The 52,961-nt window shown below is 32.5% G+C and overlaps 6 protein-coding genes across 7 annotated transcripts; 5 read left to right on the forward strand and 1 right to left on the reverse strand.

Annotated features, from left to right (window-relative positions):
- The first annotated feature begins 2,411 nt into the window (after positions 1–2,411).
- On the forward strand, positions 2,412–4,500 carry LOC124845426 (knotted 1-binding protein). 2 transcript variants are annotated; one of them, XM_088097336.1, is made up of 6 exons: positions 2,412–2,500; positions 2,864–2,923; positions 3,024–3,164; positions 3,260–3,333; positions 3,439–3,570; positions 4,249–4,500. In XM_088097336.1, coding segments are annotated over exons 2-6 (402 nt in total). In that variant the 5' UTR covers positions 2,412–2,500; positions 2,864–2,869; the 3' UTR covers positions 4,250–4,500. The 2 variants fall into 2 exon arrangements, with proteins under 2 accessions (XP_087953462.1, XP_087953463.1); XM_088097337.1 differs by lacking the exon at positions 4,249–4,500 and having other exon boundaries at positions 3,439–3,571.
- Positions 4,501–13,617: 9,117 nt separating this feature from the next.
- LOC124828336 (uncharacterized) lies at positions 13,618–17,537 on the forward strand. The gene is made up of 10 exons (XM_088097817.1): positions 13,618–13,795; positions 14,387–14,516; positions 14,821–14,959; positions 15,053–15,265; positions 15,397–15,535; positions 15,952–16,102; positions 16,203–16,312; positions 16,391–16,488; positions 16,648–16,717; positions 17,255–17,537. The coding sequence occupies exons 1-10, from the start codon at positions 13,703–13,705 to the stop codon at positions 17,342–17,344; spliced, it is 1,233 nt and encodes a 410-aa protein (XP_087953943.1). The 5' UTR covers positions 13,618–13,702; the 3' UTR covers positions 17,345–17,537.
- Positions 17,538–18,554: 1,017 nt separating this feature from the next.
- On the forward strand, positions 18,555–19,721 carry LOC124828340 (uncharacterized). The gene has a single exon (XM_047301605.2). The coding sequence runs from the start codon at positions 18,739–18,741 to the stop codon at positions 19,654–19,656; it is 918 nt and encodes a 305-aa protein (XP_047157561.2). The 5' UTR covers positions 18,555–18,738; the 3' UTR covers positions 19,657–19,721.
- Positions 19,722–19,839: 118 nt separating this feature from the next.
- Positions 19,840–28,385, reverse strand: EMB1138 (DEAD box RNA helicase (RH3)). Its single transcript, XM_088097385.1, has 10 exons — positions 27,946–28,385; positions 27,730–27,872; positions 27,223–27,637; positions 24,527–24,625; positions 22,617–22,841; positions 21,651–22,028; positions 21,018–21,161; positions 20,804–20,899; positions 20,378–20,649; positions 19,840–20,267 (listed from the first exon to the last, which is right to left on the reverse strand). The coding sequence occupies exons 1-10, from the start codon at positions 28,294–28,296 to the stop codon at positions 20,183–20,185; spliced, it is 2,208 nt and encodes a 735-aa protein (XP_087953511.1). The 5' UTR covers positions 28,297–28,385; the 3' UTR covers positions 19,840–20,182.
- A 2,192-nt stretch (positions 28,386–30,577) lies between these two features.
- LOC124828341 (organic solute transporter ostalpha protein (DUF300)) lies at positions 30,578–35,067 on the forward strand. Its single transcript, XM_047301606.2, has 6 exons — positions 30,578–31,058; positions 31,730–31,803; positions 32,482–32,631; positions 32,939–33,224; positions 33,647–33,880; positions 34,069–35,067. The coding sequence occupies exons 1-6, from the start codon at positions 30,912–30,914 to the stop codon at positions 34,438–34,440; spliced, it is 1,263 nt and encodes a 420-aa protein (XP_047157562.1). The 5' UTR covers positions 30,578–30,911; the 3' UTR covers positions 34,441–35,067.
- Positions 35,068–36,385: 1,318 nt separating this feature from the next.
- LOC148194476 (uncharacterized) lies at positions 36,386–37,199 on the forward strand. Its single transcript, XM_088097654.1, has one exon. The coding sequence runs from the start codon at positions 36,667–36,669 to the stop codon at positions 37,015–37,017; it is 351 nt and encodes a 116-aa protein (XP_087953780.1). The 5' UTR covers positions 36,386–36,666; the 3' UTR covers positions 37,018–37,199.
- The last annotated feature ends 15,762 nt before the right edge of the window (positions 37,200–52,961 follow it).

The raw sequence follows: 52,961 nt of genomic DNA on the forward strand, positions 1-52,961 counted from the left end.
AAGAGTAACAAGACGATAATAGAAACAATAATTATGATAGTATGTTCAAAGTTTCACGTAAACTAAAATAATAACTATTTTTTAATATTTATATATTATTTACAGAGCCAAAACAGTGATTGTGGTTCCTGTTATTTACTAATATTCAAAATTTATACCATTTCACTAACATTTTTACAATTTTAGAGAAAAAAATCTTAAAACAACTATAATAATAAATTAAATTAAAACAAAAGAAAATGTTGTTTTTCAAATTTTTTGTAATTATTTTTTTTTACAAAAGTTATAAAGAAAAACAAAAATAGAAACTAAAAGCAAAAATTAATATAACTTAGAAATAGAAAAATCATATTTATTCTAAAATAAAAATAAAAATAAAGTGAAAAATTAGAACAGAAAATATATTATTAAAAATGCTCAAATGTAAAGAAACATGTAAACAAGTGATCACACCATTACCCATGGTATCTTATCCCAAATAATTAACAGAACTTTAAATTTTAAAAAAAAAACAATTGATATTATATTTTTCCAATAATTGAAGTATATATTTTCATTGTTCAAATTTTATTTTGTCTGTACCATATATGACGTAAAGATAATTGCATATTTTTTAGTTATAAGAATAATGATAATGTTTAATATACTGTCATATGTGTTTTTATAATAATAATAATAATAACAATAAAAAGAATAATATAATAAAAAAAATAGATGGTGATAGTAATTACAACAAATATAAGATAATATCAGTGAGATAGATTATCATATTTTGATTATTCTAACTCTTTTTTTCTTTATAATAAAAATTACAATAAATTGATAGAATAAGATTATTAATAGCAAAATAAAAGCATATTTTATCTTTACACCAATGTTCTATCTTATATTATGTCATGTGGCCAACAAATGAACTGCAGATTATTACTTATTTCATCTTTACACCAATATGAAATACTTATTTGAACATTAATAATTTATTAACATAATGGTTAGTTAAGAATAACATTTTTTATATATATTTTCACTAAACTAACCTTAATCCAATGAATGTATGGCGTTTTATATTGAGAAGAAATGGAGGAAATGCTATGTGAATCCAAGATATATTATTTGGATATACACATCAAGAACAAAAACATATTCATCTTTTATCCAAAAGCTTGGTTTTGCCATTTTAAACTTGATGATGTATTACATGAGCCCTACTCTCTCTCATTTATTTTTGAATTTAACTTATTATTATTTTAAGAAACTTGTTTTTAAATATATTAAACCAAAAGAAAATAATTTAATCTTCAATTATGACAAATTACCAAAATTTAAGGCATGTGTAAAGAAACTTATCTTCTCAGTAACCATTTTAAGAGAAAAAAAAATAAAACCAATTTTCTTCACAATTAATATTATCTTACCGTATGTAGAAATTATTTTCTGTTAATTTCTTCAAAATTTAATGTTTCATGTACGGAGAAATTAATTTTAACTTTTATTCTTTCTTCTACAAAGATGCTTCCTCCAAACATGTTCACATTCTCACTTACATATTTTATACTACACCGACACATATATTACTAATTTAAATCAAATTAACTAGTCTTTCCTTGTGAACTTACTTGGCTAGACTTTTTTTTTTAGTCAAAGTAATTAAAAATGCTAAGCAAAATTTAGAAGAGATTATAAGCTATTTGATTCAGTGTCATGGGCATTTATCCTACATCTTCAAATGTTTCTTCTTGCACATTCAATTTCCAAAACTAATCCTAAATAAATGAGATTATATTTCCGTGAAACTTATATTTCAATTAAATACTCCAATAAATTTCAAAATTGATTGAAGATCTTGACATATTTTAAAATTTATTGAAGACTTTTACATATTTTGAATTCATTCAAATTTTGAATAAATTTTGAAATTTGTTTAGGTCTTTAATGAATTTTGAAATTCGTTAAAATCTTTTAAAAAAATTTAATGGATTTGAAAATTCATTCATGCCTTTAACAAATTTTAAAATTTATTAAAAATTTTAAAAAATTCTTCAATGCAATGATTTCGAAATGCGTCTTAGAAAAATCTTTTAATAAATTTTTGAAATTTGATAAAGTCTTAAAAAAAATCTTTCAATGAATTTTAAAGTTCATAAAAGTACAAAAGATAGGGTGTTGAATTTTTTGAATTCCAGAGAGAAAAACAAGAAAAAAGTTACTTTAACTTAATTTACTTTTACAAAAGATAAATTTGAGATTTAAAAGAAAAATTGAAGTGCAGGAAATAATGGTTGGAGGTGCAGGAAGAAATGCCCTGTTGTTTTTGGGCTTAACTGTAGAAGGCCCAATATTTGGGCTTTGCTTTCCACGTTGCAATCTGCAGTCTTATAAGAGAAAACGCGCGCATTTCAATTTCTGCACCTATCAAATTCTTTGCTCTTTCAAGCAAAGAGCAATTCAAACGAAAAAACTAATTCATCGATCTTCTTTGTTTCTTGTTTGTGAGTTCTTGGTGAGTAATCGATGCTTGTTACTCGATCAATCATCTGTATCAGTACGCTGTTTCTTTCGTTTCTAATTTTTAATGTCTTCGATCGTGCTTTCGCATCGGGTTTGCGTTGTCGTTCAGCTAACGTTATTGTGTTATTTGCAGTGACTCTATACTGAATACACTTTTACCTTGCCTTTATAATTTGGAATGTTCAAATTCACTCACTGTGCTAGGGTTTATGTCTAGTTAATTGCAATTTAGTCTAATATATGCTTATTTATTTTTAATTCTTAGATTATTTTTGTGAATGTTTCGGTTATACTCGTAAAATTGCTTTTAGGTTGCGGATATTAACGTCATATATGGTTTAATTTGTACCTTTAGACGTCAATGTCAACTCTAAGCACGGAGAGCGGAGGATCGAGGAAACGAATGAAACAGGAGGCAAATTTTTTTTTCTGCTTTTCAATCCTTTTGTCTTGAATTTACCTTCCGTTCTATTCGGGATCATTTAGTATTTCGGTTTTTATTTCATAATAAATAGGTGGAGGAAAAGGTGGGAGATGAAGCGGAATCAAAGACTGCAGAAGAAGAAGAAGAATTTGAGGCGAACATTGCTGGGTCCGAAGAAATGGAACTCAGTATTTCTCTTATTCTTGAGAAGATTGAGAATTATACTCAAAGGGTAGCTATGTATAGTTATACACCGTGTGAAGCTTGGAATCGTAGTGTATAATTAAGTCATCTAATTCTTTCACATGCTGAATGAATTGCATGTAGGTATCTGAGCTCCTAGAATCAGGGAAGACAATGATAAGGGCGCTAAGCGATGAATTTGAAGAGAAAGTTGTTATGTGAGCTCTGAAGTTGTCACTAAACATTCAGAGATGAAAACTCTTTTACTTTTTTAATGTTGTTGGCTTTCTATGATTTGATCCTTTTAACTTCACGTTATGTAGGATACACAAGCATCAAGTCGAAAAATGGCAGGAAGAAATCAGAGAACTGCGTGCACTGGATGCTTCAAATGAGGAAGCCAATGCTCTTCTGCATAATGCTCGATATCTTCTTCAGCCCATTCGTGATAATTAGTGAGGCTAATTTTATGATGTCTTTGTACAGTCGTTAACATAACCGTTCACCCTTATTCCCCCATGCATTAATAAGAAAAATATATAACCCTGTTTTTTATAAGCAAGAAAATTATATAAACCTGGTATGAGTATTTTTTATTGTTCGTAGCAATTGTACAGAAAATTTACAATAACTCGCTCAACCAGTTCAACCAATCTAGTTAGACTCTCTTGACTTTGGTAGGAGTTTCAATGTATGCTATGATAGCCGGGGAAATACTCGAGCAGTATTGGATCGTTAGGAATTTAAGATTGAATTAGTTTGAATTGGACTGTGGTCCATCATCCAGTTAATCTTAATGTGCAATATATACTCATCAAAACTGGTTAATAGGGTTGGCGGGAGAGGGAATAATAGAAATTTTACAATTAATAATAACACTCAGCAAATCTGTCGAATTTAATTTCGACAGCGGGCAATTTTAAAGCAAGAAAGGTGTTGTTTCAATTTAATTTAGCAAGTACTTCGTGATCAAAAGGTCAGTGTCAAGTCCTTACTTTTTATTGCATTTTTTTTATCTGAACTTGCCTTTTCTTGAATTCAATTTGTTTTTACCGATTTCCCGATTAGGAGTTGACCTATGCTATAGCCTAACATTTGTAAGGTTTGATGTTGAGATGTATGTTCACATGCAGGTTTTCCAAGGTTTGCGGATTGAGGGAAAATTCACGAGATCTATAATGTCTTACCATTTACCTGGATCCCATTTGTGCATTGTTATATGTAGTCTCTATATGGATATACATAGAAAATGTATAGATGGTTAAATAAAAAGAAAAAAAAAATCTACACTACCAATTTAGTATTGCTTTGCTTGGCAGCAAGTGAAGGGTAAAACTTTAAAGTTTATAGATATTGATACACTGTGCAGGAACTTAACTTTTATAGCTTAATTTGTGTTCTGCTATATACTTACTGGCTAACAATAGGTTGAGATTATCGTACAAATATATGAGCATTGCATTGAAGAGAACAATTAGCCATCAGTGGGAAGAATGATAGAATATGCATGTTATTCAACTGTGTTTTTACTCAAATCCTTGTGGATAGATTCCCTTGTTCAGTAGTCATGAGTCAATGCAAGACATAAACCACACAAAGGATAAAAGTACTGGCGGTAGTGATTAGTATACACTTGATGGGTTGTAATCTCATCGTTAACGCTATTGAAGTACATGACAGTGCTGGCAGATATAAGTTATCCTGAAGCAAGGATTACGCTGCGAATGAGGTGACTCGAGGAAGCAAAGATAAATTATGCTATATCCTCTTGTGGTTTTTTTTCATTTAGCGTGGATTTGGGTCTAGCACGCAAATATAGTCACGTGTATTTCTCAATCAAAATGTTTGTTAAATTCATACAACTTCACTTTTAACTTGGACAAGGAAAATGAAACATAATTGTTGTTTAGACATTATTCTGGATTTGTTTTTCCAAATTATTGAATTGCGGGCATATTTTGGTCAGTAGTCTAAATTATAGCTGGGAAAGAGGGTCCGGAGTGAAAAATTCACGATGTTTTAATGTAGTTTTCATCAAAAAAATATTGGTGTAATTGAGATTTTAATCTTTAGATTTATTTTCGGAATACTTTGTAAGTCCTTGAACTTTTTTTTATTATTATAATAAAAAAGGTATGATACCTCTCACATGTAACTAGGGTAAAGCGATGATTTCATACCTAAATTAGGATTGAATCCCAAATTTAAGTGTAGCAATTATTTTTGTAATAACCTATACGTTATAAGTGTAATATGAATAAAATAATTAAAAATTATAATTAGTTTTTATAAATGATACTTGATTGTTTTATTGTTAAAAGATTGAATTGTACATAGAAAAAATAGTTAATTGAGAGTTTTAATTTATAAAAATAACATTCTATCTAAAAACTAACTTTTGTGTTTTTTTACCTTTTATCTTAATTTCTAATCTCATCTTTCATTGATCTAAGTTTCTTTTTTGTATAAATAGAATATTATGCAAGAGTTAGAATTTTTTGAGCAAAAGTTAAATTAGGATTTTAATTTAGATAAAGAAAGTTAGTTGTTTTCCTAATAATGTGTTGATTCAATAATCTGGTAGTATAAATATTGTGATCATTATTTGTGTTGTAATAAATGTGGGATGTTGATTTGGCTTATTCGAATAAATTATAATTGAAATTTTGTTAAAAAATGTGACAGTGAAAAGTTGGTATGATTGTGTGAATTATTGATTTTACTTAGATATATCAAATTTGGTTTAAATTCTCGGATGGTCCTCGTGTTTATATGAGAATCTCAAATAGGTCATTATATTTTCAAATGTCTTAATTGGGTTCATATATTTGTAAAATATCTCAATTGGGTCCAAATATTTGTAAAATTGAACCAATTTTGTCATAACCGTTGTTACAAACGGCGTTAAAATGTGTTGAAATGGATATATTGAGGTGAATATTTTATTAAAAAAAATATACTGTCAGTAATTACATGGAATTTAATAAATTAAAAAAAATTAAAAAATAATGTAAGCAGAAAAAAGTGAGAAAAATGGCCTGCACTCAGAAAATCCACGAGAGAACCAATTTGAAAATCCTTCCAACCCTAAATCGCTACTGCCTGTTCATCTTCGCTGTCATCTCCTTTGCGAAACCAAAACCACCGCACTGCAAAACCGAATCGGAGACAAGTTGGTTTCACCCTTTTGAAACGTACTTGAATAGCAGGAGATCTTTCAAGCCATGACAGAATTTCCATGATAATATCTTGGTATAACTCCACAATTATCTCATCCCCTTTGAGCTGCACATAATTACAGTAAAAAGTAAAAACTTGATTAATATATGTATGACAATATCTGATTCACCATCTCTTTATTTGGTAGCAACAACCCATTAGAATGCATCCAATTAGCCCCAATCACCCCCGGAACGAATCCAAATCGAGAAAGAAACAAAACAGAGAAAGGAGGGGAAAAGGTGGTACGCGCACACAGAGAAACGTGGCAGAGAAGAGGGTGAAGATAGTGTGATTAAATCTCACCGGAGATGGTAGCGGCGGACGGCCTAGGGTTCCAACGTCGCAGAGCGGCAAGAAGATGAGGGCTCCAACGATGAGGGCTCCGGCGCGCCGATCTGCTCGATTTCGACACGTCGTCGCAGCCTCCGTGATCCTTGTTGTCCTCCTCCGTCTTCCGCGACAGTCGCCGGCTCAGCACATGAAACAGCATCAACGCCGCCCCGGCCGTCGTCGCCATTGTCCCCGCTGCCAGAGCTGACGAAGCTTCAATGGGGTTTTCCGCGGCACTGTCTCACCACACAAGAGCTTCCTCAGATCCACCCCTTCAGCTCCACCACCTTCTTCCTTCATCACCAGTTCTTCCTTCTCTAGTTTTCTCATGACACGGACGACGATGCTGCGGTTTTTTAGGGGGATAACGAAGAAGACGAAAACTCAGACTCTCAAATCCCTTTTTTTTTAATTGCATAATTTTTCTATTTTTATTTGTTTATTAAATTCCATGTCATCACTGACAGTATATTTTTTTTAATAAAATATCCACCTCAGTATATCCATTTCAGCACATTTTAACGCCGTTTGTGACAACTTAACGGTTATGGCAAAATTGGTTCAATTTTACAAATATTTGGACCTAATTGAGATATTTTGCAAATATATGGACCCAATTGAGACAGTTGAAAATATGATGACCTATTTGAGATTCCCATATAAACACGAGGACCATCCGAGGGTTTAAATCATCAAATTTTTTTCAATTGATTCTATTATTTCTATGCAGACTGAGTATAATTGCATATAGACTAATTGGTAATCAATATAATTGTTGAAATTATGTAAATTTGTTGAGTGAGTTAAACAGTCGTTAGGCAAAAAAATGATTTTCAGATTTCAAAAAACTCACATAGCCTTAATTGTTTGGCAAATTGAGACTCGTTGGACAAGCTTTTAAGAAAAGTTATCAGATGTCTTGTTTGTTGGATGAGCAAACTACTTATTGAAAATCCTTTAGTGAAAATCTAGTGAACTCGAGCTAGTGAAGTCGTTCTTCTTTATATATATATATATATATTATTTCAGTACTTGTGCAATCCACTCCTTTTGTTGGATAAAAGATCTTTTATTAAAAAATTATAGAGCTTAGTAAGAGGTTAGTTGTTAAGTGAGTCGTTCCTTCGCTAGGCAAACACCATTTTAGGGGTGACTCACTTGGCGAGTGACTCACTTGGCGAGAGAATACAATAGCTAAAAGAGAATATGTTTTATATATGCAAATACATGTTTAAGAATTTGAAATAAAATGATTGATGTGATTGAGTAAAACAGAGTGTTTGTGCAAAAAAAAATCTAACATAAGTGTATTGGTTTAGTAAAGTCTAAGTATTTTTCCAAAAGTCTATTATGAAATAATATTAATATGTATTTGTGTTTTAGTATGAGTGTAATTATTCTCAGGGAAGAAATAATATATTCAATGGTCTTGTGATGTGAACTGAACGAGAATTCTATGTACGAGATTACCGTGGTTCTACTAATATTTTATTCACATGTAATAAAGTTGTGAAAGTTGATGAATTTTTTTATATTTTGGAGAGATGGTGTGAAAAATGATAGTGTTATATGGTATAGATATTTATCCAATTATATTGGATGATTTAGTTTTTGAGATACGACTCTAAAAAGAAGAAAACCTCTAGTTTTAATTTAGTATACTAATTTTTCAAAAACAAAACTAAATGTCTAGATTATTTGAACATATTTATGAACACACATGGATGGATAAATTTAATTGCTTGAATTTTATAGGTTATGTTATATGATGTTAGTTTATGTATTTACATATAATTTTTTTTTCTTTATTATTATTAATGTAATGAAATTATTATTAAAATAAGATTAATAAATCTTAAATATAATATACAAACTCAATGAAAATTTGCACACACAAAATATTATATTAAATAATCACATTTGTTTAATCTTCTTTATTTATTTTTCTATGTTAAAAAAAAATAATCACATTTTTCTAATCTTCTTTGTTTATTTTTCTTTGTTCAACACTAATAACTCCGGACAGAAAGATAAAATTACATTTTGTTTTTACTAAAAAATATAATTTAAAAAAATTCAAATATGATTTTTTTATTAATAAAATGGTTACGTTATAATTTATGCAGATTAAATACTAAATTATAGTTTATATTAAATTAAACCAATCAAAACAAATATTAACCATTTTTCTACTTTAAATGCAAACAATATAGTATTATTTTATAAGATCGTATTATAAGTATTCATAAGATAAGAATAAAGTTAATAATTTTCTATTATTTATATTAATTCATGTTTCTTAATTTATATTTTTACATTTTAAAAATATGAAAAATAAATCACAATAAAAATTATATATATATATATATATATATATATATATATATATATATATATATATATATATAACCTATAACTTTTATTTCAATCTAATATGATAGTCAAAATTTAATATATCTGCAAATAATTATTTCTATACATTAGAATTAACTTACCTATTAAATTGCAATTGTTAATTCTCAAAACTAAAAAACATTTCAGACCCTTATTCACATTCTTTATTCTTCTTAACCATTTTTCTTTCATCTCTCTCACTCCAATCATTTCATTTTTATCTCTCTTACTCCAACCTTTTCTCTGTCATCCCTATAGTTTCACTAACCTCTCTAATTTCATCATTTGCATTGTGATTGTAAAAATTAGATAAAATTATATACGACACAAAAATTATAAAATGAAAACTCATTATAAAATCATTTTTTGTAAGAAATTGTTTAACGAGTGTTTCTGATTTTTTTTCCAAACCAATTACCAATTCCTTCATTATGCTTGTGAAAATTAGATAAAATTAGATAAGACAAAAATTATAAAATGAAAACTCATTATAATATCATTTTTTGTAAGAAATTGTTTAACAACGAGTATTTTTTATTTTTTTCAGGTCAATTACCAATTCTTTTATGCCTGTGAAAATTAGATAAAATTAGATAAAACAAAAATTATAAAATGAAAACTCATTATAAAATCAAAATTGTTTAAAAGTTGTTTCTGATTTTTTTCAGTTGGGCTACCATAGGATGACAGAAAAAATGTTGGAAATGAGAGAGATGAAAAAGAAAGGGTTAAGAGGAATGAGGGTGGTGAGTAAGAGTTTGGGGTTTTTTTTTTAGTTTTAAGAATGAAAATTATTAAAATATCATTAACCTTATAACTTAGAATCCATGATATATAAGTGTATTTTTGTCTACTAAAATCTGGTACATTGCTAAAATGTACCAACTGAACCCCTATATTTATATATAATGTTTAGAATATTTATATGCAAAGTACAATGCAAAAAAAAAACTTTATTAAAAAATAAATTTTAAAATACTAGTTTGTTAAATAAAATAAATCTCCCAAAATAATAAAGCCCGAAAAGATTTATATTATTTAACCAAATTGATTTATCTAAATAATTGGTCTATAAATAAAAACAAATATAATCTAACTTAATGTACAAATTAATTATTGCTTAAATTTAAACATGTTCACTAAATTAATAAATTGAATTTTTATTTTTCAAAAATTTTAAATTTTATATTACAACTTTTGTGCACTAATAAATTGATATTTTTTTTTAAAGAACTTTAAATTTTATATTGAAATTGTCTGTATCATATCCTGAGTTTTCTCTTTCTAGTAACAAGAAATATATGTACATCATAAACATGTTATACCTTCAAGTATATATTTTTTCTTCACCAAAACATTGTAATATTTTAGTTTTTCACTTTCTAAAATGCTTAATTAATAATAATTAAAAAAATATTATTTTTATTGAAAATTTCAATAAAAATTATTGACCAAAAGAAAAAAAGTTATATTAAAAGATTATTCCAAACATCTTTCAACGTCATTTTCTCAATGTTATGGAACTTCGTCAATATTTTCTCTATATTATTTGTCTTTCGTAGACCGTCAAGTGAAAACTATTAGATTAAATTAACAAAAATCTTAATTTTAAAAACAAATTCCAAAAATATTTAAAAACTATAAACATTTGAAAAATCATTTAAAGATTTAGAAAATAGAAAATAACTTTTAACAAACAACAAAACCTTAATTCTATTGTTTTGAGTCTAGAGACAAACTTTTTGACCTGGACACTCAAGGATAAGGTATCAAACACCAATTAATATTGTTTTTTCTTTTATCAAAAAGACCATTCCAAAATCAAGCACACTCAAACATATTTTATAAAGTTTTATGGACAGAGAGATTAACCCTCTAACTTATATACTTTAAAAACCTTTCACAAACTACCACAATTTAACAATAATAATCATATTTCACACAATCAAGATATAAAAAACAAAATCAACAAATAACAAAGTTAATTTCTCTTTCAATTTAAAATATTCACGTAGCTTTGTGTTCATTAAACTTATAAAATCATAAAAAAAAATTTAATATCTCGGTAGGTCCTTATTTTTATTCAAAATTTCAAATTTTTTTTTTCGGCGTCTCAATTGGATAATTATTTTTATGAAATTTAATCAAATAGACCTTTACCGTTAAATTGAACCTAACAACGTTAATGTATACTTTACGTCGTATAGTGAACTATATTTTTAATTGACGTGGTTGAATGATGTGCATTTGGATTATTTTAAAATTAAAAAGTTGAGAGCCTTACAGTTAGGGTCGCAAAGCTTCTTCTTTCATAGGTTAAGCTTCTCCCCTAAAGTTCTACCGGAGACTTCTCCCTCTCCTCCGATTCTGCCATTCAGATAAAGAACATTCCTTAAATTTAATAGTAGAAATATAGAACGAAAATGCTCTCTTGAGCTGAAACAGATACTTCTGTATCTTTTCAAATTTTTGACCTAAAGGCTAAACTTTCCTTGTATTCCTTTTTTCTTACCCAACTCTTTCTATTATGATGGAGTTAACAAGAAGAGCTTATGGGGTGTGGGTCTCAGAGGTCATGCTTCAACAAACAAGGGTTCAGACTGTTATTGGGTATTACAATCGTTGGGTGCAAAAATGATGGAGGCTCTTTGTCAACACAGAAAAATGGATAAAAATAGAGAGTTATTAGCTACCCTCTGTTTCTTCTTTCCCATTTCTTTCTTTCCTCTCCACTTTGCCTTCACTGATCATCACATTCTGCAGTCTAATTACTCAATTGCCATATTGCTCTCCACTTCGCGTTCATCGTGAGGCAAATTTGTGGTGGTTGATTTGGGCGATTATGGGTTGTGCGAGTCTGAAGGTTTATTATCTTGGGTTTTTGGTTTTAAAGGTTTCCATGGAAGTGCGAAGAAGATAAAGGCACGAGAGGCGTTGTTTATAGTAGCTTACATGGAGGAGTTGTGGTGGTTCGACGACGTGGAGAAACTCGCGATTAAGGTCCGCCAATTTGGGGTTGAACATCTGTGCGAGTTAGGGTTTTCGTGATTAGGGGTTTTTCTGGTTTTTGATTTGGGAATTTTCGCAGGTTCTGATTTTGTCTCTTAGCAGTGAAATGTTGGGCGAACTTGCGATTGGGTTCCTGCAATTTGCATTTCTGTCTACGATGGCTGTCATGGAAGCGTGATTTGGTTACCGGAGAAGATGAATGATGGCATTTCAGGAGCAATGTTTGGTGTTGGCAGTGCTTTTGGACCTTTTCATGTGTTCAAAAATAAATAAAAATTACACTTCACACACTGGCACATCATTTAAAAAGACATTGTCAGCTCAATTTAACAGTAAGGGGACTATTTTATACAAAAAATAAGGACCTAATTCAAACGTAAAAAAAAAACAAACTTATTTGAGATTATGGACCAAAAAAAATATTCTTTTATCAAAATATAATTTTTCTATAAAAAAAACTCTGAAACATATTTAATTATCAATTATACCCAAATCAATTATCAATTTCTCTAAATTTCAAAATATTTTAAATAAAAACTCTTTTAAATCTAAAAAAACAACTGAAAAATAATCATAATTTAACTCAATTTATCATGCATACATACAAACAAAAAGTTAGGAAAAGAAAACCAAAAAATATAAGCTCTTCTACTTTTTACTCTTCATTTCTTCATTATTTTCCATAACAGCCTTTATAATATTTTTCCTTCTTCCTTGCCATCTTTTTTATTAAAATTTTCTTCCTAAACATTCATATTTATAAATTTAATATTTACGATAAAAATGCATTATTTTATTATCATTTATTATTATTTAACAAAAATATATAATAATATCTAATAATATTTTTTAATATTTACTCATATCTAATAATACTTCTTAGCAATTATTTACCAAATCTTATTTCTTAAAAAAAACAATCTTTTAGATCAAAATAAATCCTTTAATTTATAATTATCAAACCATTTTTATTTTTTAAAATATTTAAATCATATATATATATATATATATATATATATATATATATTATTTTTTTATTTTTTTAATTGTTAAAATTTTTAGATCTCCCAGAATAAAAAATATATTAAAGAAAATATTAGATATGTAGTGCATCTCTTAATAAAAAACGAATAGATACCTCGAACAAACAATGTATTTAGAATTAAATTTTAATTCTATTAAAATATTTTTATACAAATATTAGTTTCATATTTTAATAAACTTTTAAATTATTATTTCAAATAAATTAATTAAGAAATTTCTACGAAAAAATATTTCATTTATATTAGTAGATAAATTTTTTAATTTTTACACTTAAAATTAATAATAAACTATATATTATAAATAATTGTAAATTAAATAAATAATTTACATTGAAAATTTCAGGATACTTGATGAAGTTTATCAATGCCCTTCCTCCTGTATTTTAAAATTATATTCCAAAAAATTAAGTTTAAAACTGAAAAATGTTATACTTATTATTATTATATCATAACAATGCTTAGTATTGTTTATTTTTTGGATGATTTTATTATCTTATATTCTTTCTTTGAGACAGGGGTTTTATTTGCTCACACCTTCTTCTCCGCAGCGCGAGTCAGCTAGGGTTTACAATATCGCAGTTCAGAAAACATGGCGACCGTGGTGCCAACCTCCGAAGAAGACGCTGCCCTCACCGTCGTTCGATTCGCCTCTGAACTTGCCTGGGCTGATGCCGGTCCTGAGGTCTTTCTTCCTAACTCTTCTCTCTATCTTCCACTGTCTTCAGCCTGCTCTGTGCTTTTTATTCCGTGTATTTGTGGATGGTTCTTTATTTGGTTTTGTTGTTGGCTTCTGTATGAGATATTTGCCTCCGATAGTCTGTTAGGGATATGATGGTCTGTTCACGATCCACTGTTTATATGCTTAGTTGAAATGCCTGTGGAACTTAAAATTGAATCCGAATTTGTTAAACTGTGATTTTGGATTGAATACTCAGATTTTGGTATGTTCCTTGGAACTCGTTCTGCATCATTATTATTTTGTCTTAGAAATTTCCGGATTCAAGTCACTGTTCAGAAATTTAAAAGACGGAGTAACATTTAATTGTTCGTTTGGTAGGTTGGATGGGAAGAGATTGATTTAAAAATATCAGGAATAGTATTTTTTTATGTAGTTTTAGGGTTTGTTGGTCTACGACATTTTCCTCTCTCGCTTCTCTTTACAGTCTCGCTTCTCTGTACAGTCACGCTTCTTTTTAAATGTGATGCATTGTTGCGTTCTTGTTTGATTTTGGTGTTATTGACAAATTTAGTTCTTCCCATCATGTCTTGTCAGGTTGCTGAGCCACAAGTTAGTAGACTCTGCATGGAGGCTGAAGAGTTCATTGGTATGGGAAAGTGGTTGGAGCTAGCATCATTGATGATTACCTCTGCTGAATTGATTTTCTCTAAGGTTTCTGAAAAAGGTAGAGTTATATTTCTTTTGTTGATATTGGTATAAACAGCTTTTGATGGATGCTGTCATCTGTGCCGGATCCTTTCCAACTCTGCCACTTTGTTTGGTTGTGACATGGTTAACCTGCAATATTCACTATCTTTTTTTCTTTATTCTGTTGCATTTGTAGCTTCCTTCTTGGTTGTTTCATTTCTCACTTTTGGTTTAGAATCCAGTTTGTTATTACATAGAGAACTTCTCAGGGTGATAGGATTGCCATTAATGGTTCAGCTTAATCTGAGTGTGTTAACAAGTTCTGTCATATCTTGTACCAGATATAGAGTCCATCTTCACTATCATTTGCAATCTTGTTACAAAGACTGCGAATCCAGATGAAGCAATGGAGATTGTAAAAGTTGTAACTGCAAAAATACTTCAGCAGCCAAACGAAAAGCCTGTTGTGCGATTGAAAATGTAATATCACATGCTGCTTGGTTTAAAATTTCTGGTCATGCATTATGGTGTGACTATTTATATTATTATTTTTGAAGTATCTTTTCTCTACAGTTTGATCAATCTGTACAATCTTTTGGAGACTCCATACTGCCAGTTTTATGTTTACATGAAGACACTGAATTTAGCTGTTGATGGGAAAGTCACTGAATTCATTATACCTTCATTCAAAAAAATTGACGACTTTTTGAAAGACTGGAAAATTGGGATACCGGAACAGAGAGAGCTCTTTCTTGCTATTTCTAATATTTTGAAGGAAAATAAAAGGTATAGCAGATTCCTGTACATGTCAATTTTATTTTTGTTCTCTTTACCTCTCTTCAGAGTGGGAGTACTACCTGAGTTTTTTATTTCATTTTTTAAACATGTAATTAGTATTTCATCTTACTTTATCTCAGTATGTCAAAGGATGCTTTAAAGTTCCTGACCAGTTATCTGGCAACTTTTTTGGGAGAAGATGCCCAAGTTTTGAGTGAAGCCAAGGAGGAGGCTGCACATGCAATTGTGGAATTTGTTAGGGCTCCTGAAATCTTTCAGGTACCTTGTCCAATATGTAATTACGATGTTTGAATGGTTGTATAATCTTACAATTTCAGCTTCCTATGTTCAACTATTTTTAGGAGTTAACTTTTTGTTTTGTCAGTAGTAATATCACAAATTTTTCAATAGCTTATACTGCTTTGATAGTGCATGATTATCTGGTCTGTATCTGGATGTGTATAATTATATAGAAGCATGTTACAGTGGAAATGGAAATTTTCTGACCAGTACTTAAACAGATAAGGTGATTAGGGCGCTTTTTGTTATAGGTCATCTTTATTTAGTAATTGCAATTTTTGTTTTTTGTCGTGGAATTTTACATAGATATTTTAAGTTTGCCATTTTTAATGCCATTGTTGATCTAGATTGCTTTGAGTTCTAGAAGAGCATTCACTAAGTTGATTATCCTGTAGTGTGATTTACTAGACTTGCCGGCTGTTGCTCAACTGGAGAAGGATGCCAAATATGGTTTGTTATATGAGCTTCTTAAGATTTTTGTTACTCAGAGGCTGGATGCTTACTTAGAATATCATGCTACAAATTCCACCTTGTTGAAAACATATGGTAAACACTGTTCATGAACGAATATTGTTTACATGTAGATACATAACTACGTTCTACTTTATGTTACTATCAAATTTTTTTGATGTTATGATGTTTTTAGGCCTTGTACATGAAGAATGCATTGCTAAAATGAGGCTGATGTCATTGGTGGATCTTAGCTCCGATGCATCTGGCACCATTCCTTATGAACTTATCAGGGACACACTTCAGGTAAATTTGTATTTTTATTTTATGTTTTGTAATTGTGTTCTTCCTATCATAATTGAAATCTTGCAACATTCCCTTCAGATCAATGATGATGAAGTGGAACTGTGGGTGGTTAGAGCAATAACTGCCAAGTTAATTGACTGTAAGTTGGATCAAATGAATCAAGTAGTGGTTGTTAGGTATGTTCTACCTCTATCGATTGTCTTTCTCTGCACCTACTACCTTCCTATACACGAACCTCTTCACCATAACTATTTTTGTTGAGCATCATATATCTCTCCACGTTGAAACTTTATTTTACTGTTATGCACACTTTAATGCAAGTCTTAAATGTGCAGTCATCCTACTGGTCGTGTGTTTGGTCAGCATCAATGGCAGGCACTGAGAACAAAGCTGGTGACATGGAGGGTAAATAATTTCTCGTCTGCAATTTTTAGAATTATAATTAGTTATGCCATAATTCACAGAACTATTTATACTATTCCTCTGATACATCCATCCACATAGTACGAGTATGATAATTGAATTCATTTTAAAAAGGAAAAAACTATCGGTAGCTACTATTCAGAATTTATTGTGACCTTCAATAACATGAGTAAATATTTTAAGATTTGAAAAGCCTGTCAATTTGAATCATGCTGTCTGTTGAAATGCTTGGCATTTTTATAAATAAAAATTCAGTTTGTGTACCTCAAACGACAAATTTCATCTATGCATTATTGTTGGTGTATACATTTTATATATTTTATTTTATTTTTCCTGGAAAATGTTTGCACGACTTATCTAGCTTTTTACACGAGATCATTATTATGCGATTTGGTCTACATGATGTTAGTGCACTTGGATTTTAATTTGTTGAATAATACAGATGAAATGTCATTGCTTCAACACAAGTAACTGATGTTCTATTCACTGTGATGTTTGATAAATGTTATCTATTTCTAGGGAAATGTTGCAAATGTTATCAGTACCATTCAGGCCAACAAAATAACGGAAGATGGGCCCCAGGCTGCCCAAGGGTTGGTAGCTCGGTGAGGACGTTTTCGAGTGAAGCAATCAGCCGAGTATCTAGATTTTATCCAAGTGGAATTTTTTGATCTTAAAAACTGTAATTTGTTTTGTTACAAATTCATAAATTTATTTTAGTTGACTACTGACTCTAATTGTACTACCCAACTTTGGGAGAGAGCTATTATTATTGAATTTTATGTTTTGTTGACCTGCCTCACCATTTCGTCGAGGATATTCTCCCAGTACTTCGAACGAACAACTAATCTAAAGTTGTCTCCGCTAAAAATTGTGCAATGAGTGCTCTCATGGGAGCTTTCACCTTAAGTTTTATTGATTGTACACATAGCTAGAGTGAAACTCCGAATTTGCGGTCTTATCTTCCCATCATTTGAGTTTGAGTTTAAAAATACCATGGTTGCCAAATAGCTCTTGCGAAGATGATATCTTTTTGCTGTTTGAATCTGAAAATCAGCGCGCGACTTTAATAAATATTGACTTGTCCTCAATATTACTGAGTGGTGTCTCGCAATTGCTAGAGGTGATACATAATGGTCAAGTCAAAAACTAACCATCTTTATTCTGCTTTAAACTATTTGTACAATTGCAAAATGTTATGGCATTTTTCACTTTTCTCAACAAATGAGAAACTGTCACGTTGAATAATCTCCTTTAAAAATTGCAGTCTTGTTCGACTAAAATGAAACATAAGCTTAAGTGAATTAGAAAGATCGGATACAGTAGAAACTAGAAACAATTTTTGCTTAAATGATATTTTAGTGACTAGATACGAGAAAATGTACAGACTTTCGAGTAATAACAAAGATCCATGCTAATGTTAACGTTGTAGATGTATATATTTATCATGTAGATTCAATCACGTGTTATTGCTAGTCAAGATTCATTTATTCATGCATTTTGAAGACTGGTAAATAATATTTCTGTTCCTATAAAGCTATGTTTATCTGATGGTTTATAATTTGTTAATCAACAAATGCATATATCTATTTTTTTATTTTAGTTTTAACGAACCGGCTCAATTGATTAGAGCTGAATTAACCTTTTCAAATAAATAGAACCCAACCAGATTGACCACAAATATTGTGGTTGAGACAACTGAGTCTTTCCTAAAACATTTTATCGTGTTATAACACATGTTTGGTAAATTATTTGGAGTATATTATTTCAGTAAATTGTTTTTAATTTTATACTATGTTTATTTTCTGGTAAAAGCTGTTAACTTGTAGAGTGTCGGATGCTAAATCCCCCGGCCCAATGTCATGAAAAGATTTACTAAGCGCCGCCACAGTCGGAAAGTACTAGAAGGATTTCAAACTTGAGTAAAGAGAGAGATGTATTGAATGCCTCTTCTTGCCACAAGTAAGTGGAGTGATAGTTAGCAGAAGAGAACAAACAAGACAATGGCTTCTTTGTGCGGCCGAGCAACAGTAACAGCAATACGTCGCACTTTAATTTTCACCACCAACTCTAACATTAACCCTAACACCTTCTCAAGCACCTCCCTCCCACACGCTTTTTCGTCACTACTCTTACCCCCTCAATCCCCACCCGTTTCCGTTTCAAACACCCCCACCGTTCATCGTCATTTCTGTTCCACCAAAACCCCCATCGACACCAAGCTCAACTTCTCCCTCTCCGACTCAGACTCCGAATCCGACGACCAAAACAACAATACCCACAAAGAAACCGGAAAAACCAATAGGGTAGTCCCACCCCCTTACGACCCCTTCAGCAAGAAGCCCGCAATAGAAGACCCCAAGGACCCAAAGGACTTGCAACAGATTTTCCATGACATGAGGAGCGGCGATGGGTTGTTCAACCACGCAGTGAAGATGTTCGACGCATTGTCCAAAGAGGGTCTGACCCACGAGGCGCTGGAGCTCTTCGGCCAGATCAAGGACAAGGGTCAGATGCCCGACGTGGTGGCCCACACCGCCATCCTCGAGGCCTACGCTAACGCTGCACAGCCAAAAGAGGCTCACAAGGTTTACATGCGTATGCTCGCTTCTGGGGTGTCGCCCAACGCTTACACATATGCGGTTCTCATTACGGCTCTTGCTGCTGATGCCAAGTTTGTGAGGGACGCTAATAAGTACCTTTTGGAAATGATGGATAAAGGGATGAAACCCAATGCAAAAACTTATACCTCTGTGTTTGAGGGGCTGCTGAAGGAAGAGAGGATAGATGAAGCTACACGCTTGCTGGAGCAAATGAAAGCTAAGGGGTTTGTCCCCGACGAGAAGGCTGTGAGAGAGGTTGCAAGCAATAGAAGAGGCCCAGTTTTTAGAAATCTCATAAACGTTCTTTTTGGCAAATAGTGCTATAACGTTGTTTGAACATGTTCGAGTGTGAAAATGAAGTATGTTTTTTTGTCTTTGGTTTATACGTGGCACTTGTTCGTTATGCATTTCAACTTTGGTAATACCAGCACTCAGTCATAAAATTAGTAAAATTACGGCCGAGTTTAAATTGTATGATAGAAAGTAATATCATTCATGAACTAGTGAAAAATGTATACCTCTCTTTTCTGAAACAACGGTTAAGCTGACAAAAGAGCATTGTACAGTAACTGTTCTTGCCAAAAAAAATACCATGATGCCTCAATGAAATGATAAAAAAATAAATATTACAATAAGGGTGACGACAAAAATGTTCATTCTCTGGACAGGACAGGTGGAGACCTCTCCGTAGAATTCTAAAAAAATAATAGATATTAAATGTAAGATCGATTCTGTGATTCTGTGGGAAAGCATCTTCAATTTCTTGAACCCCCCATGTTAGGGCATCAATAGTGCAGCTCCCTAGATATGTGATTGGGTGGTGCCAGAGCGAAAGATGTACAAACTAGAAAAAGTCTCGTTTTTTGCGACAATCTGCAGCTCGATGGCCAGGTTGTCCACAATTGAAACAGGCCCCTCCGTGCCCGCTTCTGCAAATGCACGTTCAAATTTCGTTAAATATACATTTATAAATAGGAAGAAATGTAACAAACATAAGTAAAGCCGTAACTAAAGTCTATAACTTGTGCTATACTATAACCTGTTGGATGATGAAAATCTGTTGGATCGTCCACCTCCAATTAGCCAGTCATCGCCGCTGTTTTTTCCCATTCGAGACCTATTGTTGCCTGATCTGAAATTTCTACTGCCTCTTCCGAACTCATCATCAGAGTCTTGGCCTCCTTCCCATCCTCGTGAACTTCTAAAGCCTCTTTGATCCCTAGAATTAGAACCCCTTCGGTTACTTCTGTCTCTGTCAGAAAACTTCCCATAGAAATCACTTGCAGGTTCATCGTCTTGCAAAGGAGGTAACTGCCACAAATGCAATATGAATTTACATTTTGTCAAATTGTTACTCCAATACAATAAACTGATACCAAAATATGGTTGCTGTTTTAGTACAGGAAGTACACTACACAAACAATAAAATGAAGAAAAGAAGATTAGCCAAACTTCGCTATTTTACTTTGGTGATTTTGGAAATAGTGTTTCCAGAAGGCAGTTCCTTTTTGAGCAACTCTCTAGCAACTTCCTCCGGGAGATCAAAGACAGCTCCTTTAATCTGATACAGGCATTACCAACTTTAAAATAAATTGAATGATGCGATGATTATTAGTAATACTGAAGTTCCTTACATAAACTAGCACAAAAGAAAAAAATAGTAGTACTTAGCTACAGACCCTCTCATCTGCAATTAAATGTATTTTTCCAACTTCATCAGCAGCTGGAGAATAAACATCAGAAAGAAACCCAGTGACAGATCTTGCAGAAAAAAATCTTCCAGAAGTGTCTGAATCTCGTGTAAGTTGTAGTGTAATCCATCCCTGCAATACTCGAGTTTTAATGAACAAAATAACCCATTCACAGAGTATATATACATACACACATATACATGAAATTTGATATTTAAAAAAAAAAAAAAACTAGTTAACTTAGAACCAATATTGTGTTCTAATATTTTTGAAAACTAGTTCCAACTCAAATACTAATCAAACGATCACCTCGTCAAAATATTAACCGAGAAGCAAATGTTAAATATCAAAACCAATTATACCAAATTATGCGGGTTTTAACGTTAGGAGAACCCTTGTAAAGCTGATTTAAATAATATAATCTAAAAATTATATTGCAATTACTATTAAGCTTTTTATTGTGCTGAACAGATTTTCATTAGATTCAGATGGCACATCCTTTTCATGAAATATAAATCATTATGTATAGTATCACCCAGAAGGAATACGGTTAAAAAAATATATCCTCTAGAAAATTTCAAGACTTAAATTTCAATTTGAAAACATATGCTTCTACAACACCTGTTCATGATTGATAAGAGACCGACATGATGGAGGTTGAGAGAATCCACTCATCTGTGCTAGAGCAGCTGCAAGGGCACTTGCTCCTTGTTCTTCAACCAGTTTTTGCGCAGTTGCAGTGAAAAACTTCACAGACTCTGGATGAACTCTATTAAGTGTAGCAACAACTTGTTCAGCAGATGACTCCAAAATTTCTTCCATAGCCGGTGGACTAATGAATTCAAATTTGCAGCCAACATCATGCTCAAGGGATCTAACTGTTCTCTTCTGGCTACTGGTGTACATCAATATGGCAGTACCCTCTTTTCCTGCCCGCCCAGTGCGACCAGAACGATGTACAAAAGTCTCAGCATCATTGGGAAGTTCATAATGTATAACCTGAAGAAAACAAAGTAATACCAACGAGCTTCTCAGTATGCTGACAACAGAGAGCAATTCGGTATTTGACAAAAGCATTGTTATTTGATTTCAAATGTTAGGTCATAAACTTCTGTATATAAACAGAACTGAAATAGAGTCCAAAGAAGTTATCACGGTACTGCTTACACAAACACATTTTCTAAATGACAAGTAGTATAAATACTGCACCGTGATATAGATTGAATAACGTCAGATACACTGGAAATGTCTCCTTACACAGAAAAATAAACCAGATTGTGTAAACAACAACCAAACCAAACTTAAGAATTGAGAAACTTCAATCTAAAATGGGCAATGAAGTTTTGATCCAACCTAGGGATCAAGACTCAAACTACGAGACCCTCATTTTTAACAATTAAATAAAACATGAGTCTTCATTAAAAATACTAACATCTAAATTAAAATAATCCAAGTGTTCGAGTTTACTACTTCAACATTTGTTGTCATATAGAAAAAAAATGCTAAAATTTCAAGAAAAATCTTGATAAAATAAAAAGTTGGAAAAGGGACATTTATGTTCACTAAAAATCATCATTTTCAGCTTACCAAATCAACATTCGGAATATCAAGTCCACGAGCAGCAACATCAGTGGCAACAAGCACTGTGAATTTCCCTTGTCGAAAACCATTCAATGTTCTCTCTCTCTGATGCTGAGATATATCACCATGCAGTGCTTCAGAGGCTATACTACTCGTTAATGCCAATGATACTTCATCAGCATCCTTTTTTGTCTGCGTAAAAACAATAGTCTTTCCACCCTTTGCATAAACCTAAACGACATGGTAACATTCAGTGGAATTATTGAAATTGAAGTATATTCAGTAACATAAAACTAAATTAAATTGCAACAGTAGAATGAACCTTCGAGAATTCTCAGCCATAAGTTTGTCAGGGTATTTCACACGAACTACATCCCAATATGAGAATAACGAAAACAAAACTTCCCAGTAAGGTTGTGCAAATTTTACACTACATTTTTACACTTGTTCAAGTTTTAGGTTGAACTTTCAATTTCGCAAATTTTTACCCCATGAACTTAAAAATAATACACATTTTACCCTTACGTCAAATCACTAAAAGTGTGATAACGTGGCCAATGTAAGGTTGCTTTCAGTTCAGGGTGGAAATACATTACATACACATTTTATCACTAAACTATTACTATTTTACAAATTTTACTACTAAAAATTCCATCTTGCAAGTTATAAAACTTCTTCAATTTCGTCAATCTTACCTTTGAGGTTTCATTTTCAGCAATTTCACCAACTGAATTTAAAAACTATACACATCTTACCTTTCTATAATGAATGTCAATTTACTAACAATATAACAACATCATTTAGTGCTCTAATGTGAGTTTGAGGTAAAATAATGACGTTATTGATTTGGACAAGGTTGAGAAAAAGGAAAGTAAATATGAAATGTAGATATTTGGAGTAGTTTTAGCCAAAATAATATTACTAACATACATAAGATTAAAACGATTTAATTATAATTTCACAAAAATATCTTTTACTCTAATGCTATTTTTTTAACTATGCAACCGTTTAGGGTACACCAGTTATGTCATAAAAACCATCTCAATAAAATGTCAAAAATATCATAATTATTTATTATTTAAAAACAACTTTTTAGATTTTTCTTATATTTTCCATATTTTACTCTGTTATATAGCTTTCAGTAAAAGTAGTAGTTATTTCACCGCTATCCGAACATCAACCCTGATAATATATTTAAAAATATGAACTAGGTAGGATTTTAAGCATGAATGCAGCTAAAGAAATCAAAATCTTAAGATTCTATAAAAATCACTGGAGTGAAATAAAAATAAATTGAACGAATAGTTTAATATTAATCGCAGGGGTGTTACTTCACCATCTAATTAATACAAGATGAAATATATCCACTTAATTTATTGGTCACATAATCACACCTTTGTTGTCCTACCTTATTTATTTGTCATATCATCACATTGTTAATAACTTCATATCAATTCCCACAAAGTTCATGTGTGGATAGTTTTGAAATTTATATGGCTGAACCGCAAAAATTGAGAACTTAGAAGTAAAACTCAAGAAATTAAAAGTTTAGAGACAAAATTTGCAAAAAAGCAAAAAAAATTGCAAAAATGCAAAACGTTCCGTCATAAAATGTGTAATTTAAATTTACCTCACATTGATCACAACAACGTATTGTTAATAACTTGACAGCCATTTGACAGAAATTTAAGAATTGAATGATTTTAAATTCAGAAGATAAAATTTGAGAAATTTAAAGTTCAATGGTAAATTCACAAATGTATAAAAGGTTAGTGGTAATGTATGCAATTAAGTCTTTTTTTATTATCATATCTTACAATAACACCATCCAAATCAGAATTTAGAAATATAAGCTTTTGAAATTACCAAACATCAACTTAAGAATGTAATTTGAAAAATCATAATAGCAAACTTACAGTTATAAGATCAGACAGAACTGTCCGTTTTGAAGTGGCAGTGGCTGATAAAGCATAAAGTTTGATCCCTTCAGCAAGTTTCTCTTCTTGTTCGCCAACCTTGTTCACCAAAAAAGAGAAAAAAAACATCATAATCAATTTCCTGTTATTAAAACACATCTTAATCATGACTAATTTTCATTCTACAATAAGGTAAGCATTAGTAATCGATCCAGCAAAAAACTGAGTGTCTTTTACTGGTAATAAAGTAAGCATTAAAATCTTATCATTGAGGGCTCACATATTAGCAGTCTAGATATTTTAACTTATCCAAATATTTCCTTATTACTCAAAGGCCTTAATGAAAGGTGATAATGAGTAAAAACACTCGTGGTTACCGAGCACTATTATCAACTTATTAAAGTTATTTTATATTTGATTTCACCATTTTCTATGTTAAACACCAGAAGTATATGATAGGTAAGTTTGCCCACCTAGTTATTTACTGAAGGCTCATGAAGGTCGTGGATCTAACATAAGAGTAAAGATCTTGAATTATAAACTTGTCTTTTATATAACTTGTTATTTTTATAGTTTTTCTAGTCATTGAAGGCTCATGAATTACCAATTTGACAACAAAAGAGAAACTCCAAGCTCGGCTTGGGGGGCGAAGATGCCCACTTAAAGCAACTAACTCAGCTCGGCTGGAGACTGGCCTAAAAAGTAAAGTAAATCAGGCCATAAATTAATAGGCAGCTAGAGAAGGATGCCAAATTTAACAAAAAGGGAGAAACTTACCAGAAGATGACATGAGAAAAAGTAATGCAGTTGAATGGAAACTAAGTTGGCTATGTGCAAAGAGAAGAGACAAGAAAAGAAAACAGAATGAGTTAAAACAAAACATGTGGAAAAATTTGGCAAGGAAGTATTCAAGACTTGGTTTAGCATACTTTTTCAGCCTTTATGCCTCAAATACTTCAACTTAAGACTAGGGGCCTGTGTACTGTCTCGGTCATCCGGCCCCCTAACCTAGTACTAAAAGATGGTGGATAGGTTATGGAAACCTTTTCGTCCCATAAATTGAAGACTCAATGTTGGAGGGCTGTGTACCGTTCAGGATATGATCGACCTCAATGTATTTGTCTTAATCTTGACTTTACAAAGATCTAGCCCAAAATTTGAGCATGAGAACAAAAGGTGAAAGTAGATGCCGTTGGGTCGATGACTGACCTTGCAAACATCTCTACGGACCGTCTTTAGGCCAAGTAGGCACTTACACCCATGTGAAACATCTGAAAGCCGACCTTGAAGGTTGGGCCTAGGAATTGAGCCTAAGTCCAACTTATAACCAAATTTTCATTAACATATATTATAGCATAGAAGATGGGATATTTAGTTATTATCTGTTATTTTGTTATCTTGTATTTATTGATATTTTGTGTAATTGAAGTATTCTCCTATTTTCTGGAAAATAAAAACGATTTGTAATTTATTTATAAATAAAATGCTCCATGGTCAAGGGACAAAACTATTTTGGCCTTAATGGTCTCTACTTCACTTTAGGTCAAGAGGGTTTTTTGTATTTTTGTCTTCAGTAAAAGACACTCAACTTTTTGCCAGAACAGTAATATACACAATTGCATAAGAATCAGAAGAAAAAAGTCAGTTTCGTGGAAATTCATTCATGTTTTCCCTTCATCAGAAAGTTAGGTTAAGCTTAACATAAAACCAACTTGTAAGCTAAGGATTGTTCCCACTAAAATATTATAAATTGGCCTTATCTCTAGTTGACTAAGATCTCCAACACACCCCTCTCACGTTGAAGCATAGACAACTTGTGCAGAGGACTATATATTCATGGGTGGTCTGATAGCAACTAGTATGATAGCAACTAGTATGATAGCAACCAAATAACGAGTGCATAATAGGCCCAACAAATCTTACTAGGATATGCTCTCATACTATATTAAGAAGTGAACTTCAAATCTAATTCAACTCTATATAAGACTATATAAGACTGGCTTGTAAGTTGATAATTGTCCAACACATTATATCAGATATACAACAAAATGTTTCCAAACAAATAAAAAAAGTTTATGATGAGGAATTGCATCACTGGTGTTGAAGTAGATTATTTAAACACATAGTGTAGTTATGTTCAACTTTTTACTCACCCAAACAAGCCATGTAATAAGTCATTAATACAAGCTAAGGATTATTATGGTAATGCAGTCAAGACAAAGAGCTTTTCTCTTCAAGTAAATCCTGCCATCCAGGTGACTTTTAGTGTTTTACATCAATAAATCACAAATAGTAGGGTAGGTTACACGTACACCTACAAGACTTTGTAGTCAACACAGATTGGAATACAATCGAAAATTTACTAATTATGAAATAAATGAAAAATCCATTTGTTTCTTTTAATCATTTTTTAAAAGTATACTCACACGCTCACTCATCACCAAAGCACACTGTTTTAAACCACAATCCAACATATCACACAGAGGCTATTTCCCTGCACAGCACCACTTCTTGTTGATGAGAAATATGAGATGACCATGTTATGTGTATCGAGCTAAACAATGAGAACATTGCGAACCCAAAAAATATCATACTTTGTACTCTAAAGTCGTACTCCATAAATAAGCAAGTACATAGTCAACAACTGTGCATATTCAGAGAGAAGACAAGCAAAAAAAAGCAACAAAAGATTTTACCAAATCAATTGTCAAAGGATTGTTCAAATGCTTTCTGGACAGTTTCTTGACCCAACCAGGCATGGTAGCAGAAAACAGCATGGTCTGGCGCTGCGCAGGGACCTTATCCAAAATGACCTCCACGTCCTCCTCAAACCCAACAGCAAGCATCTGATCAGCTTCATCAAGCACCAAATACTGCACCTCACTCAGAGTAAGGCTACCTCCATTCAATAGATCAATTATTCTACCCGGTGTTCCAACCACCACATCAACACCTCGCGAAAGCGCACTCTGCTGCGTTACATAAGAAACACCCCCATAAACACAAACCGTTTTCACGTAAGGAGCAGATTCCTGTATCTCCTTCTCAACTTGCTTGGCTAACTCCCTAGTAGGTGCTAGGACTAATGCCTTGGGAAGCCTGATATGCCTCCTGCAAGAATTAAACACACATACATACATGAATACATGAAGCAAGATAACCTTAAAGATTAAACAATGTGCATGAATAATGATGGCATGAACCTGTGAGAACTTTGCTCATCATCATCATCATCATGAGTGAGGCCTCTGAGAATTGGAATTCCGAATGCTAATGTTTTGCCAGTGCCGGTCTTTGCTCGAGCAATGATATCTCTACCTTCTAATGCAGGCACTAACACAGCTCTCTGATCACACCAAAGAACAATCCTTTACATTTATGGTAGTGGAAAAAAAAAGGAGAAAAGAAAATACCGATACCTGAATGGGAAAGAGGCTTGTGATTCCACGTTTTTGTAGGGCGTGAACGAGGGAGGAAGGTAAAGACAACTTGGAAATGTCAAGTTCGTGGTCGCTGACGTGGTCGGGTTGGTGGTCATAGCCAAATTGGAGGCCATTGCTAACGTCGTCCAGAGTTAAACCCTCGAAAGATTGTTGGGTGAGAACGGAAGAAGTGGGGGTGGTAATGGCCGAAGTAACGGAAGAGAGCGTGGAGTTACGGGGAAGGGTGTTGAATGAAACGGAGGTGGTTGGTCTTCTGAGGAGTTGGAGAGAGGGGTTTTTGAATATGGAAATGGAAGAAGAGAGAGGTATGGTAGAAGAAGAAACCATATTTGTGTCGGGAAGAAGATGAAGAAGACAAAGAAGACCAAGAGAAGGTGGAGCGGCGAGGGGATAAGGCCACTCGTTCTTTTGCCTATGAAAGTTTGGCTTTTTAAACCTCTCTAAGGTTTGTCTCTCTGTCACTGAGTGACAGATACTTGAATTTCGACTCGGGTCTTTTCCGGGTCGCTAAGGTATGCAACAATTTATATAATTGTCATTTAATATTTAATATTTTTAGTATTCATAATTTTGATACATTTAGTTGACATAAACATAAATTATATATTAACAATGTGATTTCATTTTTTTTTTAACTTTTGAAAAGAATGTAAATTTTATTGATTGATCCCGTAAAGGATTTTATATGAAAGCTACATGACCATATATGATTAAGTGGTTATCTTATTATCATCTCGTAATAAAAATGTTTACTAGCTGCTGGGTTTGTTTGTCTTAGGATATATTAGGTCATTGTAAAAAAATATCTATAATTAATATTTTTATACGTTATTTAGAATACATTTTCAAGTAACTAAAATTAAAATAAATAATTAATATGAAATAAGATGCAAACTTTAGAAATGGAATTTCAACCAAGTGTCAAATTCTTTTCGCAAGTGTTAGACTCGGTTTGCGAGAGTTAGACTGTATGTAGACAATGTTTAACCATCAAAGATTTTTTTAAAAGTATTTAGAAACCTAATAAAAGAATAGCATAGGTAAAAACTCATTTTTATGCTATCCAATAAAGTTGCATCTAATCAGCTAGTTTTATATTAGTTTAATTGATTAAAATTATTCAATGAGCTAATTATAAAAAAAAAGATAATATTTTAAATCACTTTCAATTATCCATAACTGAAAATACTTGTTACAATAATTTTTTTCAAAGCTAGATAATATAATAACAAGAATATTTTGGTTATAAGTATATGCAGTTATGACTGTGTTGTTCTTCTTCTCTTCTTTGTGCGATTTTCTATTTGTAAACAATTTCGAAAAATATCCTTTAGAGCATAACTTTGATAAAAGTATTGTAACCTATTATACAAGGTGAAATACTACTTTACTTGTGTAAGAAATTGTGTTGTTGTACATATTGATCAACTAAAAGACATTGAAAAAAATATTTTTATGTCTTTATATTTCTTAGCGTTCTTTTAATTTGAATAAAGCAAAGATTTTCATAAATAAATAAAAACAATGCAAACAAAAGTATTATTAGTCTAATTTAAAACGTTTGACATTTGATGTTTAGAGCAGATAATTTAGTGCAACTTTTATGTTAGTTTTTTCTTTTTAGTGTTTAAAATAAATATTATATTTAGAATATCGTTTAAACATATATCTTGTTTAGCTCGTTATTCTAAAAAGATATATTTGATTAGTTAAATATTTTTGTTAAACTTTAAAATATATTATTGATAAATGATCTTATATTAATATAATGTTAATACTTAAATTGTGCTGTAATTAAATTAATAATAATAATGTTTTAAATTTATAATAAATCATCTATACATATTTTAATCATTGCTTCAACGTGGATAGATTAAAAACATGACCATTAAAGAACTCAGGCTTAAAAATGATAGAAGAATACTTTTTTAAGATCATTGAAAAATTGTTATGGGTTGCAAGAATTAAGAATGGTGCATAAAAAATACATGAACACTAAGAAAACATTTAAATTTTATTTAAAAAGTAAAAAAAATCCTTTATTAAACGTGAATATAAGAATGAAATTAATTAATCTCAAACTTTTAAGTATCATGATTTAATGTTCAGATTATTTTACATTATTTCTATTTATTTCCTTCATTGTTTATTATAATCTACAACATATTTGGATTAATTTTTTACTTAAGGAAAATAAAACAAAAATATACATATATTCGTAAGTTAAAATTAATTTATAATAACATATAGTCTTGTAACATTTGCAAAACTACTTTTTTTCCTAGTATAGAGTGTAATTTTATCTTAGTTTGACTTTTATAGTGTTTATGAGAGCTAATCCTATAAATTTGATTTCTTTTAAATGCCATAATTTGAAAGTTGGGAATTAAATAAGAAAAGTTACCCAAAAAGAATTAAAAATTAAACAGATAAAGACGATTAACCAAGAATAAACAAACAGAGAGAGAATATATAGGGGAAAGAAAAAAGTGTGTAAATTAATGAAGTAATAAAATCTTTAAATTAAGAAAAGTTGAAAAGCAAAAATGAATCAAATAAAGCATAAAAAATTTTGGAAATTATATTTTTTTAACCGTTGTGTTGTGCATGTGAGCGCTGGGGGAATAGAATTAGAAGTAAAAGAAAGGAAGAAATTGAGGTATTGGCCTGTTAGCGGGACTGTGTCTCCCCTTCCAAATTCCGATTCCTTCGTAGCCGCCATTGGTGTTCACTGCATCTTCCTCTCCTTTTCCCATTCCTTCTCTACCAACGACTTACCAGATCTGCTCCTTTTCGCTCCAACAATCATTTCTCCCATTCTGCCTAGGGTTTACACTTTCCTATTTCTGCCGGCTCCTGTATCATCCTCCGTGTCATGAATTCGGCTCCGTTGGCACCACTTGCCGCTTTTCGCTGACGGAGATTCGGAATTCGGCTGCAAAATGGTTCCAATTTTGTTGTACATCGTTGCTTTCCTTTGTACGTGCGGAGCTATTGCGTTGTCCTTGCTTCACATTTATAAGCATCTTCTCAATTACACGGAGCCTACTTATCAGCGGTTCATTGTTCGTATCGTTTTTATGGTCCCGGTGAGTCATTCATTATGAATGCCTCTTTTGGAATGTTAGCATTTATCATTGTAATAATTATGATTAACGAAGGTTTTGTCCATTTTATTTTGGGAAAAAGAAGATTTAAATTCACTTTTGTTTTTTTCTACTATTGTTTGGTATATCAGCTGAAATCTGTGTTGTTAGGCTTTTGTATTATTTGCCGTCTTTAGTAGCTTAAGTGGTTGGCTTACATAACCTAGTTGAAATATGAAATTAAATGCACGTTATAGCGTGGACTGCATGCATGTTATAAAAGATTGTTAAAATGAATCATTTCTGTCAATGGAGAAGCGGAGATTGTGCGGTTGTTCCATTTTCTTCTTCTTTCAAATTGAAAAAGTTCTGGAAATCTTTGCAGCTCCTTTACTGGTTGCTGCTTCGTCTATTTGGTTTTGGTTTGGTTGTAGGCCAAAACTGTTTACTTTCTGTATCTGATATGCTTTTGCTGATCATTCGATACAATTACTTTCCCGTGCTGTGTATATTTGTTTCCTTGTTCATTAAAATCATATGTATATATTTTATTTAGTCTCTATTTTTCATGTCACGGTGCTGTTGATATTTTTCTGGGAATCGTACTGGTTTGCTTTCTGTTTTATGTCTGTATGATTTTGTCCACTGAATTTTGAAATTTAATTTTCTAACAGGTTTATGCATTGATGTCATTTTTGTCGCTTGTTCTACCAGTTGGTTCAATCTATTTTAATTCAATCCGGGAAATGTAAGTTATCTTATGTTTCTGTTTTTGTTGTGGTTGTTTCTATCTTGATTTTTAATATTTTATTTTATTACTATGTTTATGTTCGTTTGCGTATCTTGGTTTACATGTCAAATTCTCTGTTCCTTTTGTTCGTATAACTTGGGAGGTAACCTGTATCCGATTATGGCTGACGCATTATTCTGCTTAAATATTACCTGGGTGAATAGCCAGATCCGAAGTAGTTTTAATTGTCATTCTGTCCTGAAACCCCTTGAAGTTGCTTGTGGAACTTACTGGTTTAGTATCTTTCTCTGGATGAGATCAATACAAACCTAGGATGCAATTTCATATATCTTCCTTTTAAAAAATTAGTTTAAGTTTTGTACATATCTGATCAAGTAGTCACTGAACAGAGCTTGAGAGTAGTATTACTATTCTCACTTTCTGTTCGTTATGTGATTGAGATGGCAAAGGAGGATATTGCTGCAGAAATCTTACTTAAATATGTAGTCATAATCCTGAATGGCACCACCTCTCTTTCCCCTATTCATGTGATCTTGACAGTCTTTTACAATTTGTTAGTGTCTCTGCTGACTTTAGTTCGTTAATTTCACTTGTTTAAAATATAAATGGGGTTATGACCTATTTTATCAACTGGAAGCAGTGCATTTAATAACATTCTCGTGGCTGCTTTTTCAGCTATGAAGCTTGGGTTATTTATAATTTCCTATCTCTATGTCTTGAATGGGTTGGTGGTCCTGGAGCAGTAGTCCTAAGCTTAACTGGACGGATTCTGAAGCCATCATGGTTTCTGATGACTTGTTGCTTGCCTCCAATAGCACTTGATGGGTGAGTTTTTGCTAGTCTGATGCATATGTTTTTATTTATTTATTTATTTTTTTAATTTCAAGTTTCTGTGCCAGAAAATACTTATTTTCCCTGAAAATTTATACCTAGAATTTTCCTTGAAATTAATGTATTACCCAACTTTTGTATGTGCGATTATGTAAGTTGTGTTATTTGAAAAACTGCTACGTTTTTTGCAAGTGCAAATCTTCTGATCGCAGGGAAACAAAAGTATGATTCAAACATGTAATGTGAGAGCTTGATTATTATCATAGTTGATGATCATCTCTCACTCCTGAACTTTCTGCAGGCGTTTTATACGTAAATGCAAGCAAGGGTGTTTGCAATTTGTGATTTTGAAGCCAATTTTAGTTGTTGTTACTCTAGTACTTTATGCAAAGGGGAAATATAAGGATGGAAACTTCAGTCCAAACCAATCATACTTGTACCTTACAATCATCTATACATTCTCCTACACAATGGCTCTGTATGCTCTTGCTTTGTTTTATGTGGCATGCAAGGATCTGCTTCAACCATTCCACCCAGTCCCAAAGTTTATTATAATAAAATCTGTTGTATTCCTGACTTATTGGCAGGTACTTCTCACGCCTCTTTCTTTGTATGGTCTATCCTTTCCATGTATTATCAACTCTATTCGTTGCTTTGTGTAAGCTATTAGACTTCACTTCTCTAGTCTTTTGCTCAAAAACCAAATTATTTAAAACATTTACCAACTATATTATAATCTCTCATAAAAAACCACAGTTCATAATTGATTCTAGTAATAATGGAGTGAAGAGTATGACTCGTGGGTTTGTCTATATATGCTAAGATGTCATTTAGCTATATTACCATGATTAGTTTTTTTGGGCTGTATTACACTGTAACTCTTATCAATCATGCAAAAGTTGCTCTGCTATGCTATGAGATATAATTTAGAGTTTGAAAATGATTCTTTGTTAATTTGATACTGTATTCCAGATAGAGGTTTGACGCAACTGTGTTTCTGATATTTTAGGGTGTCTTAGTTTTCCTTGCTGCAAAGTCAGAATACGTTAAGGATGCAGATGAAGCTGCTCTACTTCAAGATTTTTTGATTTGTGTTGAGATGCTTGTTGCAGCTGTTGGACATTTTTATGCATTTCCATACAAAGTGTATGCTGGGGCTAACATAGGTGGATCCCGTGGGTTGACAGCTAGCCTTGCTCATGCTTTGAAATTAAATGACTTCTACCATGATACCGTCCACCAGGCCAGTCTCACTTTTAATATTCTTCTCATAGTTTTACTTTGCCATCATAATTCGATGCATCTGACTTGATGCATTACTGGGGAACCATCATGATGCAATTCTAGTTCCATGGAGTTTTCTGTACGATTCTTTTGTGATTCAATTTGCTTGTTTAATATCTGGTGACAGTTTGATATTGCTTCTGGCAGTTTGCACCGACATACCATGATTATGTTCTCTACAACCACGGTGAAAGTGGTGAAGAGGGAACTAGGAAGTATAGGTCACGAACTTTTGTTCCAATTGGCCCAGAAATGGACACTGTGAGAAGAAATAAGCATTTGTTTGGAAACAAATCAGCAGATGACATACAGCTCTCAAGCTTTTCTTCTAATAGTAGCGCTGCCTCAAATTCTGGTATCAATGCCGAAGTATCCCATTCTAGTGTAATGAAATCTTCCTTACTCGAGGATGCGTCAAATTCTTTATCTGTGCCCTACGATATGACACTTATTGACTTGGATACACCCAGTTATTCTGAAAAAGTTCCAGCAGCTGATAAAGCTGATACTCGGTGGTAATGAACATTCAGAGCCAAGTTAATGGGAAAATTGTCATTGTTGAAGAGAAGAGAGAGTAATAGGGGCATCCTGCATCCTTCTTTTCTAGGAGAGAATTGAGTTAAGTGTGGTTTGTTTGATTCCAGGAAAGCATGTTAGCAGGTCTGGCGCTGATCGCCTTGTCAATGTTGCTTAAAAGCCCTAATCTCTCCCAAGTCCCTACAAAACCAATTTTTGGTAATTGGTCTTCGTGTTGATACTGTGATTGTCTCCATTGATTGCGTATCGTGTGCACAACGTATATACAGAAACAGAAATAGTTGGCTTACTTCAAACAAAACAGACACTGGGTTGAGTGAATTTGGATTATAACTAAACTAATTGATCGATTGTTTTCTCCGCACCATGAATACAAAACACTGTTGGATTTCCTAGAATATTTATTGCCATCATTTTTACCTTTGTTTTCTTCTAAATTTGCTGTATAGTTTTTTATTTCGAAGATTTTCTGCTTCTGGAATGTCTTCGCTTGCAGATCCATATGAAGGATGAATGACAATATATACTGTATTACTGCTAACTACTCATGTAGGCTGAACCACGTGCTTCTTAGTTTACCAAGAAGGATACTTTTTTATTATTGCTCGAGTCAAAGGCCTAACGTAACTGAAACCTTGCACGACCCATCTTTCATAAGTTCATATCATGCAGTTTTTATTTTTTTTTAATTATACTAATGTACAAAAATAGGTGCTAGTTCATTCGTTCTTTTCTTTCATTCTTAATAACTAATATTTAATATTATTCTCTACAACTACGACAAAGAAAGGAGAAGGTATCACTAATATATATATACCATTTTTCGAAGAAACTAATTTAAACAATAGTTTGCACTTCCATCATGATCACATATGTAATGTAAAATGGCCAGTAATTCCTTCATAAATTGGGATACCTCAAGCATATTTTAATATTTGTCAATTAGTCGTCGCCTTCATCAATAGCTTTTGAAAATGGTTCATGCTTCCAATTCACACAATTAATTATGGCTATCTTCAACATGTAGCATCATCCTCTTCATCATCAGCATCATCATCATACATTTCGTTTCATTTTGCCATTTTTCGGTTGTATTCAGGCACTATCTGCTGCTGTCGCCCATGTCACAAAGTTTGGTAGTGAAAGTAACTACTGGTCCTTTTTGCATTTATTGACACACGCCTTGGCTCATGCTTTGGTTTACCAACAAAGCTTTTGGTCCCACTGGTTTGGGAATGATGTTCCTAGACCCCCCTCATTGGATGTCTCTGATCCAACCCTACCAAAACATCTATGGAGCCCACAAAAGTAGGTCAGAAGATCGTCTCCACTTGCATGGACCTATACGGATAATATATGTACGAGGACATAATGGGAGTCTGTTTCTGCTTTCTATTATATAGCTCATATACATACACAACATAAGCTGCCACAATCTACAAACAGGAAGTAACAAGTGAAGGGTCAAACAAGTAAGGCCGATCACAAAAGTCACCGTCCATATAAGAGTTTTTTCAGATTAAAATTCTCTTAACTCATATATGATATATTAAAAGTAAGATCAAGTTTACTAAGCTCAACCAACCTCTTATAATGGTCAAAGTAAATCTAGGTATTCACTTCATCCAAAATCACTTTAAAACATCAGGTAATAATTTTAGATAAATATTCTTATGTGTGGACGTGTTTAAAATTGATTGACTTAAAACAACTTTCAGTAATTTTTATGTTTGGATAAAAAGCATTTGTTCTGAATCATATCATTAACTTGTAGAGTAAAAACTTCTGAAATAAGTTTTTCAAACTCCTACCCAAATCAATGTCCACGTGTTAAAGTGCTTACAATAATGTTACAAGAGAAGAAAGAAGAATACGAGTGTTGTGTTTAGACTTTAGCTACCATGGTGGCTTCGCAAAAATAGCAAAGTAAAATTAGGGGCGTTGAATTTCTACAGCTGAGATAGTTCATTTATAATCTTTTCTTCTCCTCTTTCACATACTTATCTTATCATCTCTGACAAAACTCTCTTTTTTCTATTAAATTTTTAATGGCTCTGACTTGAAGAAGACAGGGCCAATTATATTAGCTTGTGTGCTTGTTTTCCTTGTGTATTCCCTCCCTTCTTCTTCTTCTTCTTAAGGACCCTCTTCCATGCTCAACCGTTTTCTCTCTGATTCAGAACGGTGGTGAGAATCAGATACCAAGGCATGGCTAGTGTGAGTTTGAACCCACTGTTCAAGAGTGAACCTTTTGGGTGTTACTACAACAACAACTACTACTACTCTGAGCTGAACAACACCATGTTGGAGAAGAGGCTGGTATTCCTGAGAAGCTACCAGTTCTGTAGAAAGAAGAGTCTGACAGAGAGAATCAAAGGGTCTTTGGTTCGCGCCAAGAAAATTGTGTGGTTAAGGTTAAGGTCCGCTTGCAAGCTGAGGAGGTCCTTGATCTTCTTTTCCAGGTTCAAATGCGCTTTCTATTACCGCCGAAGGAGGTTCTTCCAGCTTCTACACACCACCAACAACCGCAAAACCGAATCTTCCTCGTGTTTATGGTAAATCAAAAAGAGAGAGAAACCACAAATTCTCACACTCAGAATCAGACACCTCTATTATTCTTTTGTTTCTGTTTTCTTGTTATTAATCAACCAGCTACAGTTTCGCAATGGGTGTGTCATGGCCATTTGAAACTGTTGCACATATTGTTCGTTAATCTCAACAAGTTTGGCTTTGTTTGTGTATCTTTTACTCGTTTAATCGTTTTGCTCATAGCCTCATGGAAATAGAAATATGGAAACTGTTTCTTGATTGTCCCTATTAAATTTAGGTGTATTTTCTAGATCAGTGTGGAAGAAAACAGGCATAGAGACATCTATATCTTTAATTTAATCGTGTTTAGTATTCCCACGTATTTTTTCACAGTTCAACAAAATTGAAGTGATTGATTAACCAAGTTGGAGAGAAAATGGTCAATTATAACCCAGGATTTCATGCATATTATTAGACTTAGAAACTTCATCCCAATATTATTATAGTATAAGTATGCACATACACACACTCCAATGAAATTTAAATCATGTTCATTGGGAAGAACTTCGAGACGCGTGGTGGTGTGTGGTCCGGCAAAGCTGCAAGGTGTTTGTCAAAAAGATTGCAATTTAAGTCTAAGGTTTGAGTTCTCTAGGATGGAACGAAGCACAAAAAGGCATTTGGAATTTCCAGGTTTGAATAACTGCTACTGAACACCCAACAGAGGCTAGTAAAATATAGTATTTGTACCTCGTAATTTCGACAATTTAATTAGTAAAAAGTGTTTGATATAATTTTTCTGAATTTTCCTTCTAGAGATTTTTACAGATAACTCCATCAAAACAAACCCTGAAACTTAAAATAAAATGTAAGTAAAATTAGACTTGTTCTTGACTTTGGAGGTGTTTCTTTTGAGACATTCATATTCTTCACCTATGTAATTGAATTGACTTTAAGATTCAGGGGCAACTGTGTTTGGTAGCTGCTTCTTCTGACCATCAAATTTATTGATGAGGAAGAGGATGGTGTGAAAAGGGGAAACACTCAACAACAAAAGTTATTAGAATTTCTGGTCAATTTATTCACTGTTCAACATAAGGGACACTGCTCATCTCAAATCTTTTTCTCCAAAACTTTCTGCCGTTGAATTTTTCATCTGCCTGATTTATGTCATTGTAAGAAAATTCAAAAACGTACAACACTTTTATGATACCAATAAGTATTATCACTTTTCTTGCATGGATATTCCATATGGAAAATATAAATGGCACATTCTGCTAATGCTTTTCCATTTTTAATATTAATATGGAAATTTTAAAATTAAAACGTTAAGAGCTAAAAGTATTTATTCTTTATTTATTAAATTAATACCAATTCAAATACGAAATTTAGAATGTCCTGACAATATAAAGTTTCTAATACATGCTACTCAATTATTTATCATAATAGAATAAATTTATTGATTGTTATTATAATTAAAGTAATATATATATATATATATATATATATATATATATATAATGAGTTGGTATTGACTATAATATAAAATTCATTTTACTAACATTGTATGAATTAATTTTAAACTTTTAAAATATGTTCTTTAGAGTTAATCATTTTTATTTTAGTGTATTTTAAGTTAAAATTTTAGTTTTGAATCTTAATTTTACTTAAAACTATGTTGTTTTTATGATGATTATTTTCTAAATAGTGATGAATTTAACAAGTATTCGTGTGATATCATGAAGTAATGAGCTAAATAATACAACTAAAATGAGTAAAGGCTAAACTATAAGAAATAAAAAAGCAAATTTAGACGAAAAAATGTTTATTGCTCATTAAAAAATGTATTTTTATAAGATTTTTTTATTGTGGTAATCAACCAAGCAAATCGATACGTACCATCTAGAAATAAACAACTGTGAAAGTTGAAGTAAATAACATGTTCATCATATTTAAAAACAAGTAAATAAAAGAAAACTTTAAAATCACTCAATGTTCATCATACTTATTTATTCTGTTTTAAAACTAAAATATAATTTATTTACCCTTTGGACTTTAGCTTGAATTTACTAATTTTATATACCATGTGTGCTCCTTCAAAAACACATGACTGTATTCTAGTGGTCAAATTGAATCTACTCAACGTCACTCTCATTAACAAGTTACTTAATCTATTTTTAGTGTCGAATGTGAATCAGCACCTTTGAAAACTACGTTTTTCCATTCCCAATCTTGGCAGATCCATGATGTAAAAATGCATCGGAAACACAATATATATACTCTATAATTTAAACATTTTGATGAGCAGGTACAGCTAATGAGCTTAGGGAGAAGTTGACAAAATCAACACAAAAATGGAAAAATAATTAATGTGAAGTTTGTTGGGTCTATCGAGGAGGAGATTCCTTGTGTTACACCAATAATATATGAGTCAACTATATAAGGGATCGACACCACTTTCTACCTAAAACCTTAAGGCAATGGATTAATGGGTCTTTCACTTTTATATACTGCTCTAATTTCTCATTTCTATCCAATGTGGGACTTGGATTCACGCTTGGATTCCCAACAATCTCTCCCTCAAGGGTGAGTCCCTTCCACATAGGTATACTCCCCCTCCGGCGGAAGCATTCCCAACCAACCACAACCACGAGTAGCTCTTTCCAACCGTCGTATCCTACCGAAACTTGCTTACCTGAATACTACTATGTTGGGTACAAACAAAGTCCCACATCGGATAAAATAAGAGATGTACATGAGTTTATATACACATAAGATACCTCCATTGATAAGAGGCTTTTTGGAGTGGTACCAAAAATAAATCCGTGAGAGCTTGGTCCAAAGCAAACAATATCTTACCAATGTGCAGATCTATGTGTACAAAGTCATGTTGCATTTTCTTCCTTCTAGTTCAAGAAAATGAAGGCTACCCTCTAAACCTTGTCAAGAAAAAAAAACACACAAATCAATTTTTACATGTATATGTTAATAATGTTAAAAAATCCCTTTTATTTATGTTATTATACTAAATGTCGTATTTTTTAGATATTTATATTCTTTTCTTTTACCATAATATATTATTTATATAAATGAAGAATATTTTTATTAATTAAAAGTTTATTAAACTATGTTAAATATAGTTTTTTTCCTTACAATAGGAATATAATAGATTATTTCGTTTTGAAACTTAAATAAAAGGTTTAATCATTTTAGAGATTCACGTTTTTTAAAGTCTTTCTTAATTTTTTTTAATTAAATTTTTAATTTTGAAAAATTGAAGCAACGCAATTCTTATCGTTAAATTGATTGAATGACATTAAAAAAAATAGTGATGTACTTAGTGAAGAATGATGTGAAATCAAATCAATTAGATATTACCACATCATCGTCATCAACATCAAACTAGAAACCTAACCACACCAGACCACCGTCACACTGCCATCGAACAATGTCATCAATCACAATTGACCTCCACGTGCAAGCATGTCACCAATGTTCAACCTACATTGTGAACCCCAAAGCACGAATCCACCTTGCGCCTCCATCCTCCATGCACAGATGAATGAATCACCACACTTTGTTACAGATTTGCAGCAACCACCAATAAAAGACCATTGTAGTACCTTTTCACATATATGCACATCACAAGTTCTTCCATGCAAAAATCTCGTCATCACCACCATAAACAATGCCACAAAACCCTCTAGCACAAAGACGACCACTGTGACACACCACATCCTTTCTTTCTAGGTTTTCTCACCTTCGAATCATCTCTTTGAAGATCGGAAAACGCTCGAGTGATCCTTACGATAAACTCTTAATTTTTCTACATGTGACCCTTTTTGGCTTATATGTAGTGTTTGAGTTTTCTTTGTTAGTCTTTACATATCAGTAGTCCTAATTGTGTTTTTTGATCGTGTTTGTGTTGTTCATAGGAGTAGATAGAGCTTCTTGTGTGTTTGAAGGTATTATAAGGGTTCTTGGGCTGTTTGATCTATCCCTTAGGTAAGGGAAGCTAATTGGACAATTTTTGCGCAATTGATACTTTGTAATTACAAATTGTATGATTGTATTATGAAGTGTTGTATGACTGAGTTGTCTCATGTAATATGATAGGTTGAACTGAAATTAGGATTGTGTTTTGTGTGGATTGATTAAATGTGGAAACTTTAAAAAAATATTGTCTAATCGGTGTTACAAATGAAATTGTTTGGGTTAGTGAATGTGGTAAAATTTTAATTTTTGTGTGTTTTGGTATCTATGATTTGTTGTTGGACTAAGTTGCAGGGTTTGAATGGCATAAATATACAAAATTGTGTTTTGTAGAATTATGCAGACTCGCTGGACGAGAATATACTCATTAAGCGAAGCCAAAATTAGAGAACTATTGACTTGACAATAGCTGAGCGAGATAAGTCTTACTAGAAAATTTTTGTGAGAATTTAAGCTTATGAGTTTTAGTGATAATTTCGTTGGACAAGCTATCTTACTGTTGCGCGAGTGTGCTTTCAGGCACCACTTGCTGAGCGAGTGGATATTTTTGCTAAGAAAAATTAACAGAGTCTAACTCTATTTACATGTTTTCTTCTTATATGTTTAATGTGTGATTTTGTAAATGTTAAAATGATAGTTGATTTATGATGTTTATTTGAGAATGGTTGGTACTAATCCAAGGAGGATTAGTTGTGGTTACACTATTGTATGTATCTTGTGGCTCTAAGAACCATCCAATCTCAAGTAGAGAGGGATGGGGTATGTGTGGTGAGAGAAGTATTAGGTACTAGTCTATGGGTTTTACTTTGGCAAAGATGTTAACAGACTAACCTAGTGAGTGGTAGGGTGAAACCCATTGACAATGTCTCTATAGAATAGTAGAGGTCACCACAAGTGCATAATTCGTCAAAGTTTGATATCAATATATGTATAGTTTAGTATGAGTCTTTATATGTTTGTTGTTATGAATAAATTATAGATGATAACATCTCTATGTCTGTTTTATGAATACTCTTTTTGACACATTAGCTTACCCTGTCTCCTATGGTTATGTTGTTCTATTGATTTGTAATGATAATCTTAATTATCCGAGCAGATGATGATATAACAATTGATCCAATTTAGGATGCGGATGGTGCACCGACTTAGATTAGGTTGATGATTAATTGTAATTAATCTTTTTGAAAACTTTAGTTATGTTAGTTTAGTTATATGACTATTTATACTTGATACATACGAGTCTGGATGACTATAATACAGTCTTTAGTCTTTGCTACTTAATTATTATCATATCTATAATATTTTTTGTTTAGTTATTTATATTATTAAATGAGATAGCACAACCAATATATTACAATTAGTATATAAAATTGTGTGAAAAAAATGAGAGATAGTTGAAATATATATGCTATTCAGACGAGAGTAAGGATGGTTATAAATTTTTTTCTTCAAATATTAGATAAATATAATCAAACTTATATATCGTTGTCATCCCTTTATAATTTTTAATTAAAAAATATATTTGAAATTGTTTTATGATGATAGTATGCAAAATTATGCCATGCTTCATAAAAAATCATTTACCTAGTTTTTATTTTATTGCTATTTAATAAATTTAATTCCATTTTCTTTTATCAATATATAATTCTAAAGGATCAATTATAAGTTATCACGTAAGTGTTGGACCAATCACAATAAGCCACTGCATAGATGTGGTAAAAAAATTGTAAAAAAAAATTGTTAAAAAAACATTTTTCTTCGCAAAAAAACCAAATATATATGGTTTTTCTAAAAAATATTTGTGGAAGATGTTCGAAAAGGTAGTTTTCTCAAAAAGAATTGACAATTCTTTTGGAATCTTTGACAATTCTTCTCCCAGCCCAATCCGAATCAACAATACCAAATGCACTATATGAAATATACCGATCGAATCTAACGGTCATTTATTGGCAGTTAGTAGGTATTAATGGGTCAGATTACCTTACGCTTTACAAATATAAGGTATTAATAATTTATTATTGAGTTTGATTGCCTAAAAAGATACTGCATTCTGAAAGAGGATTGGACAATCGAAAAAGAGCAAAGTAAGGAAGGACGACCGACCCCGAACACTTTCAACCGAAACATTTGGCACCCATTCTGGGACCGAGCGACATCCCCATGAAACCACGAGGAACCAAACGTGCGCTCGGTCTCGACATCGCTACTTCAGATCAATACCAGGTTTTGCAGCAAGAGCAAAAAATTCCATAATAATTTCTAAAGGTGTGCCTTTTGTTTTGAGAACTTTAAAGTAACCATTAGAGGTTTACGAGGCAAAAAATTAAATGCCTCCACATAAAAGAAAATTATAAAATATTCAAGCGTTTACTTTATTTTATTTAACAGATATTTTTGTGAGTAAAAATATTCTGCATAGGAAGGTACAATCCTTACCGCTTGGTTAGTTGGACCATCAAAGTTCAACCTTTTCAGGTTCTAATGACTTCTCATTATAAAAATAAAATATTGAATATTTTATCTAACGCATATTTTTGTGAATAAAAATATCAAGCACAAGAAGGTTCTATCCCTTACCGCTTGGTCAGTTGGATCACCAAAGTTCAACTTTGTCAAGTTCTAATGGTTTCTTATTATAAAAATAAAATATGCGCATATTTTTGTGAGTAAGAATATCTTATACAGGAAAGTTCAATCTCTTACCGCTTGGTCAGTTAGTCCACCAACTTTCAACCTTGTGAGATTCTAAAGGCTTCTCATTATAAAAATAAAATATTGAATATTTTATTTAATGCATATTTTTGTGAGTACAAATATCCTACACAGGAAGGTTCAATCTCTTACCGCTTGGATAATTGGATCACCAATGTTCAACCTTATCAAGTTCTAATGGCCTCTCATTATTAAAATAAAATATTGAATATTTTATTTAACGCATATTTTTATGAGTAAAAGTATCCTGCACAAGAAGGTTCAATCCGTTACCGTCACCAAAGTTCAACCTTGTCAAGTTCTAATGACTTCTATCTATAAAAATAAAATATTGAATGTTTTATTTAACGCATATTTTTGTGAGTGAAAATATCTTGTATAGGAAAAATGCTTCAAAGAAAACTCCTAGCTTCTACTGCTCAACCTAGGAAAAATTTCCAAACAGAACTCCTTGTGTTTCCCGCTCAACATAAGAAAAAGTTCTAAAAATGAACTCTTATCAGTCGCCGCTCGGCCTAGAGAAGAAATTCAAATAGAACTTCTAGTGCCTTCGCTCAAATAGGAAAAAGTTCTAAAAAAGAACTCTCATCAGTCATCGCTCAACCTAGAAAAAAAGTTCAAATAAAACTTCTAGTGTCTTCGCTCAACATAGGAAAAAGTTCTAAAAAAGAACTCCTATCAGTCGCCGCTCGACCTAAAAAAAAGTTCAAATAGAACTTCTAATGCATTCGCTCAACATAGGAAAAAGTTATAAAAAAGAACTTCTATCAGTCGTCGCTTGGCTTAGAGAAAAAGTTCAAATAGAACTTCTAGTGTCTTCGCTCAACATAGGAAAAAGTTCTAAAAAAGAACTCCTATCAGTTGCCACTCGACTTAAAGAAAAAGTTCCAAAGAGAACTCCTAGCACCTACTGCTTAACCTAGGAAACCTTGTCCTAATAGCTCTTCATTATAAAAATAAATTATAAAATGTTGAAGCGTTTACTTTATTTTGTTTAACGCATATTTTTGTGAGTGAAAATATCTTGCACAGGAAAAAGTTCTAAAGAAAACTCTTATCGTCTACTGCTTAACCTAGGAAAAAGTTCTAAAGAGAACTCCTAGTGTTTCCCGCTCAACCTAGGAAAAAGTTCCAAAGAGAACTCCTAGAGTTTTCCGCACAACATAGGGAAAAGATTCCAGAGAACTCCTAGAGTCTGCCGCTCGGTGCAAAGACGAATGAAGACTTAAAGCGCATAAAAAATAGACTTCCTAAATACAAGGTGAGCGACCTCTCTTAAGCTCATAATAATCTTTGTGCACCTCTCTTAATAAAGAGATTGTTTGAGCTTGGGGGACTTATATATTATATGAAATATACCGATTGGAGTTAACGATCATTTATGGGCAGTTATCATGTATATTAGCAGGTATTAATGGGTCAGATTGCCTTACGCTGTACAAATATATGGTATTAATAATTGATTATTGGGTTTGATTGTCTAAAAATATACTGCGTTAATGGTTAATCAATTATCAATGTGCTTGACTGCCACAAGCCCTATAAATATACGATTGATGTTCAGTTAAATTATCCTTATCCTAATAAAATAAAAACCTCTTTGAAAAAAATATTTGACTTGAACATTGGAATGTCTTCTGCAGGTCAACAACCTTGCGTTCTCAGCGAGGGTTAGAACAAGGAAGGATTAAAACACCAAATACTCAACCCATTGTTAACTTCTCACACGGGTTTTCCGATCACCATCTGCACAACGACACATCCCAAGGCCCAAATATCTGCCAGCGACTCATACTCATTGTTCTTCACTGATTTTGACGACATAAACAACGATATTCCCATGAACTCGCACTTTCCCTATTTCTCCCCTCCCTGGCGAGCCCAAAACCTACGATTTTCACCTCGTCGTTGTCGAAAACGAGAACGTTCTGAAGCTTCATGTCATGGTGAATGAAACCGAGCTCGTGAATATGTCTGAGCCCTTCCACGATGCACATAAAACTAAAATGAAAGTGTAAAACTAAAACTAACATAATTATGGGAACGTAATGGCCTCCCTCAAGCTGGAATGTATATTTAACTTTCCAAACTTGGAGATACAACTTTTGAAGCTGCCATAGTCCAAAGCCTTGGTAAAAACGTCTACAAGTTGCTCTTCAGTCATAATGGGTAGCAAATGGAATAAATTTTCTTTCAATTTTTCACGCAGATGACAATATCATTCTATATGTTTGGTGCGTTCATGAAAACTTGGGCTTTAAGCTATGTGTCCATCTGTCTGGTTGTCATAATATAGAGAAGGAGGAAAATCCTTGATGTTCAAGTCGTGAAGAAGATAAGTGAGCTATTGCAATTCACACGTTGTGGCCGCAAGTGCCCTGTACTCTGCCTTAGAGAATGATCGAGAGATGGTTCTTTGCTTTCTGGTTTTCCAAGAGATGAGAGAGGACCCAAGAAAAATATGAAAACCTATGGTTGATCTTCGTGTCATATGACAAGGTATATTTTCTTTGGCAAACATGAATGCCTCCTTGTGATCTAGCTATCTCAAGACCAAGGAAATATTTAGCCTTTCCAAAATCTTTTATTTTGAAAGTCTTATCAAGATAATCCTTCATATATTCAGTCTCATGCATGTTATCACCAATGAGGAGAATATCATTCAGATAAACAAGTAATGCAAGAAAAGAAGTATTAGTGTTTCTAATGAAGATAGAGTGATCAAAGTTGATCTGAACAAAACATATATGTTGTAAAAGGAGTTCAATTTAGCAAACCAATATCTACTTGCTTGTTCTAACCCATATAAGGATTTGGTCAAAAACCTGATTTGCTTCGTGATGAAGAAGACCTTGTGCCAAGCTCATACACACTTCCTTGTCTAAATTATCGTGCAAGAATGCGTTGTTGACATCCAATTGTTCAAGATGCCAATCTTTTACATTAGTGAGTGCTAGGAGAACACGAACTGTACGTGGTGAGTTTTGCCAGAGGTGAGTAGGTTTCATGATAGTCAATTCCCTCACGTTGTGTATACTTTCGCTACTAGCCTAGCTTTATGCCTTTCAACCTCTCCATTGGCTCTATATTTGATTTATAGACCCATTTACATCCAATTGGTTTCTTGTTGGGAGGTAGATCAAATATATATAGTCCATATGTTATTGCTTTGAAGTGCCTTAAATTCAGCCTGCATAGCTTCCTTCCATTCTGGGAATAAAACAACTTCCTCATAATTTCTTGGATAGGGAAAGAGAAAAATGTAAATGATTAGAAGATAACCTTTGATAGGATATCACGAAGTTTAAGGGATACTTGACCTTTCTGTCTTTGGAAGATGAGGATTCATGAACTTGATGGATCATAATCTTGCGGATAGGTTGGTAACTTGTGTGATCTGTTAGATCTTCTAAGAACTTGTGCTTCAACGTTGGTGTTAACATCATTATTCTCTTCTACATTTGTCCTGGTTTGCTGATAAGGAAAAGGATCTAAGAGAGTGTTATGATCCTCTTCCTTGATCATCATCCTCTGTTATAGGAAAGTCGAGACCAACTAAGCTAAACCCGTTGAAGGCAACATTACGAGATATCATGATTTCTCAAGTTTTGACATCTAAGACAATGTAGCCTTTGTTGTATAAAAGCTGACAAAATCACGAGCAGTATTTCCTGAGGCGTGTAGATTCATTGTCCTTAAGGACTTATCTGCGGTGTATTCGCAAGTCCCCCAAGATACAACAGGAACTTCCCAGAATATCTCTGAGGATCTCAGAACTAGCAAGGATCTCTAAAAAGAGTATAAAATAAACCCAAAATAATTTTAGAAGAGAAAAAGAAGAAAGGAGAAGGAGATAAGACTGCTTTTGGTGTGTTTTTGGAAGGGGGGAAAAGCTCTCTATTTATAGAGCTAGGAAAGAATAAAATCAATAAAAGACAATAAAAGCCATTAAATATTTTACCTTTGGAGCACTTAATAAAATGAATTTAAATGTTATTGGCAATTAAAGTTTTGAACGTTGCAATCCAACGTTTTTCTTTTGAAACAGTCTAACATTATTACAACAATCCCCCACTTATTACAAAAGAAATTTGAAATAAAAGGTCTTTGACTCAAATAGTTCAAATACTAAAAGACAGATAAGAAACTTTTATTCTGGGTCTCATAGGATGTAATGCATCAAACCTGGTATAGCAAGCTATATGAACCAGTCTTAGATTGAAATACTTAACACACAGTGTAGTTAGTATAACAAGTTATATGAACCAAAGACACTTGACGTGTGTTAGAGGTTTATCAATCACAATACACCCCCCACAATCCTTGCCGCTATCGCTGTTTTGCGCTTACTAGGCCATGCGCGTGCCCGGTATTCATGAGTGCTCTAGAGATCATGCTAAGATCTCATGCAAGCGGCCCCACTCAACACTCATATAGGTGATTTCATCAAGTGTATGCTGCACATCATACACCACTCATAAGGGATATGAAAATCATTAAAAACTTTGTTTAAACTAAAATTCTTTCACCACATAGAATTTTAATAACAAAGTTTAGCCTATCAAAAATGCAGTCTCTATCACTTTCACTCACACACACCATAGGAATGGACATAATTGATTAAAATCAATTTAGTGTTATCAGAACTAACAAGTGACTTGTTTTTACCCATATGAACCTTATTCATGGGATCTCTAATCATAAAGGTTGGGTTACCATCACTTGTTTGTTTGCAAGTGGCTTAAGTCTCATTCCCCTCTATGTTTCTAATATCATTTGTCTTCCCATGAGTTTTGTCAAAAGATCTGCTAGATTCTGTTCTGACTTCACATAATCAATGGAAATAGTTCCACTCTTTGCAGCTGCTTCACCAAATTGTGTCTTTATTATTTCCATTGTAATTCTTGTTTTTAGTTATAACTATTGCCGATTAGCAATCACAGTGTATTGACATCAATGAGGTTGGTTTCATTCCTAGTGGAATGTTTGCTAAAAAGTTTTTCAACCACTCAGTCTCACTATCAGCCATCTCAAGAAAGACAAACTCATATTTCATTGTTGATCTTAATTGTTTGTCTGGTTGATCTCCATGTAATCGCACCACCCCAAGTGTGAATACATAACCACTAGTGGATTTTGTCTCATCTGAATCAAAGATCCAGTTAACATCACTGTACCCTTCTAGTACAGTGGGAAATCCACTATATTCAATGACGTAATCCATTGAACCTCTTACATGTCTTATAAGCCTGGAAAGTGCATCCCAATGTTCTTGATTTGGACATTGAGTGTACCTACTCAATCTACCTACTGCATAAGCAATATCAGGTTTAGAAAAACTCATCAAGTGCAGTAAGCTCCCAATTATCTGGGCATACTAAGGCTGAGATAATGATTCTCCTTTATTTTTCATTAATTTAGAATTAGCATCATAAGGGATACTCACTGGTTTGAGGTTATAAAACCTAAACTTCTTAAGAAGTTTCTCAATATATTGTTCTTGGGATAGTAATATACTATCTCCCTTCCTTATGATTCTGATACCTAAAATCACATTGGCTTCACCTATGTCTTTCATTTCAAATTTTGATCCTAGAAACAATTTAATTCTAGCGACAATCTCATTGCATGTACCAAAATTTAACATGTCATCCACATACAAATATATAATGACACAATCACCATTTTCAAATTTAGAATACTATCAATATCATTAGGTGAAAAATCAAAATTTATTTTTCGAGTAATTAAGTAAAATTACCTACACCCCTACAATTTTAAAATATTTAAGATTGGTAAACGAGAAAATACCTTGTTGTGTTTTTCTCTTTGTAGGTAAAATATACGAAAATTTACTCAAGTACCTCATCTTCTTCCTCCTTATTCACGGTCCTTACAAATGCGATCAGAAGTCATCGTTGATGCAAGCACCTTAGAAGCCTCTGGAAGTTATGGGTTTCCCAAATACCGTTTGAGTTCTGAAAACAAAGTTTTGATCCTTCGGGGTTGAGTTGTTGATGTCAGCCATAAGTCCTTAAGATTGTTGTATAAAAGCTGACAAAATCACGACTAGTATTTCCTGAGGCATGTAGCTTCACTGTCCTTAAGGACTTATCCACGGTGTATTGTGCAAGTCCCCCAAGATACAACAGAAACTCCCCAAAATATCTCTGAAGATCTCAGAACTAACAAGGATCTCTAAAAAGAGTATAAAATAAACCCAGAATAATTTTAGAAGAGGAAAAGAAGAAAGGAGAAGGAGAGAAGACTGTTTTTGGTGTGTTTTTGGAATGGGGAAAAACTCTCTATTTATAGAGCTAGAAAAAAATAAAATAAATAAAAAACAATAAAAATCATTAAATATTTTACCATTGAAACACTTAATAAAATGAATTTAAAGGTTATTGACAATTAAAGTTTTAAACGTTGCAATCCAACGTTTTTCTTTTACAATAATCTACTATTATTACAGCAGACTTTAGTACCAATTTTATATCCAAGAAGATACATTTATGTGAGCGAGGGTCAAGCTTACTTCGTTTATTTTCATTTACATGCACATAATAGATACATTCGAAAACTTTCAAGTAATTAATATCAGGTTTCGTACCATGTAAACTTCATGAGGGCTTCTATTGTTCAAAACATAAGTTGGTAACCTACTTATTAGGCGTGTCGCATGATTAACAACATAGGACCAGAAAACTTCAGGCAACTTAGATTGAAACATGAGACAACGTGATACATTCGAGACATGTTGGTGCTTACGTTCTGCCTGCATTCTGCTTAGGAGTATCTACACGGGTGTTCTGATGTAAAATCCCATTTATATCGTAAAATTTCTTATAGTTAAATTCTTGTCCATTATCCGTTCTAATTATCTTGATAGATTTGTTAAACTGATTATGGATAAAAGAAAAAAAGTTGGATATAAGAGTTCTAGTCTCGCTCTTGTTTTTCACGAGGTAAATCCATGTGTGTGCCTACTGTAGTCGTCAATAACAGGAAGGAAATACCTATGTCCGTGTATGGATGGTTTGTTTATGGGACCATGTGAACCATATCAAAAATATCTTTGGTATGAGAGGAACTCTTAGGAAATTGAAGCTTACGTTGTTTTCCCATCAAACAATATTCACAAATATTTGTTTTATCATAAGAGTCACTATAGTTTCTACTAATTTTGTAGAAGATCTTACCTAAGTCTTTGATGCCAAAGGTTTGTTTCTTGCCCCATGCTAATTGTCTCAAGATTGTTTACACGTGTATGATATCAATCTTTCTAAATTCTGCCTATTGCTCAATCTGGTACAAGTCATTCTGAAGATCAGCATAACCAATCATCTTCAAGGATCTCTCGCCCTGTATCTGACAGGAAACACGAGAGAAAACAATGTGAGCATACGTTTTTGAGCTGATATAATGTTCAATGTTAATTCTGGAATGTATAAGACATTGTAAAGGCTTTATTTTATGACAACTAATATCTGAAAAACGTGAGTAACATGATTTGTAGCCTCATGGTCAAGAATTCACATACCTTATTTTGTCTTAGAGCTAGGAGACTCCCCCGAATGACATTTAATTTGATTTATCTTACTTTGTGCATTGATGGTTTGAATCAAGATGGTCAAGTATTCTATCTGGTAAGGGGAGAAAAACGTCAACATCTTGATATTTCTTGCCAACGTTTTGAGGAGCATCACGTTCTTGGCTTGTATCACTCTCAGAGTCATGGTTGGCAGAGAAAGAATTTGACGAGTGTTGGTTCTTTTCTTTCTTTCATGGTGGATACCCGTGTTTCGAATAACATTCCTCCGCTTTTTATGGCAAAATGAACATTGTTTGCCCAAGTTCTTTCCTCTTCCTCTTTCATCATTTTGTATTGGCCCATTAAGGTTTCTTTCCTGTTGCAAGACCAAGGCAAAAACATGATTAATATTAAAGGGTCCATCATAAGGATTTGAGTTCTTACAATGGAAAAAACTTCTCCTAAACCCTTTAAGAAACATATAACATTTTCGTAGTCTCTATATTTTGTGAAGACGTTTATGACACGTAGTCTTACAACTACATGAAGGTATAGGGCGAAGGGATTCCAACTCTTCCCTAGAGAACCTTCATATCGCTATAATACTTTGTAACATTTCTTTCTCCCTGCTTGATGGAGTGCACATCTTGTAGAAGGTCGGAGACTCTAAAATGATCTCTTTTTGAGAAACGTTGTCTCAATTCCTCCCAAAGACCCATGGCGTTCTCGATGTATATATGATGCTTTGATCTATTTGAGGAGAAAGAGTGCGTGTTATCCAAGATATCACCATGAAATTGCACCGTTCCCATGCTTCATACACGATCTTTTTCTGGTGTCTTGATCCTTCCATCCAACTTTAGTTTGTTCTTTGAAAGCAGAGCTCACTTCATTCCTCTGCCGTGATAATTCGCTCCATTAAGAGCTGGTGCCACAAGAACCATTCTTGGGTTCTCTCCAGGATGAAGGTAGAAGGGGCTGGCTGGGTTCTGTGAAGCATTTTGGATGCTTTCTATTTTTTTCTGCAGCCATGAAACGAAAGATAAACGAGAAACAAGAACGTAAAGAAGCAAGGAGAAAAACAAGAAAAGAATCATTATCAGAGATGGCACAGCAGATCGAGATTGACCCGCTCTGATACCATACTAGGCTTTATGCAGAAGCATCTTTAATGTTTGGAAGTCTATTGCGTGAAAGTAAACAATATCACTTTGAAACCACGAAACTGAGAAGAAAACACGTGCATGAAAAAACTTCTCTCTTCATTCAAGTACCTCCAAACTAAAGTGCAGTGGATATATATATATATATATATATATATATATATATATATATATATATAGGTATATATATATAGGTATATAGACCCATGCGCATAAAACACAGAACGAAACGTAAAAGTAAAACTAACAGAATTAAGGGAATGTAATTATTAAAGGAAGGGTAGAGGTCGGAATTTGACTCTTTTTATTAATATTTAGAAATTAAAAAATTGATTTGGAAGATTTAGAAAAAAATGGGAAAAGAAATTGTAGGTTTTATTAACAATTAATAAAAAAAAGTGAAATGATATTTATATATATAATATTTGACATTCTCTTTTTATATTTTTTATTTTTTTAAAAGAATATAGAATTTTATTTATTTTTTATAATTATTTTAGTCTTGTAATATATATTAAATAAATATAAATGTATATCATCTTATCAATAAAAGAAAAAGAAAGAGAAAACATCAG

This window comes from Vigna umbellata, chromosome 8 (genome assembly GCF_029865625.1).
Source record: "Vigna umbellata cultivar VRB3 chromosome 8, Vumbellata_1.0, whole genome shotgun sequence".
In the NCBI taxonomy this organism is placed as follows: domain Eukaryota; kingdom Viridiplantae; phylum Streptophyta; class Magnoliopsida; order Fabales; family Fabaceae; genus Vigna; species Vigna umbellata.

Bases quoted from the DNA above. Each gene is read 5' to 3' on its own strand.
- LOC124845426 (XM_088097336.1), top strand. From the start codon at position 2,870: ATGTCAACTCTAAGCACGGAGAGCGGAGGATCGAGGAAACGAATGAAA. The intron at 3,165-3,259 runs GTAGCTATGTAT...AATTGCATGTAG, and splicing joins TTGAGAATTATACTCAAAGG to GTATCTGAGCTCCTAGAATC. The intron at 3,334-3,438 runs GTGAGCTCTGAA...CACGTTATGTAG, and splicing joins TTTGAAGAGAAAGTTGTTAT to GATACACAAGCATCAAGTCG.
- LOC124828336 (XM_088097817.1), top strand. From the start codon at position 13,703: ATGGCGACCGTGGTGCCAACCTCCGAAGAAGACGCTGCCCTCACCGTC. The intron at 13,796-14,386 runs GTCTTTCTTCCT...ATGTCTTGTCAG, and splicing joins GGGCTGATGCCGGTCCTGAG to GTTGCTGAGCCACAAGTTAG. The intron at 14,517-14,820 runs GTAGAGTTATAT...ATCTTGTACCAG, and splicing joins CTCTAAGGTTTCTGAAAAAG to ATATAGAGTCCATCTTCACT.
- LOC124828340 (XM_047301605.2), top strand. From the start codon at position 18,739: ATGGCTTCTTTGTGCGGCCGAGCAACAGTAACAGCAATACGTCGCACT.
- EMB1138 (XM_088097385.1), bottom strand. From the start codon at position 28,296: ATGGTTTCTTCTTCTACCATACCTCTCTCTTCTTCCATTTCCATATTC. The intron at 22,029-22,616 runs GTAAGCTGAAAA...TGTTTTCTTCAG, and splicing joins ATATTCCGAATGTTGATTTG to GTTATACATTATGAACTTCC. The intron at 20,268-20,377 runs GTTATAGTATAG...GTGCATTTGCAG, and splicing joins AGATTTTCATCATCCAACAG to AAGCGGGCACGGAGGGGCCT.
- LOC124828341 (XM_047301606.2), top strand. From the start codon at position 30,912: ATGGTTCCAATTTTGTTGTACATCGTTGCTTTCCTTTGTACGTGCGGA. The intron at 33,225-33,646 runs GTACTTCTCACG...CTGATATTTTAG, and splicing joins TATTCCTGACTTATTGGCAG to GGTGTCTTAGTTTTCCTTGC. The intron at 33,881-34,068 runs GCCAGTCTCACT...TGCTTCTGGCAG, and splicing joins ACCATGATACCGTCCACCAG to TTTGCACCGACATACCATGA.
- LOC148194476 (XM_088097654.1), top strand. From the start codon at position 36,667: ATGGCTAGTGTGAGTTTGAACCCACTGTTCAAGAGTGAACCTTTTGGG.